Source organism: Miscanthus floridulus, chromosome 7 (assembly GCF_019320115.1).
Source record: "Miscanthus floridulus cultivar M001 chromosome 7, ASM1932011v1, whole genome shotgun sequence".
Classification (NCBI taxonomy): Eukaryota; Viridiplantae; Streptophyta; class Magnoliopsida; order Poales; family Poaceae; genus Miscanthus; species Miscanthus floridulus.
Window position 1 is genome coordinate 32,328,715 of NC_089586.1, and position 72,089 is coordinate 32,400,803.

The 72,089-nt window shown below is 49.0% G+C and overlaps 2 protein-coding genes and 3 pseudogenes across 2 annotated transcripts; 3 read left to right on the forward strand and 2 right to left on the reverse strand.

Annotated features, from left to right (window-relative positions):
- Positions 1–13,832: 13,832 nt before the first annotated feature.
- Positions 13,833–15,681, forward strand: LOC136462986 (UDP-glycosyltransferase 73E1-like). The gene has a single exon (XM_066462038.1). The coding sequence runs from the start codon at positions 13,897–13,899 to the stop codon at positions 15,412–15,414; it is 1,518 nt and encodes a 505-aa protein (XP_066318135.1). The 5' UTR covers positions 13,833–13,896; the 3' UTR covers positions 15,415–15,681.
- Positions 15,682–23,936: 8,255 nt separating this feature from the next.
- LOC136465313 (UDP-glycosyltransferase 73C1-like) lies at positions 23,937–28,830 on the reverse strand (annotated as a pseudogene).
- On the forward strand, positions 28,829–30,576 carry LOC136462989 (UDP-glycosyltransferase 73E1-like; annotated as a pseudogene).
- Positions 30,577–39,011: 8,435 nt separating this feature from the next.
- LOC136465315 (UDP-glycosyltransferase 73D1-like) lies at positions 39,012–40,575 on the reverse strand (annotated as a pseudogene).
- Positions 40,576–43,793: 3,218 nt separating this feature from the next.
- On the forward strand, positions 43,794–45,595 carry LOC136462990 (UDP-glycosyltransferase 73E1-like). The gene has a single exon (XM_066462039.1). The coding sequence runs from the start codon at positions 43,858–43,860 to the stop codon at positions 45,373–45,375; it is 1,518 nt and encodes a 505-aa protein (XP_066318136.1). The 5' UTR covers positions 43,794–43,857; the 3' UTR covers positions 45,376–45,595.
- The last annotated feature ends 26,494 nt before the right edge of the window (positions 45,596–72,089 follow it).

Consider the following 72,089-nt stretch of genomic DNA (forward strand, 5'->3'; position numbering starts at 1 on the left):
TTCCATGTACTTCTAGGATAGCCAATGGGCCAGGCAGGGAGGACATGAACTTTACTACAATTCATGTCATATGCAAGCAGTGATTTGTCCTCTCCAACAAGGAAAATCAAATTCCATTCTGGATGAACTGCAATCACTCTGTAGGCCGCATCACAAACCTCGGTACCAATTTCAATATTCTTTCCAAATAGCTCTAGCTTGGTCACCTTATGCTTCAATGTCCATTTACTAGTATCATAGTCTTCAAGAATCTAGATTGAAAGCTCATACCTATTCAAAGTATCAACAGTACATAAACACAACTGACCTTGAGCTTCATGGATGGAGATTGCATCACCAGTTGGCATACAAATTTTTGGGTGAACTCTAGCATGTGCATAAAACCATTAACAAACACACCTTTCCCATATGTGGATACTACAATACCCTCGTCCCATTCAGATTCTTTAAACATCCATGCTCTAGTTTTAGATGAGTAGATGTTGACACCTAAGGAGTCATCATCATTGATCCCATATTCAAACACATAGAAGTGTGAGGAGACTATCGGATCGAACCCCAAGCAAGCTGAACCACAAGAATGGTTTCTACCCGGTAGTAGAAACCATTTCTTAGTCATCGGATTGTAGACAACATAGCAAAACCCAAAGTACCAGAAGAGGATGAGGCCCCGGGAGCAATCTAACATCATGACATCCTGAATGGGGAAGGGCAAGAATGACAAGGAGGGGTATTCACCATTGATGCTAGTGAAGTTGTGTTTGCATTTCCAACTATAGTAGAAGAATCCGACAAGAATCTAGGGCAGCTCTTTACGGTACTCGAATCCTGAGATGAGGCTATTCCAGGAGCGACAGACACACTTACAGCTACATAAGGAGTGAACAGTGGGCGGTTGAGGATGAGAACCAAGACATGGTCTGTGAGGATGGCCACTTCATTCCTCTTGTTGGGGGCCTCCTCCTCCATCTTGATGAGGATCTGGTGGAGCAGGGACAGCGATGGAAGCGGCGGCGCTATCACCTAAATCAGAGAAGGAGCGACTACGGAGATGTGTTCGTGAGCTTGTTAATAATCAGATGGAAGCTTCATTCGTACTCAGATGAGTGAAGAAGGGAATAAAAATCCAAGAATAATACATAAGGGAAGTGCGAAAGCATTACCATTGCCTTTGGATCTTGCAGCATTGAGCTTGAGCGGTGACGACGGTGATGAGTACCACCCTGGTCACCGGTGGATCTGTGTTGTGTACCTACTGGTGAGGCATTTTGGCATGGAGCACTAGCTTGTCGGTGGTGACTGGCGACTTACACGTCGCTGAGTAGGGGTGGTCACGTAGTTCGATGCTAGGGAGCAGGGGTGGTGATGAGGAATAGCAGCACTGAGAAGGAGAAAGATACGGTGGGGAACATCCTTTGTAAGCAACTATATCAGATGCGGGAATGCAAATTTCTACAAAACTTTGTAAATACATGCAGGACTGATGGTAGGACTCACGCGTGGGCTTGGAAATTGACGAAAGCGGCGATGAAGGCTACCAGCGGTGATGATTGAGAGATATTAGCACCTACTAATGACGGATGTGTCATACGGTCTACTAACTCTAAGTCACACAAATGGAACGTTCAAGTCACAGTAAACAGAGATGAACTCAAACTAATAACTATTGAATATTATGAACATTTTTATTCAGAATTCAGAGGCATATTACAATCGAACTACTCATGGGGAGCATTACGAATGATGTCCTCTACATCCACCATGGCCAAGACGCCATCGTCCACAGCGGAGAACTCGCCGATCAGGTTCTGGCGCTACCGATAGCTCGTCTCTCCCGGGAACCCTGGCTCCACCACGATTAGGTCCTCACCTAGCCGAAGCTAGGAGGCGGCCATGGCCAAAGCGGCTCCTAAGCGAATGCAGTACATGGCCACCTCCATGACCCACGGTGGCACGGTGTAGAGGCGGTCCGCCAAGGTCATCCCCATAGGCGCAGGAGGCGAAAGCATGCGGATAGCATTGCCTGCTACCGCGTGGAGGTCCTAGTAGCGCCTGTTGCTCTCGCCCACCATCTAGAGGAGACACGGGTGTTGTCCTCGGCTAGCTGGCGAAAGCGGATCACCTTCGCCGCCTTGCCCTGCACGGCGATCAGCTGCTCTTGGACGGCTAAAAAGGAGACAAGAAAACACTACAACTAAAGACATGACGTCACATGTAGTGAAAGAGCAAGATCATATCGTGCCGAATGCCTTACCAGCGAGGCATGCCTAGGCCTTGACGACGGTAAGATCCGCCACAACCATTTCTCGCTTCGCGCGCGACAACGGAGAGGCGCAGCCGGTTCGCCTCCTGGCTCTCCTCGTGGAGGGCAGAGGTGGCCACATCTAGCTACTCCACTAGCATGAGGACATCATCCACCCCCTATCATCGTCGTTGGAGATAGCCAGAAGCGGGGATCGGCTCTCCGGTGGTGGCGTCGCCGAGCTGCCCTCCCCGTCCTGTCGTAGCATCGCACGAAAGTGGGGACGAGCAGGAACAACCTCTAGCGACTCTTCCATTGGGTGCTTCATTGCCCGATTCACCATTGGATGAGATGTGAAAGATGGGGTGTCGAGGTGGAACGCCGGACAAAGAAGATAGAAGTTTGAGAGAAAAGGAATCGTGTACTTGCTTCCCCACCTTAGCCTCCGCTTTTATAGAAGGATGGGCGAGATAGGGGCCTATTGGAGTTCTCTTCGATTGCACTGAGCGAGAGTAGGAGTTGAGGTGAGGCCATGTCTCACACGATCTTAGTAGAGCACGCTTATGCCGATGGAAGTAATGGTGATGGAACAGTGTTGGAAGCTGGACGGAGAAAATTGACTCAACCACGTGGTTCGGCCCCTCTAGTGCTAACCATGATCTTAGGGGAGACAAAGTGATTAACCGCTAGCCTACTTTATTCTTATCGACTGCTTTGAATTATCTTTTGTAATGGTAGACGTGGGTAATTTACATGCAAATTTCAGGGGTTCACACGGTTTACATACATAGCTTACGCGGTTCACACGGTTTACACTGTTGGGCCCTCTAATTAGTAGTCGTAAGATAAAAGATTCTTTCATTCTGATTTTTTTTTCGCATTTCATACACGATTTACATGATTCACACGGAGGATGACGATTAACTTCCCTGAGACATTTGACATCCCCGCGTCGTGGAACCTTCAAGAACAGAGCGATCATAAAATCCCAAGAGAGTTTTTTGGAACTCACCTTGCTCCACTCTGATCCCCCTCCCTAGTGCTCCGCTCTACCATGACATCACTCCCTGACCTAAGGATCCATCTTTTGTAGTCGCCGCACGTGTCCTCGTTCCATGGAGAAGCTCCCGATGGATGTGGCTGTTGAGATTACTAGCCACATCGCTGCGGCTGTAGCAGATCCCATGGAAGATCTTGGCAGCCTATGGGCAACCTGTTCGTAGATGACTAGGGTGTGCGGTGACATCGTATTTGGACGGAACATACCACTACGGTAGGTGCTGCTGCGTGGGATACACCTTCGACCTAGAACCGGTTCTACAACCACAAGTACCGCGCTAAGCTCATTGCTAGGCTTGCTAGCGTTGGCAACCCAAAGGCTTGCTTCTACGCTAGGATGCACGCCATCTTCGTGGAAGACCGCAGCACGCTCATGCCATGGCTCGACATGCTTGAGCGCTCCATCACGGCAGGCCATGATGTTGCTGCATTTGTTCTCTCCCTTGTGCTCCACAGGTCCAATAGTGGTGTCAACAATGATAACATTGTTCGGCGGTGGTTGAGGAAGGTTGAAGGTGATGAAGTGGGCCCGGCGACGAATGTGACATGGAAGAATGAGATATGTACACGGTGCCTCCAACAGCCATGTTTGTGTTATAGGACTTGGCTTGGCGGCCAGCGTCGGGTGAGTCTAGTCCTCTACCTCCTCTAGCCATGCCGGTGCATCGCCAAGACGGACATCAATGTGGAGGCGGAGGCAGAGGCTATGGCGTCCACGCAGGATGGGAAGGTTAGAAGGAGTGGGCTATATTCCATGGTGCAATGAGTGTGATAGGTTCTTTAGATCAATGTGGTAGATTCTGTATAGATCAATGTTGATATGTATATATCTGGATGATGGGGATTTGTATGATAAACTCTTCATTCTCCTTAATACAATGATACACAAGTACGATTCCTTTCTAAACTCATTATAGTTACCTTCTTCTCATATGATGCGGTTCAGATTCCCTTGCACATGTTTTCAATTTCTTAATACAAGTTATTCAAGTCATCTCCACTAATAAACATAAGCGGATAAGGCAACAGTCAAGGTCCGTGACATCCACAGCCACCCACGCGAGTCATGGGCGACAGAGTAGGGAAGTCGACGTGGACCATTTGATTCTCTGCACTTTGCGATCTAACACTAACGCTGAATCGGCGACGGGAGCTACAATTATGATAATTTACAAACACAACAAACCAATTTGCAAATTAACCAAGGCAAATACTTCCACCCTAGCACTATCTCAGTGAGGTGCTTTATCTCACGTCAGTGTAGCCAAGGCAAATACTATGACACTTAAAAAATAGAGTAACAAGCATTGCCACTCAGTTATTAATTGTTTTAAGGCAAAAACTATATATAAACGACACAATAACAATCATCATAGCTACTTCATTCATAACTTTAGTTATATTCCACAGTTGTACAATAACAAAGACCTAACGAAGACTACTGGGTGTACAATAACAAAGACCTGTTGAGTACTGGTACTTTCCATAGTCGAGTCTAGAGACTGGCAGTGCAAGCTAAGGACAAGGCAGCACCTCGTAAAATTTCCACTAGCATCTGCACCTCTCACGGTCGAGAGAGAGCAAGAAGAGGAGCATCTCAGTGAAGTGCTTTACCTTCCTTGCTGCACCTCTCACGGTCGAAACAAAGAGCAAGAGGAGCTTCGCCACCTCTCATGGTCGCGAGCATGTGCATTCCTGCATAGGATGACTAATTGTCAATATGTAAGTTTAGCAGTAGGAAAAAATAAAGGAAACCATTTTTTGTCCACCTTCTTATGTAGTAACTTCCTTGTCGATTAGGATATTGTGGTGCTCACGTCTCATGGTCATGAGGAGGGCATGGAAGAGAAGCGCCACCGTCATCGCTGCTGCTCTAGAGGAAGGAGGATCGCTAGGGCACTGGGATGGTGAATCGGCACAAGAAATGCGTAGGGCAAACTAGGTATACCAAAGTGCATTGAGTACCCCTTGGCTTGCCCAAATAAGCGACCCCTTAATCATAAAACTTCCACTAGCACCTAGATCGAGCAGCCCCCGCTATGCCTAGATGTCGGTAGTACCCAATCTTGAAGGCCTTCTCCCAACGCCGCCGCTGTCGCCAAAGGAGTTGGAGAAGGAGTGCCATGGCGATGAAGAAAATATAGATGGTTGGCTCAAAAGCTTTGTCTCTATCTATCTGTATCTAAGGAGAAAGGAGTGTGTGGATTACCAAGAAGCATATCCAGCCTCGACTTAAATAGGCCAACCTTGAAGATGGGGAAGCAGAGAGGAGCAGTTAATATAAGCATCAGGGAAGATGAGGCATACTCCGTAGGAAAGTAATGGTGATGCAACTGTGTTGTGGGTAGTTGAGAAATGTGAAAATAAATCGCGTTGAATTTACTACCGCCAGTACACCAAACGGTCATATAGGGCTGGCGGCCATAACGCCTATCCTAGTTGGCTCGGCGTTCCAAACGACGGTGGAATTCAACCCCACTAGCACCGCCGCATTGATGGTTTTCAACTGTCGGTTTCCATCCTTAGGAGGCCTCCCTATCAGTCCAACTGATGGTGGAAGTATCACACCGACGCTTTTATCGCTACGGCAGTGAAAGTGACGATAGTGATAAGTCAATCTGTAGTAGTGGTATGCTACATAAAGTGCTTTTATGTTGCAACTATTTTATGAGCAGGCGCAGGCACCCGTGTATGAGAGGTATGTTGTAAGTGTACAGTACAATACAAGTGGCAGTGCATCGGTGGAGAAATTAAAGCACTGTTGGGTGGAGTTACGTATATGTTTTCATCTTTTGTTCGTACAATTGTATTGTACCTGTCCGACAAAAGCAGCAGGCACAAGTTTACACATGCATGCATACCTGGTGACTACAGGCCATGGTCGGCACGCAAGCTACGGGGAAATGGTTTCGATTGAGCTGGCTCCCGGGAGTTTGGTGTGTGTTGGGACGAAAGGAAACTTGTTGACTTGTTGTGAGGAGAGTCTACATGGCCATTCGTGCCACCCGGCACGACACAGGCATGGGCACGAACGGGCACGGTACACTAAGGCATGGGCATGATAGGCACCACTGTCTAGCCGTGCCGTGCCAAGGCTCGAGCCCAAGAACGGCCCTAGGTGACCTTAGGCATGCCGTGCCGGCACGGAAGGCACGTTGTGCCCGTGCCGACCCATAGAGGAGGGGAGCACCGGAGGGGAGGGGAGGGGAGGGAAGAAAGGAGCTTTTGCAGCCGAAGGGGAGGAAGGACCTTCTGCAGCCACGGCGGCATCTAGATGCGTGGGCAGGCAGCCAGGAGGGAGCGCCGAAGGGGAAGGAGGAGCTTCCACCGCCACGGCGCCATCCAGATACGCGAGCGGGCAGCCAGGAGGGAGTGCCGAAGGGGAAGGAGGAGCTTCTGCTGCCGCTGCGCCATCCAAATGCGCAGACGGGAGGGGTGGAAGATGAACCTTGGAGGGAAGGAAGGAGAGGGAAGCGGTGGTGGCAGGACGGAGTGAAGGCGAGCGTCTAAGGCTCGAAGCGGAGCAGCGCCGCGGTTGGAGTCGGGAGATGGGATGGGATGAGCGAATGCCTAGGTGGGGAGGTTAGTAAGGCCATGACGGGCCTTAGCGGGCCGAGGGGCTTATCAGGCCATGCTCGGGCCGGCACGGGCACAAGTTAGTTCGGGCCAGGCCGTGCTTGGGCCATGCCTTAATGGGCCGTGCTCGTGCCGCCATTATGGCCCGGCCCAAATGGACATCTATGAGAGATGGGACCGAGGCTGCATGCGGATTTAAAGGCATCCGACCGTCATGTACGGAGTGTATTATCTATCGTGGCTAGAAAAAATAGACTACCACTCACACGTGAAGCAGCGCGGTCTGGCGGTCTGGTGCAGCAGCAGGCATAGCACCATGCACGGGCGTCCGGACACGTGCGTGTGTCCATACATCCGGGCGCTAGCCTGTCATTTTTTCAAATATCATGTTATTATCAGATTGGCCTACAGTGTAGCGTGGTATTTTGGGAGTCACGGCAATTTTGTTTGCAATCTCTGAATCTTGTGAAATAGAGGGTAAAGTACATTTTCCAAGCTTCAACTTGCCTGAGAGTTTGATTTTCATCCTAACTAAGAAACCGGGTATTGGACACCCTACATATATCAAAACCAGACAAATTTAGTCCTTTAGCTGGTTTCAAAGGTGGTTTTCTATTTTTAAAAATAATAAAAATCTAGTTTAACCTCTCAAAATTGATAGCTAATGAATTTTAAATAAAGAATATGAAAAATAATTCCATTAATTTTTCCTAAACATATTATCTAATTGTTGGTAATATATTTATAGTTATTTAGAACTTATTTATTTCTATTTATATTGTTTTATTGCTTGTGGTCTAGTTTATTAGGAACATGAACAAATAAGATTCAAATTACTCCAAATAGAGCACCGATGAATAAATGACTAGAAAAAATGGTAATAGCTTCACATTTTTTTATTTAAAACAAGTAAGTTATGAATTTGTAGAGATTAAAACATGTTTTATTATTTTAGAAACTAGAAAATCACCTTTCAAACCAGCTAAAGGACCAATTTGTTCTGTTTCAACAGTTGTAGTGTGTCCCGTACCTAGTTTTATAGTTTAGGGATAAAAATCAAACTCTCGAGCAAGTTAAAGGAGCATATAGTGTTTATTAAACATAATAAAATAGTTACTCTCATGCCAAAATTATGGAAAAGTCGATAGCATAGCAAGTAAATTAAATAAGATGAAAAAATAATTTTGTGTCCAAATTGGTATTGGCGATGTGAAAAAACTAAGGTCTAACAAATAAATTTGTGTCAAATTAGTAATTAGCAATGTAAAAACTTGCAAAGTTGCAATATGTATCTCGCATTTCGACCCTGGCCTTCTCTCCCTTCATATCTATCTCCAGGCCTCAAGCCATGTTAATAGGTGAGCTCACACCTTGTCGGCCCATAGGAGTTCCTGTCAGGCCAGCTGCCTCCATGCGTGAATACTACAATAAACAACTCAGGAGATGAGCAAAGACGATTAGAGGTGGTAGAAATGTCGCCTCTAAATAATTGTCCTATTAATCATAGACTACACAAGCAGGTTATAGTGCCCACCTCTATAAATTAGGACAAAGACAAGAAAAAATGGCACCCCTATTGTAGAGCCCAACGTGCTTGCGTCGTAGAGCCAGCCACCACTGGCTATGGATCTGGCCACCTCAAAGTCGAGCCCACCATGTAGCCTTGCCTTGCACCTGTCGTGGACATGGCCATACAAAGCCCCCCCCCCCCCCCCCCCCCCCCCCCCTCGAGTACTTCATTTGAAAGCACACGGCAGGAGCTTGTTAGATCTACATGTATTGGATGAGTCGCAACAAGAAGAACGAGTAAAAAACATGTGTGCATGGTGGATTCAATCACCTCATTTGGCGGCGATGGGTGCTCTTGTGCTCCAAGTCTAGGTTCCTTGTGAAATTCACCACAAGAGTCGACGCAACATTGTCATTATTGGCATCTTTGTTGAGGGCCTACGACCAAGTCGAAGCCTCCCTCCCCGATGGATTGAGCGCTGCTACCTGCATAGGGACTCCTTGTATGCTCGATGTGCAGGACGAGATCCGAGTGTAGGAGGACCTCCTGGGACGACGATGAGTCGGCGACAACGATGTTCATGGATGAGGTGGCAACCACGGACATCGAGCTGCTCAAGTGGGCTTAGCATAACGAGAAGGCCATGCCGGGATCCTCCTCCTTTTCGACTCGCCAAGCAGATATAGATGTGAGGTGGGTACACAACTACTTGTGAGGAGGAGGCAACAACAACAAGGTCATAACGCGCAAATCTCAGTCACAACATGACAGATCTCAGCCATGACTAGCCCTCAAAGAGAGAGAGAGAGAGAGTCCCTTGATATTGGGGGGGGGGGGGGGGGATAACTAGTGTCTTGCTCGAATCGGGGCGCATGAGATCTCAGCCATCCAAATCCATAAGGGTGATGGCATCCGGGTGCTCCAAGGTGCCTACGAAGGGTAGGAGATTGATGGCGGACCTAGGGCAATGAAGTGGAGGCCAATGCTTGGAGTCTCGGTGATGAGAGAGAGAGAGAGAGAGAGGTAAGGCAGACAGGGAGGGGGGGGGGGGGGGGGGGTGAGAGGTTAATATATGTTAGTGTTTGCAATATGATGGGCTGAACCTTCATTTCAGAGGTGACATATTTAGGTGCCCACATTTGAAAATGCTAGGAACATTTCATAGGCGAAGATGCTTATGGATGGCTCTGAAAATAAAATGGATTGCCTCCAAATTATTTTTTTCAGTGTGCACCGTGCATGCCCCCTCCTTGAGATGCTACACCAGTGAGCTGCTGCGCATTGTTGGACTGTAATGGTCTCGGCTAACTGAGACCATCGTATCACACAAGTTAAGGTCCACGTGTTAGTGTTAGTGTAAGGCCTTGTTTAGTTCATTCCTCTAAAGTTTATTTTCTATTCTATCGAATGTTTGGACATATGTATAGAGTATTAAATATAGACTAAAAAAATAACTAATTGCACAGTTTACGACTAATTTACGAGACGAATCTTTTAAGTCTAATTAGTCCATGATTTGACAATGTGGTGCTACAATAACACATGTGCTAATGATGGATTAATTAGGCTTCATAAATTCATCTCGCGGATTACTGACGGATTCTGTAATTTGTTTTTTATTAGTATCCGAACACCCCCATATGACATCCTATGTGACAACCCTAAACTTTACACCTTGAATTTAAAAAGGCCATGTAACCCTAAACCTTATACCGACGGATTCTGTAATTTATTTTTTTATTAGTATCCGAATACCCTATACGACACCCCCATATGACACCCTACGTGACAACCCCAAACTTTACACCTTGGATTTAAAAAGGCCTAAGTTAGATTATTTTTGTTGATCAAGGACAATCCAATTAAGGGTTATCTAGAGTCGGTCCTGGCCCAGATTGTATAAATAAGAGCAAATATGATTTCGAGATTAACCCTTTTTTTGAATGCCTAGGAATAATGAGATTTGTAACCACTTATTTAAATTGGATACTAGCTCATTCTAGTACCCGTGTAGTACTGAAGTGAGTCTTTAAAAGTACTGAAGTGAGAGAGGTAGCCGTAAACACCGTACGTGCCCATATGCGTATCATAATTTGTAACTAGCTTGGGTGTGGCACTGATTTTTGTGCTTTGCGGCATATACTCATGGTGAATCATGATGAGGGCATGAGGCTGGAGATACATATGTTCAGTCTGCCTCCTTTACCCCTACACAAAAATCAAAATAGTTGGTAAACCCAAATAGTAAGGACAGAACACATGACCTGGTTGTGAGGGTCATTTATTGGGTGTGAGCTGAGCTTATATTAATACTAGATGCGTGAATAACATAATAAAAACATGTAAGCTACCAGCGCTCGGATGCAAGGACATATCTTTCAACATATATAAATGGTTAGACGAGCCAAGGATAATTTGTTGTCCCTCTCAAACTGTTTCTTCTCGAACATGCTAGTTTGAAATATATGCATGCATGCTTGTTGTGAGATACTGGAGGCAAACAAGTCGGCTCGATGTTACTATATCTATAATGAAGAGGAAGCATTATCGGATTTGGTGGAGAAGGAACAATTAGGTTTTTTATTTTGTCTCACTCCCGAGGTTTTGGCTTTGTATTGCAAAATAAACACGTGCCTCCAGTTGAATCCCTTTTGCATTGGTTGCTACCTATTAGAGTCCACTTTAAGTTAATACAAATCTCTCTATCAAATGAGTTTGGTGAATCCTTGTATGGAAGGTGAATCTTTCTCCAAATGGTGTTGAGGCAGGTGTACATAGCTAGTAAAATTGACTACAATATCATATCATTTCTTATATAAAAAAGGTTGAAGCCATTAACTAGCACTAAAGACTTATTCTGTGATTTGTTGTTGCGTTGTTGCTAGACCCTTTGGGTCATTGTTCCTCCATTGTATTGCCTGCTCTGGGTTTTGTCTTCTTTTTAATATAAATTGACAACTTTTCTGCATGATTCACTTAAAAAGTTACTATGATTTTGTCTTTACCATTGTAAGTTTTTATTTATAGCCCATACTTTGTTCATGTGAAAAGTACAGAAAAAAAAAGACATAGGGACTGCCCTCTCTCCTTTTCTAACCAGTCTATGTTAGTACAAAGAGCCACTCTGGAATTATTTTTCCCGTGGTACTACATTTCTCGAGTGGTCCATTGAGGAGTTTGAGTAGTTGGAGCCAGAGGCAATCGAACCACTCAAACTAACTAGAGGAATGTTTCTGTAGGTAATAGTCTCGGAGCCAGAGGCAATCGAACCACTCAAACTAACTAGAGGAATGTTTCTGTAGGTAATAGTCTTTTGCATGGCAAGCGAATCACTCAAAATTAATTAAAACTAGCAAATATATCCGTGCGTTGCAACGGGATGTATTACTTGTTGTACGGTCACTTGAACGATCTAGGGATTTATTTAATGATCTTGTCATCTATTGTGACACGTCTTAGAAGAGAACTCTGTACCATCTTTGGACACATCTTGACATCGGACTCCTCATTGTCAACGGACACGTGTCATTTGAGGACGAATTGTGAGTCTTGATTATATACACGAGTATGAGGGTATATTGCAAAAAGTAGAAAAAAATGGTTAGAAAGTACTCTTTTTACTTTATATATTGGTGCGATACACCTAAACGTACAACCTATTATACAATTACCTGGTAACTTTCCAGTTTGAAGAAAAAGAAAATAGAAAATAGAAAAACACCAAAAGAAAAGACACGACAAAAAAATTATAAAATAATAAAAAGGAAAACATAAACGGAGAAAACAATGGAATGTAAATTGAAAAGAGAAAAAGACATGGGAAAAATTAAAACGAAAAGGAAAACAAAAAAATCTAGAAAAATAGGAAAACTCCTGAACGGACTCGCCTAACGGAAGTTGTGCCAGGCAGATGGAACGGAGATGAAACATGAGAAAGATTAAAAAAGAATAGAAATGGGATGAAAACAAAAAAAAACTTCGTGATATAATAATATTAGGGATAGATTGCAAATATATCCATATGTTATATTGGAACCCAATACATATTGAAATCGGACTACGTATCATCTCTAAACGTAAGTTGTTGTAACTCGTATTGGTACGACTTATGAGTCTAGGTCACACACATGATACAAAGGACATGTTTTGAAATCTGACTTCATATCCATCTTCGCTAGATGAGAGTTATTGTAACTCATATCCGTATAGACACGGATCATGAGTAAAAAAATCAGAAAATAGAATAAACCAAGCGGAAAAAAAAAGAAACAACCGGAGAAAATCAAACCAAGAAAACAGACCGAGCGCAACAAATAAAATTCCAAAACACGGAAACAAAATCAGAAACATAGAAAAAGACAAAACTCAAATCGGAAAGAAAGCATTGATAGGAACAAAGATCGGTAAGAGATGCAAAATTAGAAAAGGCGGAAACAACAAGTGTAGAGCTAATAAAAACAAATAAGACAGAGTACTTTTTTTAGTAGGAATAAAAAAACAGGCTAAAAAAACACTTTGCTCTTTAATATTAACCAGCAAAGATGCCCGTGCGTTGTAACGGAACACATGGTTTATTGTATGATTCTCGTACTAACAGTGAGAAACTATCTAAGTTTATTGAATTTATTAATTGGGCTTAATTCAGCCTTAAATAAATCAAATAAATTATTAGGCCCGCCACCCTTAACTTGCGTATTTGGTCGGTGGAGACGTACGGAGAAGAGAAGATAGCAGCCATAGTTTATATCAACTAAAATTTCTCTTTTATATGTTTTTCTTCTATATGCATTTAGGGATTATATAACCCAACTGAACAAAAACTAATATGGAGCATCACCCTCGAATCTAAGAAGCCTGAAGAGAAGGCAGTAGCCATTGGCATATTTTAAAAGCTAGAAAATAAATGTCATCCAAGTACATGTCCTTGAGAGACATATCACTGGATGGCCATTAGAACTGCAAATCGGAAGAGAATCAGAGCAAGTTTACACATCTAGAAATTATTAGGACTTCCCAACTGATTTACTTGTTTCTACTTACACTGTGCATACTTTGAACCGTAATCACATGTCTATCTAAAGTAAATTGGCAAGTCTAGCAGCGGACATATTTTAACATTTGCAAGATTATTTTAATATATGTAATACCATATTTTAATAGTTTTTATTTAAGTTCGTGTTGTGTAGTGGTAAGCCCTGGGTATTAGGCGGGGGAGACCACGGTTCGAGACCCCATCCAGCCAGATTTTTTTTGGCTTTTTCCCTCGCCTGCTCTGGTGGGCCGCGAGTGGGCCGGTAGCTGGAGTTCCCTCGCCTGCGCAAGTGGGCCAGTCAGTCTGGTAGCTGAGCGAATCACGAGTGGGCCTTGAGTAGAGAGCGAGTGGACCGGACAGTTAGGCTATATAAAACCAACGCCTCGATCCTTCTGGTCACAGTCTCACAGACTCACAGGCCACCCTATTTCTTACACCATTCGTGCGGTGCCCGCCGGAAGTTAGCTTAGCACGTCCATGGCGCCCACGGAGGAATCTGCTTCTGCTATGCCAGCGCCACCACCGCCATCTCACTTCGTCATCGTCCCCCTCGTGGCGCAGGGCCACACCATCCCCATGGTAGACCTCGCCCGCCACCTGACGGAACGCGGCGCGCGCGCGAGCTTGGTGACGACACCGGTGAACGGCGTACGGCTGCGTGGCGTCGCCGAGCAGGCCGTGCGCACTAAGCTGTCCCTCGAGATCGTCGAGCTCCCGCTGCCGACGGACACCAACGACGGCCTGCCCCCGGGCATCGAGAACGTGGACCAGGTCACGGACAACGGCCACTTCATCCCCTTGTTCAACGCCGTGCAGAAGCTCGCCGGCCCGCTGGAAGCATACCTGCGAGCGCTGGCGCTGCGCCCGAGCTGCATCATCTCCGACTGGAGCAACCCGTGGACGGCCGGCGTGGCCAGAAGACTCGGCATCCCTCGCCTCTTCTTCCACGGGCCGTCGTGCTTCTACTCGCTCTGCGACCTCAACGCCATCGACCACGGGTTACGCGAGCAGACCGCGGCGACCGACGACGACCAGGAGAGGTTCGTGGTGCCAGGCATGCCGGTGCACGTGGAGGTGACCAAGGCCACGGCGCCGGGCTTCTTTAACTCGCCGGGGTGGGAGGCGCTCTGGACGGAGTGCGTGGAGGCCATGCGCACGGCCGACGGCGCGGTGGTGAACACGTTCGCGGACCTCGAGGGCCAGTTCGTGTCGTGCTACGAGGCGGCGCTCGGCAAACCCGTGTGGACGCTTGGTCCTCTCTGCCTCTCCAACCGGGACGTCGAGGCCATGGCGTCGCGCGGGGACACGTCGTCGGACGGCGTCCGGCTGCAGAGCGCGGTGTCCGCCTGGCTCGACACGATGAACACGGACTCCGTCGTGTTCGTCAGCTTCGGCAGCCTGGCGCGGAAGCTCCCGAAGCAGCTATTCGAGGTCGGCCACGGCCTCGAGGACACCGGCAGGCCGTTCCTCTGGGTGGTGAAGGAGGCTGAGGTGTCCGCCGCGGTGCCGGAGGTGCAGGAGTGGCTTGGGGCGCTAGAGGCGCGCACGGCGGGGCGCGGCCTCGTGGTGCGCGGCTGGGCGCCGCAGCTCGCCATCCTGTCCCACCGCGCCGTGGGCGGGTTCGTCACCCACTGCGGCTGGAACTCGCTGCTGGAGTCCGTGGCGCACGGCGTGCCCGTGGTGACGTGGCCGCACTTCGCCGACCAGTTCTTGAACGAGCGGCTGGTGGTGGACGTGCTCGGCGTCGGCGTGCCCGTCGGCGTCACGGCGCCCGTGATGGTGTTCGACGACGAGAACGTGGCGGTGGCGCGTGGGGACATCGTGCGGGCGGTGTCGGCGCTGATGGGCGAAGGGGAGGAGGCGGACGAGAGGAGGAGGAAGGCCAAGGAGTACGGGGAGAAAGCTCATGTGGCCATGGCGAAAGGAGGGTCCTCGTATGAGAACCTGACGCAGCTGATTGAGAGCTTCAGGCAATGTGGAGGCAGAAAAGGGTAGGCTAGAACAGTGGATGCATGGACTACCATCTCAATGGCAGTACGGATGCAGGAGCTTGCAAATTGAAATGTTGGTTTTCATCAACGGTATGGTATGTAAGTACGTTTTTCCTTTTTTTTTGGGAAACTGGTATGTAATGTAGTAACTAGTATGTAACAACCAGTGATTGTGTTCCATGGTTTTCTTTTTACACTCGAATATTTTCCTGCTTCAACACTAGATTTGTATATTTACTAATTGTAGCGTGCACCGTGTACAGTACGTGAACAGCTCATCATCTTCTTGCAATGTCAAGTGTGTTTGGGGAGAACCCCAACCAATTCTTCTTATCTCCGTTCGCTTCGCTGAAAAGTCAGGCTAAAAAGTACTGTTCGCTAATTTGTTATGAGAGGAAAAATACTATACTATGGCTGATAAGTCAGACTGATAAGTCAAACAGAAATTATGTTCCAGCGATTTGGCTGATAAGTCAAACAGAAATTATGTTCCAGCGATTTGAAGATCTTTGTCGCCGACGGTGAGTCGCTATTTGTGGTCATGAATTGCGAGGAAAATCTACGTCGACTATCTTTATAGTGTATCTGTTCTAATCTCTCACAACAGTGACAAGCAAAACAAATTGTTCTTGAGAAACACGAGGATCGATGTTCAAAGGACCTTTAATTTTTATTTACACCGGCCAGAGCGTCATATCATATATATGCATATTTCTCGCATGCCAGTACATACGTAAGTCTTTTTTTTTTTGTGTGGTGAACATACAAGCGGACATCCATATATAGCCCGCCGCTCGATCATTTGGCATTATTGCCCACCGCATTTCATAGGCTGCGGCGACTCCGCTAGTCGCCTTCCGCTTCGTTCGAAGAAGTGTTCGTCGTGGCATTGTGGCAATCAACAAAGGTGATTGGTCACATGCTTGCTTCGAGGATAAGTCGTAGGGGGCATCAATCTCGAAATTTACCTGTCTAATTTAGTTTTTCAGAGATGTTCATAAAGATAGAGGTAGGATATACGTACGTGTGTTTATAGAAGTGAGTATATGCTCGTGTTTATAAACGTTTGCGTCTTAAAAAAAAGATAAGTCGAATAATCAAATAATTTACGTGCCTTAGCTACCTCGTCGTTTTCATGATAGGTATCCAAAGGAACTACTAGTAGCTAGACCAATAATTTACATTCAGGCATCCAGTTGGAGGCAAATCTATGTATGACACTTCTAGATCTTTGCAGCCGTCGTTTCCTCGACTGGGAAAAAAGAACGTGCAACCGACCTGGTTTGTCCGAGCAACTTGTAGATTGATGATTTAATGTTGATCGAACGACTGCGTTGTGTGAGGCCTCGTTTAAATTTGAGGTGTAAAGTTTTAGAATGTCATATCGGGTGTCACATAGAAGTGTCATATAGATTATTCGGATACTAATAAAAAAATAAATTACAAAATTCGTCAGTAATCTGCGAGACGAATTTATTAAGCCTAATAGCACCACATTGTTAAATCATGGACTAATTAGGTTTAAAAGATTCGTCTCGCAAATTAGTCGCAAACTGTATAATTAGTTATTTTTTAGTCTATATTTAATACTCCATACATGTGTCCAAATATTCGATGGAATATGGAGTAAACTTTAGGGAGAGAAACTAAACAAGGCGTGAGTGGGTTGGTATACTGAACGGATAGTATAGTAGCTGCCTGTGCCTATCAAAACATTAAGGCTATCGGATAAGATTCAAATCTTGAAGATTCGCGAGGCGAGTGAGCTAAGCTACGCTTAGCCAGAGTTTTTCTGTTCAAGTTCTTGACTTAGAGTGAGTGTCTAGAACTTTTTCAGGAGTTTTTAGTGGTACATGAGGTGTCTGCCGATAGCGATGCATCGTCTGACGGTCCAGTCTCATTCTTTCGAAGGTATTTGTAGGAGCAGGGTGTACGTGTGTTCATAGAAGTAAGGCTGAGCCGATGACGAGGTGGTCATGCAAGTACGATATATATGTGTGTTCGTAGGTGTGGGTGTACCTACATGTGTGAGTACTGTGATTCGCAAAAAAAAAACTCGTAAAACTTAAAGTAACTCTAAAAGCCTCTTTATATCATTTCTGATTGACAGGAGTACAGATTTTAGTGAGAAAAATGCTCTGCAAGAACTTCTTTAATTGGATCTTTAAACATTGTCATTCTTTATTCCAGATTTTTTTATAGCCAAAGATAAAGAGCAAGAATGACTCACAAGAAATAAAAAAAAAAACTATTGGAAGGTGAAAAATTATAGAAAATAATTTTTATTCAAATAGCTTTTCAAATAATAATTTAGAAAACGAGTTTAATAAAGACACTTAGAGATCCTCTTAGCAGCCAGGTCTCGCATCATCAGATCTTGAGGACGAAGTTGTTTGCGGCTGCTTTAATAAAACTTGCAGAACTTAGTAGTCAGATCTCGCATCATCAGATCTTGACGACAAAAAATTGTTTGCGCCGCTGCTTTCTTGTCCTTGCATGCGCATGGTTTTCAACTAGACATCTAGCAAGTACGTAGCAATTAGCGTAAGTACTATACTGTATGTTCAGTTGTTCAACTTGTTATCCTTAGTGTGTACGGCAAATAATGTGTGTTTTCCTAGACCTGAATTTCAGGATGGTTGCAGCCAGAAGGTGAATGATTGCTCTCCCTTGAACCATGCATAACCATCAGCTAGATGTTCTTCTACAGCTCTAATCCTGGTAGCACTTAGGAGTGGTAATGCTCTAGCTAGACCTCATTTTCAGCTGCACTTTTTTTTACCGCATTTTTATCGATGTGAAAACGAGCAACTAGGAACTTATTAGTCATTTCAAAATGATTCACGAGAGAGGATACTCAACTTTTAATATCAGCGTCGAGTAAAAGGTGATGGACGAAGGAAAAAGCCCATTCCCATTAGTTCAGTTAAAAGCGATGGTGGTTAGAAACTTAGAACGAACCATCACTATATCAACTCAACGGTGATGTGTTTCTCACTGCGGTGCTTTGGCTGCCCAACCAGTTTGCTCGTGAACCAAACAGACGACAAAGCTTAGACGACACGACTCCTGGAAATGGTGCCCACAAATTAAAACATATGCTTCAATGTGATCGGCGTGCAAAAGGGGGAGGCATATGTATATCCCAGGGCAAATTTGGGAACGAGGAGGCCACGAGACAAACGAGATCCGTCGCGCCGTGCAGGACTCGCGCGGTTCGTTATGCATGTGTTTGTGCGGGAGAAGAAGCCAAAGGCAATCATACACCTGCTCGAGATCGAGAAGCGTGCGGGGCTGGGTACTGGGTTGGCTGCCGTTGGTCGGCAGGCAATGCCGGAATTACACCGTACGTGCATGACTGTACACTGATGTGTTCGTTCCATACTTAGAGCGTGCTTAGTTTCAGGGAGTTGGAATTTTGGGCTATTGTAGCATTTTTGTTTTTATTTGACAATTAGTGTTCAAACATGGACTAATTAGGCTCAAAACGTTCGTCTCGCAATTTTCCCACCAAACTGTGCAATTAGTTTTTTTTTCGTCTACATTTAATGCTCCATGCACGGGCCGCAAACATTCGATGTGATAGGTACTGTAGCACTTTTTGGGATTTTGGGGTGGAACTGAACACGCGCTTATTACGGTAATGCTCAGGATCGAGCGTCCGTCCCATCAAACATCCCTTTCTAGGTCTCCGTGCGTGTTACCAGCCCAACAAACCTGTCCATCTCTCTAAAAAATATCTTCCTACTCGATCGCCCACCACACACTTCACAGCGACGTGCGGCCGTTAGCCCGCCCCACTCCGCATTCGCCGGAGTGGCCATCTCCTTCGCGATCGCGCTGCTCACTCCTCGCTCCTGCTCGTCGCGCGCCTCACCCGCGCCTATCGTTCCTTGCTCCCACAGTCCCACCCGCTGCGTGCCCACCCGCGCCATTGGGCGCACCACCCGCCTCTGCTGGTGCTGTCACGTGCCTCAGGTGGGTCCCCACCGAGCTAAGGGCACCCACGAGCACGACCCGTGCTGGTGGTGCTCGCGCATTGCCGCTCGACGCCGGCTCCCACTCTGAGGTCGAAATCAACTGCCCTGGCCTCTCCCTCCCCCTATGTTGTAAATATATGTTTCAAGTGTTTCAGATGAGAGGTATGTTGCAAGTATTTTATATGGTTGTTGCAAGTGTAGATCGGGATGTTGCATATATTGTAAGTGTTTCAAAGACATGTTGCAAGTGTTTCAGAGGCTTGTTGTAAGCGTTTTTGATCTGGATGTTGCACATATTTCAAACATATGTTGCAAGAGTATTTTCAAAATGTTTGAGCTGTTTTAGTTTTATGTTGCAATTAGTGTTCTCATGTTGGAAGTTACAATTATGTTTATCTGGATGTTGCATATGTTTCGCACATATGTTGCAAGTGTATGTTTCAAATGTTTCATCTGCTTTAAACATATGTTGCATTTAAGTGTTTCATGTTGTAAGTGTTTTGTGTTTCAGATGTATGTCTAGAGAGTCATATGGCACGCCCCGGATGCCAGGGAAAGGGGCGCGCGGCGCGCCCGAGGTCTTGTGGATGGGGCGTTCTCGTCCTCATCCCTGGTCCCAGGTCCCACCCGCGCGGAGAGAGAGAGGAGGGGGTTAGGGGAAGGAGTGGCGGGCACGGGGCGGGGTGAGGCGGACGTGGATAGGGTACGCGTGCGGGGCAGGACGAGGCGAACGGGGATGGATGTGCGCGCGCAACAACGAACGAGGCAGCGGTAGGCGTGGGCGAGCGGGCTGGCGACCGAAGCTAGAGTCACGCGATGTCGTTTTCTAATGGACCGTTCTGCTAGGCCATTTGGTGAGAGTGTGCCCAGGTTACCGTCCGACGAAATCCTACCCTATCAGACGTTAGAGCGCCAGCAATTCCCTACTTACTATCGATGTCATTCCCATGGCTATTCTGATTACCAGTTGGAATAGAATATACGGATACTAGTGCATTTTGATGTACCGTTCCAGATTTAATAATTTAGTTATATAATATATATGTGAATTATTACTAAAATTAATAAACATTAAAGCAAATACAAAGCACTGTCACAAGCCTTTGCACAAAAAAAAAAGCACTACCACAGGCCCAACAACATCTCGAGCTCATTGGCCTGTGTGAACTACTCATCCACGGAAACCCAACGAAGAAAGGCATCGAACAACCATAGTCAACCCATCCCCGCAAAGAGGCTTGAGGCAGGCGCAGGTTGATCCCTTATGTCCCTATACTTTACTTATTTTTGGTATGTACTGAATGCCGCTGAACAAAGAGGAGATTTAGCGGGGGGGGGGGGGGGGGGGGGGGGGGGGGGGGGGGGGGGGTGGAAAGTTGCAACAATGCGCCAAGTATAAACCATTTATTGTTTGTTGATGATTCTTTGTTGCTCTTAAAAGCTAATGAACAATGCGCTAGCCATCTACAAAATATTCTTTCAATTTATGGGGTTTTCTCAGGGGCACATAATCAATAAGGACATGTCCTCAAATCATGTTTAGGAAGAACCCAAGAAACAATGTAAAACAAAGCATGATGGCTACTCTGAATATAAAGTCAGAGGCAAGAAATGAGAGATATCTTGGCTTACCTATTTATATATATGGGCAGGTCAAGATAAAAAACCTTTGCATACCTCACAGACCGTGTGTGGAAAAGGATCCAAGGGTGGATGGAGAAACTTTCGTCGAAAACTAGGAAAGAAGTACTAACTAAAGCTGTTGCACAAGCCATTCCCACGTATGCAATGTCTTGCTTTGACCTGACAAAGACCTTATGTGATGACATTATTAGCACTATGATTTGCTAATACTGGTGGGCTCAACAATATGACGAGAGAAGAAAAGTGCATTGGCTATCATGGGAGACTCTCTCCCAAAGGAAAAGTCTGGGAGGGCTTGGCTATCGTGATTTGCACTTGTTTAATTTGGCTATGTTGGTTAGACAGGGTGGCGACTTCTGCAGGCACCAAACTCAATTTATGCTCAGGTTTTGCAAGCGAAGTACTTCCCAAGTTGGAACATTTTGGAGGCAAAGAAGCAACCAGGTATTTCCAATTCGTGGAGAAATATTTTGCATGGAATCAAAGCCCTTAAAGAGGGCTAATTTGGAGAGTTGGTAGTGGTGAGAACATTAATATTTGGCTTGATCCTTAGATTCCTACTAGAGTGTCGAGAAGACAATGAATAGCTTGAGACAGAAACATCATAATACGGGTATCTGAACTAAATGATCCAATCACTAGACGTTGGGACAACCAGGTTGTGAAAGATATTTTTTGGGAGGAGGATGTGCAACACATTTTGGCAATCCCTGTTCGACAAGACATGGATTATTTTTTTAGCATGGCACTATGACAACAGAGATATGTTCTTTGTAAAGTCAGGATATCACGTCCTGGAAGAAAATAAATCAAGACAATTGCAGCGGCAGCTGGGAGAGACGCCTATAGCAGGCGGTGCCAAATTCACTCTTGATTGGAATATTGGAATAGGATATGGAACTAAAAGTATCCCCCTCACAAACCAAGCCCCCCCCCCCCCCCCCCCCCCCCCCACCCCCCACCCACACACACACACACATGTATGGCGGGTTGCGCAAAATAGCCTTCCCCTGTGAACAAATATAAGTCGGAGAGGTATGGATATACATACAAGGTGTCCAGTTTGCTAGAGGTTTGATGTGGATGGAGGCCACTTATTTGTGAAGTATAAATTTGTTCTACAGTGTTGGCTGACCCTGAACATGGAAACACAAGAATCAAGGAGTCAAATGGGATCGATCAGCCATTCCAGTTGGTACCAGAATGGAAGTTCATAATGGGATTGATAAGCTTGGTACTTCATCTTCGTCTTCGTCTTCGTCTTCATCCCCCCTCCTGCAAGCGCTGATCACTGCAAAGTCTGCATTTGTGCTTGTCAGGTGCTGTGCCTGACGCGTACTAGACACCAAAGTGATGTAGACTCCGTAGTTCTCAGGTCTCAGGTGCTGTGAGTGTCAGCCATACTGCTGGGCAAGACAGCTCTCAGGAGAAGTTGTTGCTTCGCTGGATTCAGACTTTGATTCTCAAGAGTACTCCGATTAAACTGCCCCCCCCCCCCCCCCCCCCCCCCCCCCCCCCCCCCCCCCCCCCCCCGGACCAGGATCGGGTGCAGTAGTAGTTACTACTGCAACATAAGCAGTAGCAGTATCTAAGCCATCCAACGAACCATCAATGGCCAGGATCAGAGCCCCTTTCTCTCCTTTTTTTTTTCCTCCCCCATGTGCTATCGGTCTCTATTTTTTGGAGTGAAAGGGTAGTGAAAGTGACACAGTTTTCAGTTAAGTTGTTCAGCAACAAAATCTTTTTCAAAAATCCAAAAAAATCTAAATTCATGGTCAAAAAGTAATATTCTTCTATGTAATAATTTCTCAACATATATGCTTAAGTAAATATAAAATCGTATTTCTAGCATTTTATTTTACCTGAAGTTATTTTCTGGTGGGACAATTATTGAAAAATCGTTCTACCAGTAGATGACGTGCGTTGCGATGGGACATACAATTTGTTCCCGTCGTCATGCCAATTGCTACAGGAAAAGACATGAAATTAATCACATTTAAATTTTTTCCACTTTAAGACGCTGCACAAAGTATCCAATCATGTAAAAAAGAAACTTAGGCAAAGTTAAAGGAGGAAGCAGGAGGCACCATGAACGACAACCAACGTGGCGGCGCCAGCTTCTCCGAAGAATGCGGTAGGAGGGCCCCAGGAGGCCAGGAGGAGGTGGCGCAGACCGCTCCATCTCAGCGCCGAGACTACACACGGGACTAGAGCAGCAACGGCACTACATGCAAGACAGGCGCCTTAACACGCCCGCCTCCGTCAATCGAACCGGTGACTTGCCGTTCAATGATAGCACCTCTGTACCACTACACCACACACTCTCTTAAGACATTCGCATCCGTAAATCAATTTTCGAAGGAAGTCAGTCTTAGTAGGACGCCCGCCTGGCCGCCTCCGTAAATGATTTTTGGAGGCGGGCATTTCGTAGAGCCCTCCTAATTATTTACGGAGGCGGACGCTAGGTGTGCCCGTCTCCGAAAATGATTTGACCGTATCTTCTAAAATCATTTTTCTAGTAGTGGACGTGAGACGGAACCGATGTGGTGGGGTCAGACGAACATTTTTTTATCGGAGCGACGGGAGGTGAAGAGATGGGAGTTGAGATGGACGCGAGCTAGTGGGCAAAACAGTTGGGTCTGACAAAAAAAATGGATTTTTTTTATATTTTTTAATATTAGGTATAGATTTTTGAGATTGTGGTTACATGTAAATTTGTGTAATTTTCAACATATATGCTCCGTAATGGTATATTTTTGTAATTTTCACACTTGAGTCTGGCACTGTTGGTGACTCACACGTGACGAGCAAATCCTCCTCGCAGAGCCAAACATCACCGTGCGCAAACAGAGACTGATTGCAAATGGGGGAGAAAATAAAAGAAGGGAAAGAGGCTCTGATCCTAGCCATTGATGGTTCCTTGAACGGCTGAGATGCTACTGCTGCTTATGTTGCAGTAGTAGCTGCTACTGCATCCGATCCTGGTGTCCCCCGCCCCCCCCCCCCCCATTCTGATTGACTGCACGCTCCGCCACTGCTTCCTCCTCTCGTCAGCCGTCTCCCTTCCGCCCATCAACGCGGACACGGCCCGCACGATGTCGCCCCGCACGGCTGCCACGGACTCCTCGTCCAGAATGAACACCGGAGCTGTCACGCCGATGGGCACGCCGACCCCGAGCACGTCCACGGCCAGCTACTCGTTGAAGGATTGGTCCCCGAAGTGTGGCCACGTCACGACCGGCACGCCATGCACGATGGCCTCGAGGAGAGAGTTCCACCCGCAGTGCGTGACGAATCCGCCGACGGCGCGGTGTGACAGGACGGCCAGCTGCGGCGCCGAGCCTCTGACCACGAGGCCGCGCCCGGCCGTGCGCGCCTCCAGATCGAGATCGTGTAGCCACCGCTGCACCTCCGCCGTGCTTGCCTCGGAGTCCTTCACGACCCAGAGGTACGGCCTGCCGGAGTCCTCGAGGCCGTGGCCGACCTCGAACAGCTGCTTGGGCCTTGGGGCGCTTGCGCGCGACGCTGCCGAAGCTGACGTACACGACAGAGCAGGGGGCCTGCTTGTCCAGCCACGCCGTGATGGCCTGCTGCTGTGCGCATGGCCTCCATTGTCTCATCGCGCAGCAGCTGGGTCGCTGGGTGGGTGAAGTAACCGGGCGCGGTGGCTTTCGTCACCCACAACCGGCACGGGCATTTCCGGCACGGCATGCTTGTCCTGGTCGCCGCCCGCGGCTATCCGCTCGTGCAGGCCGTGGTTGGAGGCCTGGAGGTCGCAGAGAGAGAAGAAGCACGACGGCCCGTAGAATAACAGCCGCGGGATGCCGAGGCTCCTGGCCACGGCCGGCCGTCGACGGGTTGCACCAGTCAGAGATGATGCAGCTGGGGCGCGGTGTCAGCGAGCGCACGTAGGCGTCGAACGGGCCGGCGAGCTCCCGCAGCTCCAAGAAGAAAGGGAGGAACTGGCTATTGTTGGGCGAGCATGTCGGCATTCTGGAAATCGGGGGGCAGACTGGAGTCAGCCGGCGGGAAGGGCAGCTCGACGAACTCGAGGAGCAGCCCAGCGCGCGCGGCCTGCTCGGTGCTCGGCGACGCCGCGCTGCCGCACGACGTTGAGCGGCGTGGTGACCACGCTAGCGCGCGCTCCGCCCTTGTTGAGTTGGTTGATGACTAGAGCCAAGTCTTCGTAGACATAGAGACGCTTGACACCGAGCTCGACTGTAATGCGCAGACCGTGTAGGCATGCTTCGTACTCGGTGGCGTTATTAGACGCTGGGAAATAAATCCGAGGACATATCGCAGCTGCTCCTTGGATGGTGATATGAAAAGGACTCCTGGTCCTACACCATCGATGTTGAGAGAGCCGTTGAAGTACATCTTCCAATACTTGGCGGGCCCCTGAGAGGCAGGTGTGCTTAAGTCTGTCCACTCGACGATGAAATCGACAAGTGCCTAAGACTTGATTGTAGTACGGCTTACAAATTCCAAAGAGAAAGGGCATAGCTCCATTGCCCATTTGACGATGCGCCCGTTTGCATCCTTGTTGCGAATGATGTCTCCCAGAGGGTACTCGGTCATGACCACCACACGATATTCATCGAAGTAGTGTTTCAACTTTCGGGATGTAATTAGTATGGCGTAGATCAGTTTTTGAATCTGTGGGTACCTGATCTTGGATTCACTGAGCACCTCACTGATGAAATAAATTGGTCGCTGTACCTTGTAGACGTGGTCGGGCTCGTCGCGCTCGACCACCATGGCAGTGGAGACCACTCGATTAGTTGCCGCAATGTAAAGCAGGAGGGTTTCATCTTCTCTGGGAGCAGTGAGGACCGGAGGTGATGTAAGGAATTGTTTCAGCTATGTAAAGGCAGTGTCTGCTTCCTTCGACCACTCAAACTTCTCGAATGCTTTGAGCAGCTGGAAAAACGGTAGTCCTTTTTCGCCTAATCTAGATATGAAACGACTGAGGGCAGCCATGCATCCGGTAAGCTTCTGAACATCCTTCACCTTTTTGGGCGGCTTCATGTCCAAGACAGCTTTTACTTTCTCTAGGTTAGGGCGTATGCCGTCGTGACTGACGACGTTGCCGAGCAGTATACCAGATGGAACACCAAAGATGCACTTCTTTGGGTTTAATTTCCATTGGAATGTGTTAAGGGTTGCAAAGGTACGTTCTAGGTTGTCGACAAGGGTGTATGCTTCCTTGGTTTTAACAACTACATCGTCAACATAAGCCTCGACGAGGTCGTCTTTTATCTCATCTTTGAGGTAGGCCTGTATGGCGCGTTGGTAGGTAGCCCCAGCGTTCTTGAGCCCGAACGACATGGTTGTGTAGCAGTAGGCGCCAAAGGGCGTGATGAAGGATGTCTTGATCTGGTCATCCATTTTTAAGAGCTATTTGGTAATAACCAGAGTAGCAATCGAGAAAGAAAAGCAGCTCGCAACCGGCAGTTGAATCTACGACCTCGTCTATGCGAGGTAAGCCGAAGGGGTCTTTAGGGCAGTGTTTGTTGAGATCAGTGTAATCAACGCACATTCTCCATTCCTTATTCTTTTTGCGTACAAGAATCGGGTTGGCTAACCACTCTGGATGATACACTTCTTTGATAAATCCAGCTGCTAAAAGCTGTGTAACTTCTACCCTAATAGCCTCCTTTTTGTCGCGAGCGAACCGTCGTAGCTTCTGCTTGATGGGTTTGTCCTTGCCATCGACATTTAAGGAGTGCTCAATCAAGTTCCGAGGTACACCGGGCATGTCAGCGGGTTTCCATGCGAACACACTCATGTTGCTCCTCAAGAACCTGACGAGCGTGTCTTCCTATTTAGGATCTAGGTTGGCCCCGATAAGGGCCGTTTTGCTGGGATCACCATCGACCAGCTGGATCTCTTTGTGCTCTTTGGACTTGATGTTCTTGCATGGGGCCTCAAGCTCTAGGATCTCTAGGTGGTCGGCTGGGGTCTGCTTGGCGTCGAGCGTGGTCTTGGCCATGCGAATAGAGAGGTCATGAGCCTCTGCTATTTTGAAGCTATCATCCTCGTAGGTGTAAGATGCGTATACGTTGCCCCTAAGAGTTAGAACCCCCTTCTCAGTAGGCATCTTGAGCACCAAATACCTATAGTGAGGTATGGCCATGAACTTGGTGAGCGCTGGTCGGCCAAGGATAGCATGGTAGGTGCCTTCGAAGTCGGCGACCACGAAGTTGACATAGTCGGTGCGGAAGTGGTCTGGGGTACCAAATTGCACAGGTAGCGTGATCTGTCCGGGAGGTGTGGAGCTCTGTCCGGAGAGAACACCCTAGAACTATGCCTCGTATGGCTTGAGATCAGCCTGGGTTATCTTCAGGGCTGGCAAACTGTTCTTGAACAGTATATCGATAGAACTGCCGCCGTCAATCAGCACTCTATCGAACTGAACCTTGTTGATACAAGGATCGAGAACCAGAGGAAAACGCCCTGGCTCAGGTATTGCAGCTCATTGGTCCTTTCTGCTGAAGGAGATCTCGCGGTGAGACCAAGGAGGGAGCCACGGATCAGCGATGAGGTTGTCGGCATTGGCCACGTTCAAGCAAGCGCGGACGAGTAGCTTGCACTCTCGTTTGGTCTCGATGGACACTCTGCCCCCAATGATGGTGTGGACGCGATCGGTTGGCTTGACATACTTGTGACGGGGATCTGCGTTCTTTATCATCGTTGTCCTCGTTACGCTGCTCTCCCTGCGTCGTTAGGCTTGTCGAATTTATCCGGAGCCTGTTGACGCGTGTAGAGGATTTGAGAACACGGCAATTCTCCATGGTATGGTTTGACTTGGGATGGAGCTGGCAGGGGTCCCTTTCAATGCTTTGGCGTAGTCTTCTTCGCCGCCACCTTTTTTAACGATGTTGACTTCGCCGTCATCTTTCCGAGCACGCTTGCCCCTGTAATCGTCACGGCGATTACGCCGCTGATTACGCTGGTCGTGGTGGTCGCGAAAATCGTTGCGCTGGTTGCGGCGATCAAAATTGTCGTTCCGACCATGGTTGTCACGGTAGTCGTCGCGGTGTGGGGGTGGTCGGAGCGTGGAACCCTTGCTGCTTAGGGATTATATAACCCAACTGAACAAAAACTAATATGGAGCATCACCCTCGAATCTAAGAAGCCTGAAGAGAAGGCAGTAGCCATTGGCATATTTTTAAAAGCTAGAAAATAAATGTCATCCAAGTACATGTCCTTGAGAGACATATCACTGGATGGCCATTAGAACTGCAAATCGGAAGAGAATCAGAGCAAGTTTACACATCTAGAAATTATTAGGACTTCCCAACTGATTTACTTGTTTCTACTTACACTGTGCATACTTTGAACCGTAATCACATGTCTATCTAAAGTAAATTGGCAAGTCTAGCAGCGGACATATTTAACATTTGCAAGATTATTTTAATATATGTAATACCATATTTTAATAGTTTTTATTTAAGTTCGTGTTGTGTAGTGGTAGCCCTGGGTATTAGGCGGGGGAGACCACGGTTCGAGACCCCATCCAGCCAGATTTTTTTTGGCTTTTTCCCTCGCCTGCTCTGGTGGGCCGCGAGTGGGCCGGTAGCTGGAGTTCCCTCGCCTGCGCAGTGGGCCAGTCAGTCTGGTAGCTGAGCGAATCACGAGTGGGCCTTGAGTAGAGAGCGAGTGGACCGGACAGTTAGGCTATATAAAACCAACGCCCTCGATCCTTCTGGTCACAGTCTCACAGACTCACAGGCCACCCTATTTCTTACACCATTCGTGCGGTGCCCGCCGGAAGTTAGCTTAGGCACGTCCATGGCGCCCACGGAGGAATCTGCTTCTGCTATGCCAGCGCCACCCACCGCCATCTCACTTCGTCATCGTCCCCCTCGTGGCGCAGGGCCACAACCATCCCCATGGTAGACCTCGCCGCCACCTGACGGACCGCGGCGCGCGCGCGAGCTTGGTGACGACACCGGTGAACGGCGTACGGCTGCGTGGCGTCGCCGAGCAGGCCGTGCGCACTAAGCTGTCCCTCGAGATCGTCGAGCTCCCCGCTGCCGACGGACACCAACGACGGCCTGCCCCCGGGCATCGAGAACGTGGACCAGGTCACGGACAACGGCCACTTCATCCCCTTGTTCAACGCCGTGCAGAAGCTCGCCGGCCCGCTGGAAGCATACCTGCGAGCGCTGGCGCTGCGCCCGAGCTGCATCAATCTCCGACTGGAGCAACCCGTGGACGGCCGCGTGGCCAGAAGACTCGGCATCCCTCGCCTCTTCTTCCACGGGCCGTCGTGCTTCTACTCGCTCTGCGACCTCAAACGCCATCGACCACGGGTTACGCGAGCAGACCCGCGGGCGACCGACGACGACCAGGAGAGGTTCGTGGTGCCAGGCATGCCGGTGCACGTGGAGGTGACCAAGGCCACGGCGCCGGGCTTCTTTAACTCGCCGGGGTGGGAGGCGCTCTGGACGGAGTGCGTGGAGGCCATGCGCACGGCCGACGGCGCGGTGGTGAACACGTTTCGCGGACCTCGAGGGCCAGTTCGTGTCGTGCTACGAGGCGGCGCTCGGCAAACCCGTGTGGACGCTTGGTCCTCTCTGCCTCTCCAACCGGGACGTCGAGGCCATGGCGTCGCGCGGGGACACGATCGTCGGACGGCGTCCGGCTGCAGAGCGCGGTGGCCGCCTGGCTCGACACGATGGACACGGACTCCGTCGTGTTCGTCAGCTTCGGCAGCCTGGCGCGGAAGCTCCCGAAGCAGCTATTCGAGGTCGGCCACGGCCTCGAGGACACCGGCAGGCCGTTCTCCTCTGGGTGGTGAAGGAGGCTGAGGTGTCCGCCGCGGTGCCGGAGGTGCAGGAGTGGCTTGGGGCGCTAGAGGCGCGCACGGCGGGGGCGCGGCCTCGTGGTGCGCGGCTGGGCGCCGCAGCTCGCCATCCTGTCCCCACCGCGCCGTGGGCGGGTTCGTCACCACTGCGGCTGGAACTCGCTGCTGGAGTCCGTGGCGCACGGCGTGCCCGTGGTGACGTGGCCGCACTTCGCCGATCAGTTCTTGAACGAGCGGCTGGTGGTGGACGTGCTCGGCGTCGGCGTGCCCGTCGGCGTCACGGCGCCCGTGATGGTGTTCGACGACGAGAATGTGGCAGTGGCGCGTGGGGACATCGTGCGGGCGGTGTCGGCGCTGATGGGCGAAGGGGAGGAGGCGGACGAGAGGAGGAGGAAGGCCAAGGAGTACGGGGAGAAAGCTCATGTGGCCATGGCGAAAGGAGGGTCCTCGTATGAGAACCTGACGCAGCTGATTGAGAGCTTCAGGCAATGTGGAGGCAGAAAAGGGTAGGCTAGAACAGTGCATGCATGGACTACCATCTCAATGGCAGTACGGATGCAGGAGCTTGCAAATTGAAATGTTGGTTTTCATCAACGGTATGGTATGTAAGTACGTTTTTCCTTTTTTTTTTTGGAAACTGGTATGTAATGTAGTAACTATTATGTAACAACCAGTGATTGTGTTCCATGGTTTTCTTTTTACACTCGAATATTTTCCTGCTTCAACAGTAGATTTGTATATTTACTAATTGTAGCGTGCACCATGTACGTACGTGAACAGCTCATCATCTTCCTGCAATGTCAGTGTGTTTGGGGAGAACCCCAGCCAATTCTTCTGATCCTGTTCGTTTCGCTGAAAAGTTAGGCTAAAAAGTATTATGAGAGAAAAACACTATACCATAGCTGATAACTGAGCCTAATAAGTCGAACAGAAATGATGTTCCAACGATTTGAAGATCTTTGTCGCTGACGGTGAGTCGCTATTTGTGGTCATGAATTGCAAGGAAAAATCTACGTCGACTATCTTTATAGTGTATCTGTTCTAATCTCTCACAACAGTGACAAGCAAACAAAATTGGCCCCGTTCGTTTGTCTTATAAAAATGGCTTGTTCGGCTTTTTTTTCAGTATTTTCTCTCACAACAATTCAGCCGGAACAGTGTTTTTCAGCCAGTTTCAGCCAAGTTTCAGACCAGCGAACGGGGCCATTGTTCTTGAGAACACGAGGATCGATGTTCAAAGGACCTTTAATTTTTATTTACACCGGCCAGAGCGTCATATCATATATATGCATATTTCTCGCATGCCAGTACATACGTAAGTCTTTTTTTTTTGTGTGGTGAACATACAAGCGGACATCCATATATAGCCCGCCGCTCGATCATTTGGCATTATTGCCCACCGCATTTCATAGGCTGCGGCGACTCCGCTAGTCGCCTTCCGCTTCGTTCGAAGAAGCGTTCGTCGTGGCATTGTGGCAATCAACAAAGGTGATTGGTCACATGCTTGCTTCAAGGATAAGTTGTAGGCGAGTTGACTGTGGTGACTTTATCAATTTCGAAATTTACCAGTCTAATTTAGTTCTTCGGAGATATTCATAAGAGTAGGATGTACATACATGCGTTCATGGAAGTGAGTATATGCTCGTGTTTATGAACGTTTGCGTCGGTCTTAAAAAAAAGATAAGTCCAATAATCAAATAATTTACGTGCCTTAGCTACCTCGTCGGCTACCTCGTCGTTTTCATGATAGGTATCGAAAGGAACTGCTAGGAGCTAGACCAATAATTTACATTCAGGTATCCAATTGGAGGCAAATCTATGTATGACACTTCTAGATCTTTGCAGCCGTCGTTTCCTCGACTGAGAGAAAAGAACGTGCAACCGACCTGGTTTGTCCGAGCAACTTGTAGATTGATGATTTGATGCTGGTGTAAAGTTTTAGGGTGTTACATCGGTGTCATATGAAGGTGTTGTATAGTATTTGGATATTAATAAAAACAAATTACAGAATCCGTCAGTAATCTGCGAGACGAATTTATTAAGCCTAATAGCACCACATTGTTAAATCATGGACTAATTAGCTTAAAAAATTCGTCTCGCAAATTAGTCGTAAACTGTACAATTAGTTATTTTTTAGTCTAATTTAATAATCTATACATGTATCTAAATATTCGATGGATATGGAGTAAATTTTAGGAGGAGAAACTAAACAAGACCTAAATGGCTTGTATACTGAACAGATAGTATAGTAGCTACCTGTGCCAGTCAAAACATTAAGGCTATCAGATAAGATTCAAATCTTGAAGATTCGCGAGGTGAGTGAGCTAAGCGTAGCTTAGCTGATTGATCGAGTTTTTCTGTTCAAGTTCTTGACTTAGGCTCCGCTCGGCTTACCCAGAAATCGCTTGTTCGGCTTGTTTTTTTAGCCGAAACAATGTTTTTTTCTCACAACAATTCAGTCAGAACAGTGTTTTCAGCTAGTTTCAGCCAAGTTTCAGCAAGCCGAACGGAGCTTAGAGTGAGTGTCTAGAACTTTTTCAGGATTTTTTAGTGGTGCATGAGGTGTCTGCCGACATCGATGCATTGTCTGGCGGTTTAGTCTCATTCTTTCGAAGGTATTTGTAGGAGCAGGGGTGTACGTGTGTTCATAGAGTAAGACTAAGCCGATGAGGTGGTCATGCATGTATGATATGTACGTGCGTTTGTAGGTGTGAGTATATGTACATGTGTGAGTACTGTGATTTGCAAGCAAACTCGTAGAACTCAGAGTAACTCTAAAAGCTCTTTATATGATTCCTGGTTGACAGGAGTACATATTTTAGTGAGAAAAATGCTCTGCAAGAACTTCTTTAATTGGATCTTTAAACATTGTCATTCTTTATTTCAGATTTTTTGATAGCCAAAGACGAAGAGCAAGAATGACTCACAAGAAATAAAAAAACTATTGGAAGATGAAAAAATATAGAAAATAATTTTTATTCAAATAGCTTTTTAAATAATAATTTAGAAAACGAGTTTAATAAAGACTCTTAGAGATCCTCTTAGCAGCCAGGTCTCGCATCATCAGATCTTGAGGACAAAAAATTGTTTGCGCCGCTGCTTTTTTGTCCTTGCATGCGCATGGTTTTCAACTAGACATCTAGCAAGTACGTAGCAATTAGCGAAGTACTATACTGTATGTTCAGTTGTTCAACTTGTTATCCTTAGTGTGTACGGCAAATAATGTGTGTTTTCCTAGACCTGAATTTCAGGATGGTTGCAGCCAGAAGGTGATTGGTTGCTCTCCCTTGAACCATGCATAACCATCAGCTAGATGTTCTTCTACAGCTCTAATCCTGGTACCACTTAGGAGTGGTAATGCTCTAGCTAGACCTCATTTTCACCTGCACTTTTTTACCGCATTTTTATCGATGTGAAAACGAGCAACTAGGAACTTATTAGTCATTTCAAAATGATTCACCAGAGAGGATACTCAACTTTTAATATCAGCGTCGAGTAAAAGGTGATGGACGAAGGAAAAGCCCATTCCCATTAGTTCAGTTAAAAGCGATGGTGGTTAGAAACTTAGAACGAACCATCACTATATCAACCAACGGTGATGTGTTTCTCACTGCGGTGCTTTGGCTGCCAACCAGTTTGCTCGTGAACCAAACAGACGACAAAGCTTAGACACACGACTCCTGGAAATGGTGCCCACAAATTAAAACATATGCTTCAATGTGATCGGCGTGCAAAAGGGGGAGGCATATGTATATCCCAGGGCAAATTTGGGAACGAGGAGCCACGAGACAAACGAGATCCGTCGCGCCGTGCAGGACTCGCGCGGTTCGTTATGCATGCGTTTGTGCGGGAGAAGAAGCCAAAGGCAATCATACACCTGCTCGAGATCGAGAAGCGTGCGGGCTGGGTACTGGTTGGCTGCCGTTGGTCGGCAGGCAATGCCGGAATTACACCGTACGTGCATGACTGTACACTGATGTGTTCGTTCCATACTTAGAGCGTGCTTAGTTTCAGGGAGTTGGAATTTGGGCTATTGTAGCATTTTTGTTTTTATTTGACAATTAGTGTTCAAACATGGACTAATTAGGCTCAAAAACGTTCGTCTCGCAATTTTCCACCAAACTGTGCAATTAGTTTTTTTTTTCGTCTACATTTAATGCTCCATGCACGGGCCGCAAACATTCGATGTGATAGGTACTGTAGCACTTTTTGGGATTTTGGGGTGGAACTGAACACGCGCTTATACGGTAATGCTCAGGATCGAGCGTCCGTCCCATCAAACATCCCTTTCTAGGTCTCCGTGCGTGTTACCAGCCCAACAAACCTGTCCATCTCTCTAAAAATATCTTCCTACTCGATCGCCCCACCACACACTTCACAGCGACGTGCGGCCGTTAGCCGTTAGCCCGCCCCACTCCGCATTCGCCGAGTGGCCATCTCCTTCGCGATCGCGCTGCTCACTCCTCGCTCCTGCTCGTCGCGCGCCTCACCCGCGCCTATCGTTCCTTGCTCCCACAGTCCCACCCGCTGCGTGCCCACCCGCGCCATTGGGCGCACCACCCGCCTCTGCTGGTGCTGTCACGTGCCTCAGGTGGGTCCCCACCGAGCTAAGGGCACCCACGAGCACGACCCGTGCTGGTGGTGCTCGCGCATTGCCGCTCGACGCCGGCTCCCACTCTGAGGTCGAATCAACTGCCCTGGCCTCTCCCTCCCCCTATGTTGTAAATGTATGTTTCAAGTGTTTTCAGATGAGAGGTATGTTGCAAGTATTTTATATGGTTGTTGCAAGTGTAGATCGGGATGTTGCATATATTGTAAGTGTTTCAAAGACATTTTGCAAGTGTTTCAGAGGCTTGTTGTAAGCGTTTTTGATCTGGATGTTGCACATATTTCAAACATATGTTGCAAGAGTATTTTCAAATGTTTGAGCTGTTTAGTTTTAGTTGCAATTAGTGTTCTCATGTTGGAAGTTACAATTATGTTATCTGTGTTGCATATGTTTCGCACATATGTTGCAAGTGTATGTTTCAAATGTTTCATCTGCTTTAAACATATGTTGCATTTAAGTGTTTCATGTTGTAAGTGTTTTGTGTTTCAGATGTATGTCTAGAGAGTCATATGGCACGCCCCGGATGCCAGGGAAAGGGCCGCGGCGCGCCCGAGGTCTTGTGGATGGGGCGTTCTCGTCCTCATCCCTGGTCCCAGGTCCCACCCGCGGAGAGAGAGAGGGGGTTAGGGGAAGGAGTGGCGGGCACGGGGCGGGGTGAGGAGGACGGGGATAGGGTACGCGTGCGGGCAGGACGAGGCGAACGGGGATGGATGTCCGCGAGCAACAACGAACGAGGCAGCGGTAGGCGTGGGCGAGCGGGCTGGCGACCGAAGCTAGAGTCACGCGATGTCGTTTTCTAATGGACCGTTCTGCTAGGCCATTTGGTGAGAGTGTGCCCAGGTTACCGTCCGACGAAATCCTACCCTATCAGACGTTAGAGCGCCAGCAATTCCCTACTTACTATCGATGTCATTCCCATGGCTATTCTGATTACCAGTTGGAATAGAATATACGGATACTAGTGCATTTTGATGTACCGTTCCAGATTTAATAATTTAGTTATATATATATATGTGAATTATTACTAAAATTAATAAACATTAAAGCAAATACAAAGCACTGTCACAAGCCTTTGCACAAAAAAAAAAGCACTACCACAGGCCCAACAACATCTCGACTCATTGGCCTGTGTGAACTACTCATCCACGGAAACCCAACGAAGAAAGGCATCGAACAACCATAGTCAACCCATCCCCGCAAAGAGGCTTGAGGCAGGCGCAGGTTGATCCCTTATGTCCCTATACTTTACTTATTTTTGGTATGTACTGAATGCCGCTGAACAAAGAGGAGATTTAGCGGGGGGGGGGGGGGGGGGGGGTGGGGGGGGGGTGGTGAATTGCAAACAATGCGCCAAGTATAAACCATTTATTGTTTGTTGATGATTCTTTGTGCTCTTAAAAGCTAATGAACAATGCGCTAGCCATCTACAAAATATTCTTTCAATTTATGGGGTTTCTCAGGGGCACATAATCAATAAGGACATGTCCTCAACATGTTTAGGAAGAACCCAAGAAACAATGTAAAACAAAGCATGATGGCTACTCTGAATATAAAGTCAGAGGCAAGAAATGAGAGATATCTTGGCTTACCTATTTATTATATGGGCAGGTCAAGATAAAAAACCTTTGCATACCTCACAGACCGTGTGTGGAAAAGGATCCAAGGGTGGATGGAGAAACTTTCGTCGAAAACTAGGAAAGAAGTACTAACTAAAGCTGTTGCACAAGCCATTCCACGTATGCAATGTCTTGCTTTGACCTGACAAAGACCTTATGTGATGACATTATTAGCACTATGATTTGCTAATACTGGTGGGCTCAACAATATGACGAGAGAGAAAAGTGCATTGGCTATCATGGGAGACTCTCTCCCAAAGGAAAAGTCTGGGAGGGCTTGGCTATCGTGATTTGCACTTGTTTAATTTGGCTATGTTGGTTAGACAGGGTGGCGACTTCTGCAGGCACCAAACTCAATTTATGCTCAGGTTTTGCAAGCGAAGTACTTCCCAAGTTGGAACATTTTGGAGGCAAAGAAGCAACCAGGTATTTCCAATTCGTGGAGAAATATTTTGCATGGAATCAAAGCCCTTAAAGAGGCTAATTTGGAGAGTTGGTAGTGGTGAGAACATTAATATTTGGCTTGATCCTTAGATTCCTACTAGAGTGTCGAGAAGACAATGAATAGCTTGAGACAGAAACATCATATACGGGTATCTGAACTAAATGATCCAATCACTAGACGTTGGGACAACCAGGTTGTGAAAGATATTTTTTGGGAGGAGGATGTGCAACACATTTTGGCAATCCCTGTTCGACAAGACATGGATTATTTTTTTAGCATGGCACTATGACAACAGAGATATGTTCTTGTAAGTCAGGATATCACGTCCTGGAAGAAAATAAATCAAGACAATTGCAGCGGCAGCTGGGAGAGACGCCTATAGCAGGCGGTGCCAAATTCACTCTTGATTGGAATATTGGAATAGGATTGGATACTGGAACTAAAAGTATCCCCCCCTCACAACCAAGCCCCCCCCCCCCCCCCCCCACCCCCCACACCACACACACACATGTATGGCGGGTTGCGCAAAATAGCCTTCCCCTGTGAACAAATATAAGTCGGAGAGGTATGGATATACATACAAGGTGTCCAGTTTTGCTAGAGGTTTGATGTGGATGGAGGCCACTTATTTGTGAAGTATAAATTTGTTTACAGTGTTGGCTGACCCTGAACATGGAAACACAGAATCAAGGAGTCAAATGGGATCGATCAGCCATTCCAGTTGGTACCAGAATGGAAGTTCATAATGGGATTTAAGCTTGGTACTTCATCTTCGTCTTCGTCTTCGTCCTTCATCCCCCTCCTGCAAGCGCTGATCACTGCAAAGTCTGCATTTGTGCTTGTCAGGTGCTGTGCCTGACGCGTACTAGACACCAAAGTGATGTAGACTCCGTAGTTCTCAGGTCTCAGGTGCTGTGAGTGTCAGCCATACTGCTGGGCAAGACAGCTCTCAGATGAAGTTGTTGCTTCGCTGGATTCAGACTTTGATTCTCAAGAGTACTCCGATTAAACTGCGCCCCCCCCCCCCCCCGGACCCCCCCCCCCCCCCCCCCCCCCCCCCCCCCCCCCCCCCGACCAGGATCGGGTTGCATTAGTAGTTACTACTGCAACATAAGCAGTAGCAGTATCTAAGCCATCCAACGAACCATCAATGGCCAGGATCAGAGGCCCCTTTCTCTCCTTTTTTTTTTCCTCCCCCATGTGCTATCGGTCTCTATTTTTTGGAGTGAAAGGGTAGTGAAAGTGACACAGTTTTCAGTTAAGTTGTTCAGCAACAAAATCTTTTTCAAAAATCCAAAAAAATCTAAATTCATGGTCAAAAAGTAATATTCTTCTATGTAATAATTTCTCAACATATATGCTTAAGTAAATATAAAAATCGTATTTCTAGCATTTTATTTTTACCTGAAGTTATTTTCTGGTGGACAATTATTGAAAAATCGTTCTCTACCAGTAGATGACGTGCGTTGCGATGGGACATACAATTGTTCCCGTCGTCATGCCAATTGCTACAGGAAAAGACATGAAATTAATCACATTTAAATTTTTTCCACTTTAAGGACGCTGCACAAAGTATCCAATCATGTAAAAAGAAACTTAGGCAAAGTTAAAGGAGGAAGCAGGAGGCACCATGAACGACAACCAACGTGGCGGCGCCAGCTTCTCCGAAGAATGCGGTAGGAGGGCCCCAGGAGGCCAGGAGGAGGTGGCGCAGACCGCTCCATCTCAGCGCCGAGACTACACACGGGACTAGAGCAGCAACGGCACTACATGCAAGACAGGCGCCTTAACACGCCCGCCTCCGTCAATCGAACCGGTGACTTGCCGTTCAATGATAGCACCTCTGTACCACTACACACCACACACCTCTCTTAAGACATTCGCATCCGTAAATCAATTTTCGAAGGAAGTCAGTCTTAGTAGGACGCCCGCCTGGCCGCCTCCGTAAATGATTTTGGAGGCGGGGCATTTTCGTAGAGCCCTCCTAATTATTTACGGAGGGCGGACGCTAGGTGTGCCCGTCTCCGAAAATGATTTGACCGTATCTTCTAAAATCATTTTTCTAGTAGTGGACGTGAGACGGAACCGATGGTTGGTGGGGTCAGACGAACATTTTTTTATCGGGAGCGACGGGAGGTGAAGAGATGGGAGTTGAGATGGACGCGAGCTAGTGGGCAAAACAGTTGGGTCTGACAAAAAAAATGGATTTTTTTTATATTTTTTAATATTAGGTATAGATTTTTGAGATTGTGGTTACATGTAAATTTGTGTAATTTTCAACATATATGCTCCGTAATGGTATATTTTTGTAATTTTCACACTTGAGTCTGGCACTGTTGGTGACTCACACGTGACGAGCAAATCCCTCCTCGCAGAGCCAAACATCACCGTGCGCAAACAGAGACTGATTGCAAATGGGGGAGAAAATAAAGAAGGGAAAGAGGCTCTGATCCTAGCCATTGATGGTCCTTGAACGGCTGAGATGCTACTGCTGCTTATGTTGCAGTAGTAGCTGCTACTGCATCCGATCCTGGTGTCCCCCGCCCCCCCCCCCCCCCCATTCTGATTGACTGCACGCTCCGCCACTGCTTCCTCCTCTCGTCAGCCGTCTCCCTTCCGCCCATCAACGCGGACACGGCCCGCACGATGTCGCCCCGCACGGCTGCCACGGACTCCTCGTCCAGAATGAACACCGGAGCTGTCACGCCGATGGGCACGCCGACCCCGAGCACGTCCACGGCCAGCTACTCGTTGAAGGATTGGTCCCCGAAGTGTGGCCACGTCACGACCGGCACGCCATGCACGATGGCCTCGAGGAGAGGAGTTCCACCCGCAGTGCGTGACGAATCCGCCGACGGCGCGGTGTGACAGGACGGCCAGCTGCGGCGCCGAGCCTCTGACCACGAGGCCGCGCCCGGCCGTGCGCGCCTCCAGATCGAGATCGTGTAGCCACCGCTGCACCTCCGCCGTGCTTGCCTCGGAGTCCTTCACGACCCAGAGGTACGGCCTGCCGGAGTCCTCGAGGCCGTGGCCGACCTCGAACAGCTGCTTGGGCCTTGGGGCGCTTGCGCGCGACGCTGCCGAAGCTGACGTACACGACAGAGCAGGGGGCCTGCTTGTCCAGCCACGCCGTGATGGCCTGCTGCTGTGCGCATGGCCTCCATTGTCTCATCGCGCAGCAGCTGGGTCGCTGGGTGGGTGAAGTAACCGGGCGCGGTGGCTTTCGTCACCACAACCGGCACGGGCATTTCCGGCACGGCATGCTTGTCCTGGTCGCCGCCCGCGGCTATCCGCTCGTGCAGGCCGTGGTTGGAGGCCTGGAGGTCGCAGAGAGAGAAGAAGCACGACGGCCCGTAGAATAACAGCCGCGGGATGCCGAGGCTCCTGGCCACGCCGGCCGTCGACGGGTTGCACCAGTCAGAGATGATGCAGCTGGGGCGCGGTGTCAGCGAGCGCACGTAGGCGTCGAACGGGCCGGCGAGCTCCCGCAGCTCCAAGAAGAAAGGGAGGAACTGGCTATTGTTGGGCGAGCATGTCGGCATTCTGGAAATCGGGGGGCAGACTGGAGTCAGCCGGCGGGAAGGGCAGCTCGACGAACTCGAGGAGCAGCCCAGCGCGCGCGGCCTGCTCGGTGCTCGGCGACGCCGCGCTGCCGCACGACGTTGAGCGCGTGGTGACCACGCTAGCGCGCGCTCCGCCCTTGTTGAGTTGGTTGATGACTAGAGCCAAGTCTTCGTAGACATAGAGACGCTTGACACCGAGCTCGACTGTAATGCGCCAGACCGTGTAGGCATGCTTCGTACTCGGTGGCGTTATTAGACGCTGGGAAATAAATCCGAGGACATATCGCAGCTGCTCCTTGGATGGTGATATGAAAAGGACTCCTGGTCCTACACCATCGATGTTGAGAGAGCCGTTGAAGTACATCTTCCAATACTTGGCGGGCCCCTGAGAGGCAGGTGTGCTTAAGTCTGTCCACTCGACGATGAAATCGACAAGTGCCTAAGACTTGATTGTAGTACGGCTTACAAATTCCAAAGAGAAAGGGCATAGCTCCATTGCCCATTTGACGATGCGCCCGTTTGCATCCTTGTTGCGAATGATGTCTCCCAGAGGGTACTCGGTCATGACCACCACACGATATTCATCGAAGTAGTGTTTCAACTTTCGGGATGTAATTAGTATGGCGTAGATCAGTTTTTGAATCTGTGGGTACCTGATCTTGGATTCACTGAGCACCTCACTGATGAAATAAATTGGTCGCTGTACCTTGTAGACGTGGTCGGGCTCGTCGCGCTCGACCACCATGGCAGTGGAGACCACTCGATTAGTTGCCGCAATGTAAAGCAGGAGGGTTTCATCTTCTCTGGGAGCAGTGAGGACCGGAGGTGATGTAAGGAATTGTTTCAGCTATGTAAAGGCAGTGTCTGCTTCCTTCGACCACTCAAACTTCTCGAATGCTTTGAGCAGCTGGAAAAACGGTAGTCCTTTTTCGCCTAATCTAGATATGAAACGACTGAGGGCAGCCATGCATCCGGTAAGCTTCTGAACATCCTTCACCTTTTTGGGCGGCTTCATGTCCAAGACAGCTTTTACTTTCTCTAGGTTAGGGCGTATGCCGTCGTGACTGACGACGTTGCCGAGCAGTATACCAGATGGAACACCAAAGATGCACTTCTTTGGGTTTAATTTCCATTGGAATGTGTTAAGGGTTGCAAAGGTACGTTCTAGGTTGTCGACAAGGGTGTATGCTTCCTTGGTTTTAACAACTACATCGTCAACATAAGCCTCGACGAGGTCGTCTTTTATCTCATCTTTGAGGTAGGCCTGTATGGCGCGTTGGTAGGTAGCCCCAGCGTTCTTGAGCCCGAACGACATGGTTGTGTAGCAGTAGGCGCCAAAGGGCGTGATGAAGGATGTCTTGATCTGGTCATCCATTTTTAAGAGCTATTTGGTAATAACCAGAGTAGCAATCGAGAAAGAAAAGCAGCTCGCAACCGGCAGTTGAATCTACGACCTCGTCTATGCGAGGTAAGCCGAAGGGGTCTTTAGGGCAGTGTTTGTTGAGATCAGTGTAATCAACGCACATTCTCCATTCCTTATTCTTTTTGCGTACAAGAATCGGGTTGGCTAACCACTCTGGATGATACACTTCTTTGATAAATCCAGCTGCTAAAAGCTGTGTAACTTCTACCCTAATAGCCTCCTTTTTGTCGCGAGCGAACCGTCGTAGCTTCTGCTTGATGGGTTTGTCCTTGCCATCGACATTTAAGGAGTGCTCAATCAAGTTCCGAGGTACACCGGGCATGTCAGCGGGTTTCCATGCGAACACACTCATGTTGCTCCTCAAGAACCTGACGAGCGTGTCTTCCTATTTAGGATCTAGGTTGGCCCCGATAAGGGCCGTTTTGCTGGGATCACCATCGACCAGCTGGATCTCTTTGTGCTCTTTGGACTTGATGTTCTTGCATGGGGCCTCAAGCTCTAGGATCTCTAGGTGGTCGGCTGGGGTCTGCTTGGCGTCGAGCGTGGTCTTGGCCATGCGAATAGAGAGGTCATGAGCCTCTGCTATTTTGAAGCTATCATCCTCGTAGGTGTAAGATGCGTATACGTTGCCCCTAAGAGTTAGAACCCCCTTCTCAGTAGGCATCTTGAGCACCAAATACCTATAGTGAGGTATGGCCATGAACTTGGTGAGCGCTGGTCGGCCAAGGATAGCATGGTAGGTGCCTTCGAAGTCGGCGACCACGAAGTTGACATAGTCGGTGCGGAAGTGGTCTGGGGTACCAAATTGCACAGGTAGCGTGATCTGTCCGGGAGGTGTGGAGCTCTGTCCGGAGAGAACACCCTAGAACTATGCCTCGTATGGCTTGAGATCAGCCTGGGTTATCTTCAGGGCTGGCAAACTGTTCTTGAACAGTATATCGATAGAACTGCCGCCGTCAATCAGCACTCTATCGAACTGAACCTTGTTGATACAAGGATCGAGAACCAGAGGAAAACGCCCTGGCTCAGGTATTGCAGCTCATTGGTCCTTTCTGCTGAAGGAGATCTCGCGGTGAGACCAAGGAGGGAGCCACGGATCAGCGATGAGGTTGTCGGCATTGGCCACGTTCAAGCAAGCGCGGACGAGTAGCTTGCACTCTCGTTTGGTCTCGATGGACACTCTGCCCCCAATGATGGTGTGGACGCGATCGGTTGGCTTGACATACTTGTGACGGGGATCTGCGTCTTTATCATCGTTGTCCTCGTTACGCTGCTCTCCTGCGTCGTTAGGCTTGTCGAATTTATCCGGAGCCTGTTGACGCGTGTAGATGGATTTGAGAACACGGCAATTCTCCATGGTATGGTTTGACTTGGGATGGAGCTGGCAGGGTCCTTTCAATGCTTTGGCGTAGTCTTCTTCGCCGCCACCTTTTTTAACGATGTTGACTTCGCCGTCATCTTTCCGAGCACGCTTGCCCCTGTAATCGTCACGGCGATTACGCCGCTGATTACGCTGGTCGTGGTGGTCGCGAAAATCGTTGCGCTGGTTGCGGCGATCAAAATTGTCGTTCCGACCATGGTTGTCACGGTAGTCGTCGCGGTGTGGGGGTGGTCGGAGCGTGGAACCCTTGCTGCTTAGGGATTATATAACCCAACTGAACAAAAACTAATATGGAGCATCACCCTCGAATCTAAGAAGCCTGAAGAGAAGGCAGTAGCCATTGGCATATTTTAAAAGCTAGAAAATAAATGTCATCCAAGTACATGTCCTTGAGAGACATATCACTGGATGGCCATTAGAACTGCAAATCGGAAGAGAATCAGAGCAAGTTTACACATCTAGAAATTATTAGGACTTCCCAACTGATTTACTTGTTTCTACTTACACTGTGCATACTTTGAACCGTAATCACATGTCTATCTAAAGTAAATTGGCAAGTCTAGCAGCGGACATATTTTAACATTTGCAAGATTATTTTAATATATGTAATACCATATTTTAATAGTTTTTATTTAAGTTCGTGTTGTGTAGTGGTAAGCCCTGGGTATTAGGCGGGGGAGACCACGGTTCGAGACCCCATCCAGCCAGATTTTTTTTGGCTTTTTCCCTCGCCTGCTCTGGTGGGCCGCGAGTGGGCCGGTAGCTGGAGTTCCCTCGCCTGCGCAAGTGGGCCAGTCAGTCTGGTAGCTGAGCGAATCACGAGTGGGCCTTGAGTAGAGAGCGAGTGGACCGGACAGTTAGGCTATATAAAACCAACGCCTCGATCCTTCTGGTCACAGTCTCACAGACTCACAGGCCACCCTATTTCTTACACCATTCGTGCGGTGCCCGCCGGAAGTTAGCTTAGCACGTCCATGGCGCCCACGGAGGAATCTGCTTCTGCTATGCCAGCGCCACCACCGCCATCTCACTTCGTCATCGTCCCCCTCGTGGCGCAGGGCCACACCATCCCCATGGTAGACCTCGCCCGCCACCTGACGGAACGCGGCGCGCGCGCGAGCTTGGTGACGACACCGGTGAACGGCGTACGGCTGCGTGGCGTCGCCGAGCAGGCCGTGCGCACTAAGCTGTCCCTCGAGATCGTCGAGCTCCCGCTGCCGACGGACACCAACGACGGCCTGCCCCCGGGCATCGAGAACGTGGACCAGGTCACGGACAACGGCCACTTCATCCCCTTGTTCAACGCCGTGCAGAAGCTCGCCGGCCCGCTGGAAGCATACCTGCGAGCGCTGGCGCTGCGCCCGAGCTGCATCATCTCCGACTGGAGCAACCCGTGGACGGCCGGCGTGGCCAGAAGACTCGGCATCCCTCGCCTCTTCTTCCACGGGCCGTCGTGCTTCTACTCGCTCTGCGACCTCAACGCCATCGACCACGGGTTACGCGAGCAGACCGCGGCGACCGACGACGACCAGGAGAGGTTCGTGGTGCCAGGCATGCCGGTGCACGTGGAGGTGACCAAGGCCACGGCGCCGGGCTTCTTTAACTCGCCGGGGTGGGAGGCGCTCTGGACGGAGTGCGTGGAGGCCATGCGCACGGCCGACGGCGCGGTGGTGAACACGTTCGCGGACCTCGAGGGCCAGTTCGTGTCGTGCTACGAGGCGGCGCTCGGCAAACCCGTGTGGACGCTTGGTCCTCTCTGCCTCTCCAACCGGGACGTCGAGGCCATGGCGTCGCGCGGGGACACGTCGTCGGACGGCGTCCGGCTGCAGAGCGCGGTGGCCGCCTGGCTCGACACGATGGACACGGACTCCGTCGTGTTCGTCAGCTTCGGCAGCCTGGCGCGGAAGCTCCCGAAGCAGCTATTCGAGGTCGGCCACGGCCTCGAGGACACCGGCAGGCCGTTCCTCTGGGTGGTGAAGGAGGCTGAGGTGTCCGCCGCGGTGCCGGAGGTGCAGGAGTGGCTTGGGGCGCTAGAGGCGCGCACGGCGGGGCGCGGCCTCGTGGTGCGCGGCTGGGCGCCGCAGCTCGCCATCCTGTCCCACCGCGCCGTGGGCGGGTTCGTCACCCACTGCGGCTGGAACTCGCTGCTGGAGTCCGTGGCGCACGGCGTGCCCGTGGTGACGTGGCCGCACTTCGCCGATCAGTTCTTGAACGAGCGGCTGGTGGTGGACGTGCTCGGCGTCGGCGTGCCCGTCGGCGTCACGGCGCCCGTGATGGTGTTCGACGACGAGAATGTGGCAGTGGCGCGTGGGGACATCGTGCGGGCGGTGTCGGCGCTGATGGGCGAAGGGGAGGAGGCGGACGAGAGGAGGAGGAAGGCCAAGGAGTACGGGGAGAAAGCTCATGTGGCCATGGCGAAAGGAGGGTCCTCGTATGAGAACCTGACGCAGCTGATTGAGAGCTTCAGGCAATGTGGAGGCAGAAAAGGGTAGGCTAGAACAGTGCATGCATGGACTACCATCTCAATGGCAGTACGGATGCAGGAGCTTGCAAATTGAAATGTTGGTTTTCATCAACGGTATGGTATGTAAGTACGTTTTTCCTTTTTTTTTTTGGAAACTGGTATGTAATGTAGTAACTATTATGTAACAACCAGTGATTGTGTTCCATGGTTTTCTTTTTACACTCGAATATTTTCCTGCTTCAACAGTAGATTTGTATATTTACTAATTGTAGCGTGCACCATGTACAGTACGTGAACAGCTCATCATCTTCCTGCAATGTCAAGTGTGTTTGGGGAGAACCCCAGCCAATTCTTCTGATCCTGTTCGTTTCGCTGAAAAGTTAGGCTAAAAAGTATTATGAGAGAAAAACACTATACCATAGCTGATAACTGAGCCTAATAAGTCGAACAGAAATGATGTTCCAACGATTTGAAGATCTTTGTCGCTGACGGTGAGTCGCTATTTGTGGTCATGAATTGCAAGGAAAATCTACGTCGACTATCTTTATAGTGTATCTGTTCTAATCTCTCACAACAGTGACAAGCAAAACAAATTGGCCCCGTTCGTTTGTCTTAAAAATGGCTTGTTCGGCTTTTTTTTCAGTATTTTTCTCTCACAACAATTCAGCCGGAACAGTGTTTTTCAGCCAGTTTCAGCCAAGTTTCAGACCAGCGAACGGGGCCATTGTTCTTGAGAAACACGAGGATCGATGTTCAAAGGACCTTTAATTTTTATTTACACCGGCCAGAGCGTCATATCATATATATGCATATTTCTCGCATGCCAGTACATACGTAAGTCTTTTTTTTTTTGTGTGGTGAACATACAAGCGGACATCCATATATAGCCCGCCGCTCGATCATTTGGCATTATTGCCCACCGCATTTCATAGGCTGCGGCGACTCCGCTAGTCGCCTTCCGCTTCGTTCGAAGAAGCGTTCGTCGTGGCATTGTGGCAATCAACAAAGGTGATTGGTCACATGCTTGCTTCAAGGATAAGTTGTAGGCGAGTTGACTGTGGTGACTTTATCAATTTCGAAATTTACCAGTCTAATTTAGTTCTTCGGAGATATTCATAAGAGTAGGATGTACATACATGCGTTCATGGAAGTGAGTATATGCTCGTGTTTATGAACGTTTGCGTCGGTCTTAAAAAAAAGATAAGTCCAATAATCAAATAATTTACGTGCCTTAGCTACCTCGTCGGCTACCTCGTCGTTTTCATGATAGGTATCGAAAGGAACTGCTAGGAGCTAGACCAATAATTTACATTCAGGTATCCAATTGGAGGCAAATCTATGTATGACACTTCTAGATCTTTGCAGCCGTCGTTTCCTCGACTGAGAGAAAAGAACGTGCAACCGACCTGGTTTGTCCGAGCAACTTGTAGATTGATGATTTGATGCTGGTGTAAAGTTTTAGGGTGTTACATCGGGTGTCATATGAAGGTGTTGTAAATAGTATTTGGATATTAATAAAAAACAAATTACAGAATCCGTCAGTAATCTGCGAGACGAATTTATTAAGCCTAATAGCACCACATTGTTAAATCATGGACTAATTATGCTTAAAAAATTCGTCTCGCAAATTAGTCGTAAACTGTACAATTAGTTATTTTTTAGTCTAATTTAATAATCTATACATGTATCTAAATATTCGATGGATATGGAGTAAATTTTAGGAGGAGAAACTAAACAAGACCTAAATGGCTTGTATACTGAACAGATAGTATAGTAGCTACCTGTGCCAGTCAAAACATTAAGGCTATCAGATAAGATTCAAATCTTGAAGATTCGCGAGGTGAGTGAGCTAAGCGTAGCTTAGCTGATTGATCGAGTTTTTCTGTTCAAGTTCTTGACTTAGGCTCCGCTCGGCTTACCCAGAAATCGCTTGTTCGGCTTGTTTTTTTAGCCGAAACAATGTTTTTTTTCTCACAACAATTCAGTCAGAACAGTGTTTTCAGCTAGTTTCAGCCAAGTTTCAGCAAGCCGAACGGAGCTTAGAGTGAGTGTCTAGAACTTTTTCAGGATTTTTTAGTGGTGCATGAGGTGTCTGCCGACATCGATGCATTGTCTGGCGGTTTAGTCTCATTCTTTCGAAGGTATTTGTAGGAGCAGGGGTGTGTACGTGTGTTCATAGGAGTAAGACTAAGCCGATGAGGTGGTCATGCATGTATGATATGTACGTGCGTTTGTAGGTGTGAGTATATGTACATGTGTGAGTACTGTGATTTGCAAGCAAACTCGTAGAACTCAGAGTAACTCTAAAAGCTTCTTTATATGATTCCTGGTTGACAGGAGTACATATTTTAGTGAGAAAAATGCTCTGCAAGAACTTCTTTAATTGGATCTTTAAACATTGTCATTCTTTATTTTAGATTTTTTGATAGCCAAAGACGAAGAGCAAGAATGACTCACAAGAAATAAAAAAACTATTGGAAGATGAAAAAATATAGAAAATACTTTTTATTCAAATAGCTTTTTAAATAATAATTTAGAAAACGAGTTTAATAAAGACTCTTAGAGATCCTCTTAGCAGCCAGGTCTCGCATCATCAGATCTTGAGGACAAAAAATTGTTTGCGCCGCTGCTTTTTTGTCCTTGCATGCGCATGGTTTTCAACTAGACATCTAGCAAGTACGTAGCAATTAGCGAAGTACTATACTGTATGTTCAGTTGTTCAACTTGTTATCCTTAGTGTGTACGGCAAATAATGTGTGTTTTCCTAGACCTGAATTTCAGGATGGTTGCAGCCAGAAGGTGATTGGTTGCTCTCCCTTGAACCATGCATAACCATCAGCTAGATGTTCTTCTACAGCTCTAATCCTGGTACCACTTAGGAGTGGTAATGCTCTAGCTAGACCTCATTTTCACCTGCACTTTTTTTACCGCATTTTTATCGATGTGAAAACGAGCAACTAGGAACTTATTAGTCATTTCAAAATGATTCACGAGAGAGGATACTCAACTTTTAATATCAGCGTCGAGTAAAAGGTGATGGACGAAGGAAAAAGCCCATTCCCATTAGTTCAGTTAAAAGCGATGGTGGTTAGAAACTTAGAACGAACCATCACTATATCAACTCAACGGTGATGTGTTTCTCACTGCGGTGCTTTGGCTGCCCAACCAGTTTGCTCGTGAACCAAACAGACGACAAAGCTTAGACGACACGACTCCTGGAAATGGTGCCCACAAATTAAAACATATGCTTCAATGTGATCGGCGTGCAAAAGGGGGAGGCATATGTATATCCCAGGGCAAATTTGGGAACGAGGAGGCCACGAGACAAACGAGATCCGTCGCGCCGTGCAGGACTCGCGCGGTTCGTTATGCATGCGTTTGTGCGGGAGAAGAAGCCAAAGGCAATCATACACCTGCTCGAGATCGAGAAGCGTGCGGGGCTGGGTACTGGGTTGGCTGCCGTTGGTCGGCAGGCAATGCCGGAATTACACCGTACGTGCATGACTGTACACTGATGTGTTCGTTCCATACTTAGAGCGTGCTTAGTTTCAGGGAGTTGGAATTTTGGGCTATTGTAGCATTTTTGTTTTTATTTGACAATTAGTGTTCAAACATAGACTAATTAGGTTCAAAACGTTCGTCTCGCAATTTTCCCACCAAACTGTGCAATTAGTTTTTTTTTTCGTCTACATTTAATGCTCCATGCACGGGCCGCAAACATTCGATGTGATAGGTACTGTAGCACTTTTTGGGATTTTGGGGTGGAACTGAATACGCGCTTATTACGGTAATGCTCAGGATCGAGCGTCCGTCCCATCAAACATCCCTTTCTAGGTCTCCGTGCGTGTTACCAGCCCAACAAACCTGTCCATCTCTCTAAAAAATATCTTCCTACTCGATCGCCCACCACACACTTCACAGCGACGTGCGGCCGTTAGCCCGCCCCACTCCGCATTCGCCGGAGTGGCCATCTCCTTCGCGATCGCGCTGCTCACTCCTCGCTCCTGCTCGTCGCGCACCTCACCCGCGCCTATCGTTCCTTGCTCCCACAGTCCCACCCGCTGCGTGCCCACCCGCGCCATTGGGCGCACCACCCGCCTCTACTGGTGCTGTCACGTGCCTCAGGTGGGTCCCCACCGAGCTAAGGGCACCCACGAGCACGACCCGTGCTGGTGGTGCTCGCGCATTGCCGCTCGACGCCGGCTCCCACTCTGAGGTCGAAATCAACTGCCCTGGCCTCTCCCTCCCCCTATGTTGTAAATGTATGTTTCAAGTGTTTCAGATGAGAGGTATGTTGCAAGTATTTTATATGGTTGTTGCAAGTGTAGATCGGGATGTTGCATATATTGTAAGTGTTTCAAAGACATGTTGCAAGTGTTTCAGAGGCTTGTTGTAAGCGTTTTTGATCTGGATGTTGCACATATTTCAAACATATGTTGCAAGAGTATTTTCAAAATGTTTGAGCTGTTTTAGTTTTATGTTGCAATTAGTGTTCTCATGTTGGAAGTTACAATTATGTTTATCTGGATGTTGCATATGTTTCGCACATATGTTGCAAGTGTATGTTTCAAATGTTTCATCTGCTTTAAACATATGTTGCATTTAAGTGTTTCATGTTGTAAGTGTTTTGTGTTTCAGATGTATGTCTAGAGAGTCATATGGCACGCCCCGGATGCCAGGGAAAGGGGCGCGCGGCGCGCCCGAGGTCTTGTGGATGGGGCGTTCTCGTCCTCATCCCTGGTCCCAGGTCCCACCCGCGCGGAGAGAGAGAGAGGAGGGGGTTAGGGGAAGGAGTGGCGGGCACGGGGCGGGGTGAGGAGGACGGGGATAGGGTACGCGTGCGGGGCAGGACGAGGCGAACGGGGATGGATGTGCGCGCGCAACAACGAACGAGGCAGCGGTAGGCGCGGGCGAGCGGGCTGGCGACCGAAGCTAGAGTCACGCGATGTCGTTTTCTAATGGACCGTTCTGCTAGGCCATTTGGTGAGAGTGTGCCCAGGTTACCGTCCGACGAAATCCTACCCTATCAGACGTTAGAGCGCCAGCAATTCCCTACTTACTATCGATGTCATTCCCATGGCTATTCTGATTACCAGTTGGAATAGAATATACGGATACTAGTGCATTTTGATGTACCGTTCCAGATTTAATAATTTAGTTATATAATATATATGTGAATTATTACTAAAATTAATAAACATTAAAGCAAATACAAAGCACTGTCACAAGCCTTTGCACAAAAAAAAAAGCACTACCACAGGCCCAACAACATCTCGAGCTCATTGGCCTGTGTGAACTACTCATCCACGGAAACCCAACGAAGAAAGGCATCGAACAACCATAGTCAACCCATCCCCGCAAAGAGGCTTGAGGCAGGCGCAGGTTGATCCCTTATGTCCCTATACTTTACTTATTTTTGGTATGTACTGAATGCCGCTGAACAAAGAGGAGATTTAGCTGGGGGGGGGGGGGGGGGGGGGGTGGAAAGTTGCAACAATGCGGCAAGTATAAACCATTTATTGTTTGTTGATGATTCTTTATTGCTCTTAAAAGCTAATGAACAATGCGCTAGCCATCTACAAAATATTCTTTCAATTTATGGGGTTTTCTCAGGGGCACATAATCAATAAGGACATGTCCTCAAATCATGTTTAGGAAGAACCCAAGAAACAATGTAAAACAAAGCATGATGGCTACTCTGAATATAAAGTCAGAGGCAAGAAATGAGAGATATCTTGGCTTACCTATTTATATATATGGGCAGGTCAAGATAAAAAACCTTTGCATACCTCACAGACCGTGTGTGGAAAAGGATCCAAGGGTGGATGGAGAAACTTTCGTCGAAAACTAGGAAAGAAGTACTAACTAAAGCTGTTGCACAAGCCATTCCCACGTATGCAATGTCTTGCTTTGACCTGACAAAGACCTTATGTGATGACATTATTAGCACTATGATTTGCTAATACTGGTGGGCTCAACAATATGACGAGAGAAGAAAAGTGCATTGGCTATCATGGGAGACTCTCTCCCAAAGGAAAAGTCTGGGAGGGCTTGGCTATCGTGATTTGCACTTGTTTAATTTGGCTATGTTGGTTAGACAGGGTGGCGACTTCTGCAGGCACCAAACTCAATTTATGCTCAGGTTTTGCAAGCGAAGTACTTCCCAAGTTGGAACATTTTGGAGGCAAAGAAGCAACCAGGTATTTCCAATTCGTGGAGAAATATTTTGCATGGAATCAAAGCCCTTAAAGAGGGCTAATTTGGAGAGTTGGTAGTGGTGAGAACATTAATATTTGGCTTGATCCTTAGATTCCTACTAGAGTGTCGAGAAGACAATGAATAGCTTGAGACAGAAACATCATAATACGGGTATCTGAACTAAATGATCCAATCACTAGACGTTGGGACAACCAGGTTGTGAAAGATATTTTTTGGGAGGAGGATGTGCAACACATTTTGGCAATCCCTGTTCGACAAGACATGGATTATTTTTTTAGCATGGCACTATGACAACAGAGATATGTTCTTTGTAAAGTCAGGATATCACGTCCTGGAAGAAAATAAATCAAGACAATTGCAGCGGCAGCTGGGAGAGACGCCTATAGCAGACGGTGCCAAATTCACTCTTGATTGGAATATTGGAATAGGATATGGAACTAAAAGTATCCCCCTCACAAACCAAGCCCCCCCCCACCCCCCACCCACACACACACACACATGTACTGAATGCCGCTGAACAAAGAGGAGATTTAGCTGGGGGGGGGGGGGGGGAAGTTGCAACAATGCGCCAAGTATAAACCATTTATTGTTTGTTGATGATTCTTTGTTGCTCTTAAAAGCTAATGAACAATGCGCTAGCCATCTACAAAATATTCTTTCAATTTATGGGGTTTTCTCAAGGGCACATAATCAATAAGGACATGTCCTCAAATCATGTTTAGGAAGAACCCAAGAAACAATGTAAAACAAAGCATGATGGCTACTCTGAATATAAAGTCAGAGGCAAGAAATGAGAGATATCTTGGCTTACCTATTTATATATATGGGCAGGTCAAGATAAAAAACCTTTGCATACCTCACAGACCGTGTGTGGAAAAGGATCCAAGGGTGGATGGAGAAACTTTCGTCGAAAACTAGGAAAGAAGTACTAACTAAAGCTGTTGCACAAGCCATTCCCACGTATGCAATGTCTTGCTTTGACCTGACAAAGACCTTATGTGATGACATTATTAGCACTATGATTTGCTAATACTGGTGGGCTCAACAATATGACGAGAGAAGAAAAGTGCATTGGCTATCATGGGAGACTCTCTCCCAAAGGAAAAGTCTGGGAGGGCTTGGCTATCGTGATTTGCACTTGTTTAATTTGGCTATGTTGGTTAGACAGGGTGGCGACTTCTGCAGGCACCAAACTCAATTTATGCTCAGGTTTTGCAAGCGAAGTACTTCCCAAGTTGGAACATTTTGGAGGCAAAGAAGCAACCAGGTATTTCCAATTCGTGGAGAAATATTTTGCATGGAATCAAAGCCCTTAAAGAGGGCTAATTTGGAGAGTTGGTAGTGGTGAGAACATTAATATTTGGCTTGATCCTTAGATTCCTACTAGAGTGTCGAGAAGACAATGAATAGCTTGAGACAGAAACATCATAATACGGGTATCTGAACTAAATGATCCAATCACTAGACGTTGGGACAACCAGGTTGTGAAAGATATTTTTTGGGAGGAGGATGTGCAACACATTTTGGCAATCCCTGTTCAACAAGACATGGATTATTTTTTTAGCATGGCACTATGACAACAGAGATATGTTCTTTGTAAAGTCAGGATATCACGTCCTGGAAGAAAATAAATCAAGACAATTGCAGCGGCAGCTGGGAGAGACGCCTATAGCAGGCGGTGCCAAATTCACTCTTGATTGGAATATTGGAATAGGATATGGAACTAAAAGTATCCCCCTCACAAACCAAGCCCCCCCCCACCCCCCACCCACACACACACACACATGTATGGCGGGTTGCGCAAAATAGCCTTCCCCTGTGAACAAATATAAGTCGGAGAGGTATGGATATACATACAAGGTGTCCAGTTTGCTAGAGGTTTGATGTGGATGGAGGCCACTTATTTGTGAAGTATAAATTTGTTCTACAGTGTTGGCTGACCCTGAACATGGAAACACAAGAATCAAGGAGTCAAATGGGATCGATCAGCCATTCCAGTTGGTACCAGAATGGAAGTTCATAATGGGATTGATAAGCTTGGTACTTCATCTTCATCCCCCCTCCTGCAAGCGCTGATCACTGCAAAGTCTGCATTTGTGCTTGTCAGGTGCTGTGCCTGACGCGTACTAGACACCAAAGTGATGTAGACTCCGTAGTAGTACTCCGTAGTTCTCAGGTCTCAGGTGCTGTGAGTGTCAGCCATACTGCTGGGCAAGACAGCTCTCAGGAGAAGTTGTTGCTTCGCTGGATTCAGACTTTGATTCTCAAGAGTACTCCGATTAAACTGCCCCCCCCCCCCCCCCCCCCCCCGGACCAGGATCGGGTGCAGTAGTAGTTACTACTGCAACATAAGCAGTAGCAGTATCTAAGCCATCCAACGAACCATCAATGGCCAGGATCAGAGCCCCTTTCTCTCCTTTTTTTTTTCCTCCCCCATGTGCTATCGGTCTCTATTTTTTGGAGTGAAAGGGTAGTGAAAGTGACACGGTTTTCAGTTAAGTTGTTCAGCAACAAAATCTTTTTCAAAAATCCAAAAAAATCTAAATTCATGGTCAAAAAGTAATATTCTTCTATGTAATAATTTCCCAACATATATGCTTAAGTAAATATAAAATCGTATTTCCAGCATTTTATTTTACCTGAAGTTATTTTCTGGTGGGACAATTATTGAAAAATCGTTCTACCAGTAGACGACGTGCGTTGCGATGGGACATACAATTTGTTCCCGTCGTCATGCCAATTGCTACAGGAAAAGACATGAAATTAATCACATTTAAATTTTTTCCACTTTAAGACGCTGCACAAAGTATCCAATCATGTAAAAAAGAAACTTAGGCAAAGTTAAAGGAGGAAGCAGGAGGCACCATGAACGACAACCAACGTGGCGGCGCCAGCTTCTCCGAAGAATGCGGTAGGAGGGCCCCAGGAGGCCAGGAGGAGGTGGCGCAGACCGCTCCATCTCAGCGCCGAGACTACACACGGGACTAGAGCAGCAACGGCACTACATGCAAGACAGGCGCCTTAACACGCCCGCCTCCGTCAATCGAACCGGTGACTTGCCGTTCAATGATAGCACCTCTGTACCACTACACCACACACTCTCTTAAGACATTCGCATCCGTAAATCAATTTTCGAAGGAAGTCAGTCTTAGTAGGACGCCCGCCTGGCCGCCTCCGTAAATGATTTTTGGAGGCGGGCATTTTCGTAGAGCCCTCCTAATTATTTACGCAGGCGGACGCTAGGTGTGCCCGTCTCCGAAAATGATTTGACCGTATCTTCTAAAATCATTTTTCTAGTAGTGGACGTGAGACGGAACCGATGTGGTGGGGTGAGACGAACATTTTTTTATCGGAGCGACGGGAGGTGAAGAGACGGGAGTTGAGATGGACGCGAGCTAGTGGGCAAAACAGTTGGGTCTGACAAAAAAAATGGATTTTTTTTATATTTTTTAATATTAGGTATAGATTTTTGAGATTGTGGTTACATGTAAATTTGTGTAATTTTCAACATATATGCTCCGTAATGGTATATTTTTGTAATTTTCACACTTGAGTCTGGCACTGTTGGTGACTCACACGTGACGAGCAAATCCTCCTCGCAGAGCCAAACATCACCGTGCGCAAACAGAGACTGATTGCAAATGGGGGAGAAAATAAAAGAAGGGAAAGAGGCTCTGATCCTAGCCATTGATGGTTCCTTGAACGGCTGAGATGCTACTGCTGCTTATGTAGCAGTAGTAGCTACTACTGCATCCGATCCTGGTGTCCCCCCCCCCCCCCCATTCTGATTGACTGCACGCTCCGCCACTGCTTCCTCCTCTCGTCAGCCGTCTCCCTTCCGCCCATCAACGCGGACACGGCCCGCACGATGTCGCCCCGCACGGCTGCCACGGACTCCTCGTCCAGAATGAACACCGGAGCTGTCACGCCGATGGGCACGCCGACCCCGAGCACGTCCACGGCCAGCTACTCGTTGAAGGATTGGTCCCCGAAGTGTGGCCACGTCACGACCGGCACGCCATGCACGATGGCCTCGAGGAGAGAGTTCCACCCGCAGTGCGTGACGAATCCGCCGACGGCGCGGTGTGACAGGACGGCCAGCTGCGGCGCCGAGCCTCTGACCACGAGGCCGCGCCCGGCCGTGCGCGCCTCCAGATCGAGATCGTGTAGCCACCGCTGCACCTCCGCCGTGCTTGCCTCGGAGTCCTTCACGACCCAGAGGTACGGCCTGCCGGAGTCCTCGAGGCCGTGGCCGACCTCGAACAGCTGCTTGGGCCTTGGGGCGCTTGCGCGCGACGCTGCCGAAGCTGACGTACACGACAGAGCAGGGGGCCTGCTTGTCCAGCCACGCCGTGATGGCCTGCTGCTGTGCGCATGGCCTCCATTGTCTCATCGCGCAGCAGCTGGGTCGCTGGGTGGGTGAAGTAACCGGGCGCGGTGGCTTTCGTCTCCACAACCGGCACGGGCATTTCCGGCACGGCATGCTTGTCCTGGTCGCCGCCCGCGGCTATCCGCTCGTGTAGGCCGTGGTTGGAGGCCTGGAGGTCGCAGAGAGAGAAGAAGCACGACGGCCCGTAGAATAACAGCCGCGGGATGCCGAGGCTCCTGGCCACGCCGGCCGTCGACGGGTTGCACCAGTCAGAGATGATGCAGCTGGGGCGCGGTGTCAGCGAGCGCACGTAGGCGTCGAACGGGCCGGCGAGCTCCCGCAGCTCCAAGAAGAAAGGGAGGAACTGGCTATTGTTGGGCGAGCATGTCGGCATTCTGGAAATCGGGGGGCAGACTGGAGTCAGCCGGCGGGAAGGGCAGCTCGACGAACTCGAGGAGCAGACGAACTCGAGGAGCAGCCCAGCGCGCGCGGCCTGCTCGGTGCTCGGCGACGCCGCGCTGCCGCACGACGTTGAGCGGCGTGGTGACCACGCTAGCGCGCGCTCCGCCCTCCGCGCTCCGCGAGGAGGCGCGCGAGGTCGACCAGCGGGATGACGTGGCCCTGCACCACGAGAGGGACCAGGACGAAGTGTGGCGACGGAGGCGGTGTCGCTGTCAAGGAAGCAGAGAGGGGCGTGCTCCGTGCGCACCATTGTCGACGTAGAGGCGAGTGGCAAGGAACTTGGGGAGCATCCGGATGGATGAAGAATGTTGGCCACTCAAGTGGCAAACAATTTGGCCACTCAATGTTGGCCACCGAGAATGGTACAAAGTTTCTACTGGAAATTGCTTGGGAAAAATTACTTGAGTTTGCGTGTTGTTCGCTTAAGCTTATTGAGCACTACTTTTCAGACATGAAACAATATTTTTCTCTCATAATATTTCAGCATAAGTATCAGTATAAGCTAAATTTTAGCATATATACGGTGGATCTAGGATTGCAGGCCAAAACTACTTTCTTTTGAAAATACGAATTCCGATGACCCTTGTCCACATTAGTAAAAGCTATCATCATATGCACGTTAGTTATTAAATCATCAATCAAATTCTACAACTAACATACACCACACAAGCATGTATATTCAAATTTAAAAACTTATACAAAGCAAGCAAGCACATGAATATGCACATATCAAATGCAAACAACCAAGTTCATCAGTTTGCTCTCTCTACTTGTGTGCTTCTCTTGTCTAAGAATTTTGATCCTTCTCCATTCTTCAATGTTGCACCCTCCATGTTCATGTCTGTTGGGTACCATAAAACGGGGTACCCCTAGCGTATATCGAAAGAGCCACTTCAACCCCATAAAAACAAAGCCAGAAGGTAAGCCATTGGTTAATTACCGGCCCCGTCCGAGCCCACCGGCTCTCCGCCTCGCCTTCGGCCTCGCACGGGAGGTCTCGACGGCTTGACGAATCTCCGCCTCGCGCGAGGCCGCGCACGGGAAGCCTCGACAAGGAACCCATTCTCCGTCTCGCCCGAGGCCCCGCGCGTACGGCCTCGGACGAGACAGCGATTCTCCGTATCGCTCGAGGCCGGCTCGGCAATGGCCCATCGCCCCCGCCTCGACCCGTCTTCCCGACAACGCGCCGTATCCCATTAATGCGTCAACCACCCCGCAATCTCAGCCGGACGACGGCTCGACACTATGGAGTGGCCGACGGGACGGGAGGTCACGTCGACGCCATACCGTCCAGAGCAGGACGGGGTAGGGGTTATCGGGCACTGTGCGCTGGTGTTGTGCCCACGATCAGCGCCTAAACTACACTGTGCCACCTAATCCCTGCCCCAGGAACAACGCGGCATGGGAGGTCAAGTCCGGGTCACCATAGCCTCGAAATCAGCATACAAGCCCAACCGCTCCCTCCGAGCCGTGGCAATCTACTTCAGGGTCTCGACAACCTCAAGATTCGTGTCTGCCGAGCCTCCCACGATGGCTCGGCCTCGGCACCCGCTGAGCCTCGGCCTCTCTCGCAGTCACCACACGATGACCGGCGCGTCGACCGCCACGCCCCGCTTCAAGCAAACACTGGAGCCCCCACGACACACAGGAACGGATGTGACCGGCGCATCGCCCCAGTACTTCAAGGACAGGACCACTCCGTCAACCACGCCGCCACAGCAACGGGCTATAGGGCTCGAACATGCGCCTCCGTTCGCACGACGCCATGTAACTAGCGCATGTATCACCCTTGTCCCCTCTTCAACTATAAAAGGGAGGGACCAGGGCCGTTTCGGGGGAGGAGACTTACGATTAGGCCTAGGTACACGCGATGAACTCACGGATAACGTTCAGAGGAACATACGAGCTCTCATACAACTTGAGATCAACATCTCAAGTGATCCACGCCGTACTACGAAGAGACCTAGGGCTAGCTCCCTCTCTCGCCCTGCTTGTAACCCCCTACTACGAGCATTTCGGTGCAAGGAATACAAGATCGATCTCTTAAACTGGACGTAGGGTACCCACTACCCGAACCAGTATAAACTTTGTGTCTCTTTGCATCACCATCCGGAATTGGGAACACAATACAAATTTACTAGTTGGTTGAGGACCCCCCGGTCCCAAACACCGATAGTTGGCGCGCCAGGTAGGGGACTCTGCGTGTCAGTTTCGTCATCCCAACAAGTTCTGGATGGCAGACCCCGTACGACCGCTGCGTCTTGGCACGATGATCTAGTTTGGGAGCCTAGAGTTCATGTCTCTGGGGCATGAGTACGACATGGTACTCCTCACGCCCTGAGCCCCACCGACCGACGACGACGTCATGCACCGGCAGCCCAGGCACAGGCGGCGCCCGGGCGGCCGCTCTCGCCGTGCTCGCCAGGCACGACGTGAGCAGGATCACCCCGACGCCACGCGAACCCAGGGCGACACGGCGCTCTCCGCCGGTATCCTATGGCCAGCTGTTGGCACAAGGTCCCTGGTTGGGGACCTGTCTAGCCTGAGCCTGGACAAGGGAAAAATGCCGGTGGCATGCGGCGATGCCCCATCATCAAGCTCCGCTCCACCACTCCCTGAGGAGCCAACTCCAGTGGAGCAGAGCCCGGCGACGGCACCATCCCCATACCCCTTCGGGTTGAGAAATGACGCCGCCTCTTATGCTTACGCCTACGCTTCCGCTCACGTGGATCCCTCAGACATCGGGCCTCGACCCAAGAAGCCTCAGCCGCCCTGGAAGCCTCTCTCCCCAGCTCTGCATCACACCAGGGAGTTAGGAGGTGAACACAAGAAAAACGAAGAAAACGAAGGGGACAGTACTCACCCTCAGCCTTTCCCCTCTAGACCACAGCCTCGGTCCAGGAGGCCTCAACCGCCGTAAGGGCCTCATCCAAGGTGCCTTTCGTCAGCTGGTGCGCACTCTGCTCCGCCCCTAGCTGCCCAGCAAGGGCCTTGCCCGAGGCCATCGCTTCTTTAGCTCGGGACCTAAAGGCATCCCGATCACTGGCGACGCGGGTCAGCTCCTCCTCCAACTCCTTGACCCGTGCGCACCAAAGGGGTGACCTGCTCCTGGGCCATGGCCACCTCGACCTTCGCGTCGGCACAACAAAGATGAAGGTCCTCCACCTCCGCACTCCGCGCCGCCAGAAGCTCGTTGGCACCCGCAAGTAGGCCCTTTTGCCGCTGGAGTTGGTCCCAGACGTCCTTCTCCCGCCGGAGAAAGACCGACTTCCCAAGGGACCGGGTCTCGAGCTCCTAGGGAAGCAGAACAGGGGTCATTCACTACAACAAAACTCAGAAAAAGACAACATCGCACGAGAAAAGAAAGCATGAACATAGGCAACTCCGGGTAGTTCGTCGGCCACCACAGACAGCGCCGTCCGTAGTGACTGCTCCGCCAGCTAGCGGTATTGCTTGAAGGTGTCCCAGCGCCCGCCCTCGGCTGCGTCCTCAAGGGCGAACAGAGGCTCCCCCTCAGGGTCGTCCTGGCTCCGCCACAGTACACGCAGGTGATCCCACCCCCGAGGCTCGGGTCTCACCCGCACGAGGGCCGAGCTTCCCTCGCCCAGGGTCAGAACCTCCTGTTCCACGGCGCCAGTCTCCTCGACGTCGACCACCTCCCAGTGGGCGGTGGAGCTGGGGCTCACCTTGAGCGCCTTGAGGGGCGCCAAGGAAAGCACCTCCGCAGGTCACTTCCGACTAAGGACAAATCACCTACAGGGTCAGCACGAGACTGAAGAACGAACGGAAAAACGCTGCGGCTCTACCAAAAATACGCTTACCCCGAGCGAGGCTGCAACCGCTTCGGCACTGCAACCCTCATCTGCAAAGGCGGTGGCGGCGGTAGGGGCGCGGCCTCTGCATCCACCGGCACCGGCCAGTCCCCAACGGGCCCCGGTGCCCCCTCGGTCCTCTGCGAGGGCGGTTGCGTTGCACCCGCCGCCACTTGCTCCACTACTACCATCGAGCCCATTAGGCTGACGGCACGCTTGCCTAGCGCCCACGCCTCGGGCGTGTCGGCCTCGGCCCCAGGGTGGGAGACTGCTGACCTCGGGACAGCTCCTCCTCCTCCCTCTAGGAGCGCCGGACTACTTGCCGATGCCTCGGGCACCGTCTCCCCAATGTCAGGGAGATGTTCCAGGGGAACCCACCCCACCTCGCCCTTGTCATCTCCGTCCAAGGCATCCGTCGATAGCGACGACGAAGGGGACTCCTCCAACGGGAGACCGTCCTTCCTTTGCTGCCGACGGCGCTTGTCTAGTTCCTCGCACGCGAGGATCTTCTTCATGCGCTTCGCCGCCTTGGTGTCCTTCCGCTTTTTTTGAGCCTCGGCGTGCGCCCGGTTGATCGCCCGTCGCCTCGCGTCCTCAGGAATGGGCGGCGGGAGGCTCGCACGTCCCTCATCCCCTACGGGAACGGCGAACGCGGATAAGGAAACAAGAAATAATGAGAAACAGAGAGGGCTCAGGGACTGCAGCGGCGCGTGACTTACCAGCGAGAGGAACCCCCGTGACGGACGCATCGTGAGGGTGGTTAGACCACCGCTCCTCATCTTCAAAACCTCCACCGTCTCCCTCACCCGGCGAAGAATTTCCTCGTCAGAGAGGGCGGAGGTGGACATCCGGATGCCCATGATCGGCTCATCCAGCCTCATCTCGAACAGGCGCCGCCACCGACCCATCAGCGGCAGCACCCTCCGACGGTGGAAGGCGGCCACAACCACAGCCGCGGTAAGGCCACGGTCCCGTAGCCTCTCTAGTCCTTCCAAGAGCGGCTGCAGCTTGGGCTGATCCTCCCTCGGGACGCCGTACTTCCATCTCTCCGGGCAGCTCCCCACAATCCGCCCAGTGTAGGAGGGGAGACCACCGTCGTCGTTGTGGAGGTAGAACCAGCTCGTGTACCATCAATGATTGGATGACGTGAGCTGGGTCGCGATGTAGAGGTGCTGGCGGTCCTAGCGCACTTGGAGAGTGCAGCCGCCGGCCCTCACCGCCTTCCTCATGCCCGACGTGCCCGTCAGCTTGGTGGTATGCCCCACCCGGAAGAGATGGAGCCACAACTCCCAATGGGGAGCAATCCCCAAATACCCCTCGCAGACGGCGATGAAGATGGCCGCCTATGCGATGGAATTGGGGTTGAAATTATGGAGCTCCACGCTGTAGTAGTGCGGGAGCACCCACATGAACCGGTCCACCGGGATGCCGAGGCTGCGCTCGTGAAAGGACACAAAGCTCACGACATAACCGTCACGAGGCCTCGGCTCCGGCTTGCCCGACGGAGCGATCCACTCCGGCCTATTGGGGTCGGTCATCGGACGAAGGAGTCCGCCGTCGATGAGCGACTAAAGCACCTCCACAATGACATCGGATGGATCCCATGGGTCCGCCTCGATGACAACAATGTCGCCAGCCATGAGTGCGGTGGAGGGTTCGAATATGATGGTGAGTCTCTCTCTCTCTCTCTGCCTCGCCCTTCTCCCTTCTTCTCCTCGGTGCTCGCTGCTCTAGCGATGGCTCAATAAGGGCAGAGCTAATGCAGGCAAGGTAACGAGGGGAGGGGCGAGGCTCGTTGCGTATTTATGCAGGGTGAAGGCGAAACGGACGGGCGACGAAATTGGGGAAGTTTCCCCTAGATCCGGCACAGTTAATCCTGATCCAATTTTGCCGCCCACGTGCCCACTTTTTCCTCATTAATCACGAGAACGGTTATGTTCCATCCACTAACGCCATGTCGCGTCTGACCGCTGATGCGGCAGGCGTCGTTTTGCCTCCCCGAGAAAATCGCCTCAAAAGGCGCGCCAGCCGTTGTCAAGATGATGGGGGAGATATCCCCCACCCTATTCCTTTCAGACGAAGGAACGAGATGCCGAGCCCATTACGGTCTAGGGGTTTGAAGGCTGGGCCCCAAGGGGTTTCGACAGCCACCCCAGGGCAACAGAGTCAGGGACGATCACGGGCGAGCCCATACGGGGCCGAGACCCAAGCAAGCGAAATGCTTGGGACGCCCAAAGTCGTGTTCGAGACCGGCAGGGAGGTCTCCGAATGGGATCTCACCGTAGGGAGGCACCGAGCCACTGGGGCCCAGCGAACGGCCCCGGCACCCACTAGAGAAACCCTCTGGTACTCTTGGAGTGTGTCTCTGGACCGCTAGCCGACCCCTAGCGAACGAGGTACGGGCCTCCACTCGGATTACCCGATAACAGCTCACCGGAAGTGCCATCGCTTGTGCCCACCGAGGGTAGCCTGGCACATTCCACCCCTCCTTCCGAGCAAAAAGGAAACGCGAGGGTCGTACAAAAAGCCAGGGGAACCCCTGACGGCCTTCTTGCTCCGTGCAGGGGCTAAGGGGCTCTTCCTGCAACCTTACCGAGACCCAGCGACCCCGGCTCGCACTCGAATGGGCTCGGCAAAAAAAAACCCTCCTTCCGAGCGAAAAGGAAGCGCGAGGGTCGTACAAAAAGTTAGGGGAGCTCCTGACGGCCCTCTCGCTCCGTGCAGAGGCTAGGGGGCTCTTCCTATAGATATGCCGAGACCCTGCAACCTAGGCTCGCACCCTAGGGGGCCTCGGCAAACAAACCCTCACGCGTGAGGGGCGTACAAAAAGCCAGGGGAACTCCTGAAGGCCCTCTCGCTCCATGCGGAGGCTAGGGGGTTCTTCCTGCAACCTTACCGAGACCCAGCGACCTAGGCTCGCACCCAAATGGGCTCGGCAAACAACCCCTCCGTCTGAACAAAAAGGATATGTGAGGGTCGAACAAAAAAGTTAGGAGGACCCCTGACTGCCCTCTCGCTCCGCGCGGAGGCTCAGAGGCTCCTCCTGCACCCAAGACAAAGATAAACGACCAAAGCCCACGCTAGAAGTTTCATTAAAAACACGATAAAGGGCATCGAGCCAGTTACGGTCCAGGGGTTCAAAGGCTGGGCCCCCTAGGGTTTCGACAGCCGCCCCAGGGCAACAGAGTCAGGGACGACTGTGGGCGAGCCCACATATGGCCAAGGCCCGAGCAAACGATCGCTCGGGACGCCCCAAGTCATGTTTGAGACCGGTAGGGAGGTCTCCGAATGGGATCCCATTGTAGGGAGGCACCGAGCCACCAGGGCCCAGCGAACGGCCCCGACACCCACTAGAGAAACCCTCTGGTACTCTTGGAGTGTGTCTCCAGACCACTAGCCGACCCCTAGCGAACGGGGTACGGGCCTCCACTCGGATTATCCGATAACAGCTCACCGGAAATGTCACCGCTCGTGCCCACCGAGGGTAGCCTGGCATATTCCACCCCTCCTTCTGAGCGAAAAGGAAGCGCGAGGGTCATACAAAAAGTCAAGGGAGCTCCCGATCGTCCTCTCGCTCCGTGCAGAGGCTCGGGGGCTCTTCCTGCGACCTTGCCTAAACTCCATGACCTGAACTCGCACTTGTGGGCTCGGCAAATGCAAAATCTCTCGCTCAAAGTGAGAAAAAAGACCCTAGGGGAATGAATCCACCCCCTAGGGCCTCGGGGGCTACACCCGGCGGGTGCGCTCGTGCGCACCCACCGAGGCCTCGAAGTACAAAAACACCTTTCCGCTAGGAGCTACCGCAAGTCGAGCCTCGTCAAAACCTCAAGAAGAGCGCCCATGCTCTCCCTGAGGCTCGGGGGCTACTGTCAGGTACCATAAAACGAGGTACCCCTAGCGTATATCGAAAGAGCCACTTCAACCCCATAAAAAACAAAGCCAGAAGGTAAGCCATTGGTTAATTACTGGCCCGGTCCGAGCCCATCGGCTCTCCACCTCACCTTTGGCCTCGCACGGGAGGTCTCGACGGCCTAACGAATCTTCGCCTCGCGCGAGGCCGCACACGGGAGGCCTCGACAAGGAACCCATTCTCCGTCTCGCCCGAGGCCCCGCGCGTACGGCCTCGGATGAGACAGCGATTCTCCGTATCGCTCGAGGCCGGCTCGGCAATGGCCCATCGCCCCCGCCTCGACCCGTCTTCCCGACAACGCGCCGTATCCCATTAATGCGTCAACCACCCCGCAATCTCAGCCGGACGACGGCTCGACACTATGGAGTGGCCGACGGGATGGGAGGTCACGTCGACGCCATACCGTCCAGAGCAGGATGGGGTAGGGGTTATCGGGCACTGTGCGCTGGTGTTGTGCCCACGATCAGCGCCTAAACTACACTGTGCCACCTAATCCCTGCCCCAGGAACAACGCGGCATGGGAGGTCAAGTCCGGGTCACCATAGCCTCGAAATCAGCATACAAGCCCAACCGCTCCCTCCGAGCCGTGGCAATCTACTTCAGGGTCTCGACAACCTCAAGATTCGTGTCTGCCGAGCCTCCCACGATGGCTCGGCCTCGACACCCGCTGAGCCTCGGGCTCTCTCGCAGTTAGCACACGATGACCGGCGCGTCGACCGCCACGCCCCGCTTCAAGCAAACACTGGAGCCCCCACGACACACAGGAACGGATGTGACCGGCGCATCGCCCCAGTACTTCAAGGACAGGACCACTCCGTCAACCACGCCGCCACAGCAACGGGCTACAGGGCTCGAACATGCGCCTCCATTCGCACGATGCCATGTAACTAGCGCATGTATCACCCTTGTCCCCTCTTCAACTATAAAAGGGAGGGACCAGGGCCGTTTCGGGGGAGGAGACTTACGATTAGGCCTAGGTACACGCGATGAACTCACGGATAACGTTCAGAGGAACATACGAGCTCTCATACAACTTGAGATCAACATCTCAAGTGATCCACGCCGTACTACGAAGAGACCTAGGGCTAGCTCCCTCTCTCGCCCTGCTTGTAACCCCCTACTACGAGCATTTCGATGTAAGGAATACAAGATCGATCTCTTGAACTGGACGTAGGGTACCCACTATCCGAACCAGTATAAACTTTGTGTCTCTTTGCATCACCATCCAGAATTGGGAACACGCAGTACAAATTTACTAGTTGGTTGAGGACCCCCGGTCCCAAACACCGACAATGTCCAACTTCTACTTCTCCCCATGATGCATTTTCATATCTTTGTTCCAACTTCTCCCTTTTTGTCATCAGTTTTCATAAAAGGTGTGCTTCTTATTGATATAAAGGATTGCATTGGGGTAGATGATTGACACATGAATTTTGCAATTTTTATGGACACCACCATATATGTTGGAATGACATCTCACGTAGGATCTTTTTTGATCTTGATACCAATTTGTGGGGCACCTCCCCCTATGTCACAGCATGGGTCATTCATTTGATAAACTTGAGCTCTTGTATGTGAGGGAACTTGCTTTCCATGATGATCACTTAAAATTGAGGGTCACTTGTGGAACCACCATTTAGACCAACTAGATACCACTTGTATGAATGGTATTTGTGACACAGTGATAATCTAGATGTACTACGTGTAAGAACAATCATGAAACCACTTGTAGGATTTTCAATTGTAACCATTTCTTGAACATTTGTCATGTTCATGAGCTTCTATGTTTGACTTGAACTAGATTGATTTGCCTAAGTTTTTAAGTCTGGTATGAACCCTCTCTAAGCTTCTTCACACACATAAAGCGGTTATATTATCGAGGTTGTACTTGTCACTTGTTGGCAATCCAAAATGAATCAAGTACTTGGGTTCACTAGCTCATGAACAAACTCATACACTACCACTAGATTCAACTAATTATTCAAGCAAAAGTGGTAGGCTATGAATGTAAAGTTTTTCATTTGTCATGCATGACCCTATAGGCATTTACTATATGTACTAACCACATACTAGTAAGGGATGAAAGTGATCATGCACATTACAATGATACCTTTGCTATCTTGGAGTAGAGGATAGTCAATAGATTTCAATTAAGCTCCATAATAGTAATGTGAAGTCCAATTTAAGCTTGGTGAAGACCAATCATCAATAATGAAATCCATACTTCACCTATATAAAATGAGAACCACTTATATGATCAAGCACACTTTCTTATTGTGGTGGTTGGCTTGCTTCATCATCTCTCAATGCTTGCTTGAGAGCACCATATGTGAGAACAACACTTAAATTATCATGACTAGCTCTCTTTTGGGTGTTGCTTGCTTTTCTTAGATCAATCCCTTTTGATTACTTCAACTAAGCATCTTAAATGTTTCTTAGATCATCACTTCCATTTTAGCCTTCTTCCACCGGACGACAAGGTTTCCAAGAGGCATTCGAGGCATCCTTACATTCTAGGGACTTAGTTCATTATGTTGAACTTATGTCGAACGAATATTGTCATCGAAAACTTGCAGACTCATAAACCAATGAAAATGTTATGAGGCAACTTGTCATTCATTTATTTGCTTCATGTTCATTTCAACTTGCGCATGGTCGCGGCACCACTTGTAGTTTTGTACAACACCGACAACAACTCAATTGAAGCTGGATGTTGTCTGTCCACGTCACTGCCGCGCCGTCGTCTATGGCGCGGCACTGACGCGCCATTTAGTATGGCACGACACTGATGCGCCGTGGACTCTGGCATGGTAGAACCTGGGCTATGGCACGGCCGAACCAGTGGGCTACATCGCTGTATTCGAGATAATTTCACCCGATTACGTTCATTTTAGAAATTTTGAACGCGTGATACAAACAGATGTGATCACTTAAGATCGATCATGGGTAATCCGAGTACATGACACATGGGTACAATACATCAGTAGTTCAAATGGAATATAAGACAACACAATGGAATTTCTACTACATAGCTACATTGATCATTAATAAAGCATAGAACTAACAGTCGGCGCAATTAAAAACCCTCAGTTAGAAACATACTGAGTAAGCAACTCGTCGTCCGAGTACCAATCCTCAACCACAACCCTATTGCTGTGGCTAGGCTCATCTACATTGCCCTAATCTGCCTTTCGCCTATAGTAAGCGACCTCTGCTTCATCTACGGCCTCTGTGGCCTGAGTGAAGAATGCATCGTCATCCTCCTCCGCCTACAAGCCCACATCTACTAGAGCAATGAGCTCGCTCAGTCTATCAGTGTCATCCTGAGCCTCCTCCGCCTGCAAGCCTGCTTTTGCTAGAGCGATGAGCTCGCTCAGTCTGTCAGTGTCGTCCTCAGCCTCCTCTACCTGCAAGCCCGCCTCTGCTAGAGCGATGAGCTCACTGAGTCTGACAGTGTCGTCCTCATCCTCGTCCCCCTCATCAGACAACACAATCAGTGATTCAACGGTGTGGCCATCTCACTTTCTGTGTTCATCTAACTTCTTTTCCTCGTACCTTGCATGAGCCACCTCTGCAACATGGTCCTCGCTGCATCCAATCCCTTCATGTATAAAATGCAATCAGTTAGCAACGCGACTATATTACATTTAAAATCAGGCAACGGAAAAAGGCTTCGAAGTACTCACTGGCACATAATGAAACAACATGCTCGTTCAAGACCTGCATCTGTACTCTTGTCTTCTCCCTTGCCTCCTTCCTTGCCCTCTCCTCCTCTAATGTCATCCATCTCTCCAATCCCCATTTGACAAGACCAACGTTGATCGGGTTACAAATACCGCGCTGTCTAGCAAACTCACGCAACTTGTCTTTTTGATGTTCAACGAAAAGGTTGACGTATTCAGGTCCATATCCCCTCTTTCGTGCAATTACTTGCTTCCCCTTCAGTTCATCCAAGAACTTAGCTTGACCATCATAACATTCCCACCTGCATTTCCTAGTGCTCTGTTCAAACGATAAATTATATCATATATGTCTTAGCAAAAGAAACAAAATACGATTCCATGGTTACCACAAAAATAACCAACCTCATCATAGTCAATCATATGGCCACAATAATGGCCTATTCCAAGCTCTGAAGGGACTAGACCGTAGTTGGATTTAACACCACATTCGCACTTGACTGGCGGTGCTTTGTAAATTAACCTTTCTTTCTTCTTTTGCTTTGCTTTTGGAGGTTCTTCGGACCATTTGTTCTTATGACCATACAACCACTCCTTGAAACGACATTTCGCCATTGAATACACCTAAATAACGTGACATTAGTACATGACTCATATAGCTCAACATTTCAACGCATACACTTTGCACTTACTTCATGCTTGTTTGGATACACAAACTCTAACGTATTGTCAGGGTTTATCACGGCTCGATCTATGCAATGGCACATAGGAGGTTCCTCGAGTCGTCTAACTGCGGCTAAGTGCTTCTTCTTAGCCGTCATTAGAGGGGGTTAGGGGGAGGTGGAACCCACCGCTCGAAGTGCTCTCGTGGATGTCGCCCTCTCCACCAATCGTCGAAAAGGAGATACCTGGGGTCAAACTTGTCTGCATCGTGGATCCACTGAAAGAAAAAGCACCTCTCATGGTCCTACAAAACAAAATTCCAACAAAATATTAGTAACCTAGTAATACAAATGAAGAAGAAAAAACATACGGAAACAATTACTTACATTAAAACGACTGCACGTGTAGAAGCAAGGAGCCGCTGTGTCTGGATGTCTCGATTGAAACACGTCGGCCGGACGACCACAGTCATAGTTAGGGATAGGGAGTTCAGGAGGGATGGGGGCGCATCTTTGCTAGACTCGTCGGGGTACAATTCTCTAGGATGACCCCATTTTCGCCATAACTGCTCCCGAAACATGTCTTCCATCTAATAAAATGGTTCAAATTAAACATCAATCAAAACAATGCAAATTAATGTAAAATATAATCATTTGCAATGCAACTAAAATAATATAACCGACAATTAGAGCAACAAAAATATACATGGTAAACATACTTCTAACTAAATAATTAACCTTAACATTGGTAAAATCAAACTAATATCTTTCATAGACTTAGCTCCCATTCATAATATACCTATCCACCATTCAAACGAAAATAAAATGTGCGTCATTACCTTGCACGAGGACTAGGAGGGAGGGAGGCGGCAATGGAGGGCCAGGCGGGGGCCGGGACTGGCCGCGTCAGTTTTATTCGGCTCTGCCACGCCACGGATCAGGGCGCGGCAGTGCCACGCCAAGATCGGTGGCGCGGTAGGCCCTGCCCCGTCAGCGGTCAGCGACTCCGGTCGCCGCCATGTCAGCCCTCTGCCGCGCCACCATGCATGGCGCGACATAGGCATTTGGCCGCGCCAGGGCAATAGGCGCGACCAAAAGTGTTAGTTTAAAAAAAACGACCGTGTTAGATTTCAAATTAGTTTCAAAAAGTGTTAAAATTAATAAAAAAATTCCTCCAAGGTGCCTACGAAGGGCAGGAGATTGATGGCGGACCTAGGGCAATGAAGTGGAGGCCAATGCTTGGAGTCTCGGTGATGAGAGAGAGAGAGAGAGAGAGGTGATGAGAGAGAGAGAGAGGGAGGGAGGGAGAGAGAGAGAGAGATGTAAGGCAGAGAGGGAGGGGGGGGGGTTGAGAGGTTAATATATGTTAGTGTTTGCAATATGATGGGCTGAACCTTCATTTCAGAGGCAACATATTTAGGTGCCCACATTTGAAAATGCTAGGAGCATTTCATAGGCGAAGATGCTTATGGATGGCTCTTAAAATAAAATGGATTTTCCCCAAATTAATTTTTTCAGTGTGCACCGTGCATGCCCCCTCCTTGAGATGCTACACCAGTGAGCTGCTGCGCATTGTTGGACTGTAATGGTCTCGGCTAACTGAGACCATCATATCACACAAGTTAAGGTCCACGTGTTAGTGTTAGTGTTAGTGTTAGTGTTAGTGTTAGTGTTAGTGTAAGGCTTTGTTTAGTTTCTCCCCCTAAAATTTATTTCTTATCCTATCGAATGTTTGGACATATGCATGGAGTATTAAATATAGACTAAAAAAATAACTAATTACATAGTTTGTGACTAATTTGCGAGACAAATCTTTTAAGTCTAATTAGTTCATGATTTGACAATGTCGTGCTACAATAACACATGTGCTAATGACGGATTAATTAGGCTTCATAAATTCGTCTCGCGGATTAGTGATGGATTTTGTAATTTATTTTTTTATTAGTATCCGAACACCCTATGCGACACCCCCATGTGACACCCTATGTAAGACCCCCAAACTTTACACCCTGAATTTAAACGAGGCCTAAGTTAGATTATTTTTGTTGATCAAGGACAATCCTATTAAGGGTTATCTAGAGTCGGTCCTGGCCTAGATTGTATAAATAAGAGCAAGCATGATTTCGAGATTAACCCTTTTTTGAATGCCTAGGAATAATGAGATTTGTAACCACTTATTTAAATTGGATACTAGTTCATTCTAGTACCCGTGTAGTACTGAAGTGAGTCTTTAAAAGTACTGAAGTGAGAGAGGTAGCCGTTAACACCGTACGTGCCCATATGCGTATCATAATTTGTAACTAGCTTGGGTTTGGCACTGATTTTTGTGCTTTGCGGCATATACTCATGGTGAATCATGATGAGGGCATGAGGCTGGAGATACATATGTTCAGTCTGCCTCCTTTACCCCTACACAAAAATCAAAATAGTTGGTAAACCCAAATAGTAAGGACAGAACACATGAACTGGTTGTGAGGGTCATTTATTGGGTGTGAGCTGAGCTTATATTAATTCTAGATGCGTGAATAACATAATAAAAACATGTAAGCTACCAGCGCTCGGATGCAAGGACATATCTTTCAACATATATAAATGGTTAGGCGAGCCAAGGATAATTTGTTGGCCCTCTCAAACCGTTTCTTCTCGAACATGCTAGTTTCAAATATATGCATGCATGCTTGTTGTGAGATACTGGAGGCAAACAAGTCGGCTCGATGTCACTATATCTATAATGAAGAGGAAGCATTATCGGATTTGGTGAAGGAACAATTAGGTTTTTTATTTTGTCTCACTCCCGAGGTTTTGGCTTTGTATTGCAAAATAAACACGTACCTCTAGTTGAATCCCTTTTGCATTGGTTGCTACCTATTAGAGTCCACTTTAAGTTAATACAAATCTCTCTATCAAATGAGTTTGGTGAATCCCTTGTATGGAAGGTGAATCTTTCTCCAAATGGTGTTGAGGCAGGTGTACATAGCTAGTAAAATTGACTACAATATCATATCATTTCTTATATAAAAAAGGTTGAAGCCATTAACTAGCACTAAAGACTTATTCTGTGATTTGTTGTTGCGTTGTTGCTAGACCCTTTGGGTCATTGATCCTCCATTGTATTGCCTGCTCTGGGTTTTGTCTTCTTTTTAATATAAATTGACAACTTTTCTGCATGATTCACTTAAAAAGTTACTATGATTTTGTCTTTACCATTGTAAGTTTTTATTTATAGCCCATACTTTGTTCATGTGAAAAGTACAGAAAAAAGACATAGGGACTGCCCTCTCTCCTCTTCTAACCAGTCTATGTTTGTATAAAGAGCCACTCTGGAATTATTTTTCCCGTGGTACTACATTTCTCGAGTGGTCCATTGAGGAGTTTGAGTAGTTGGAGCCAGAGGCAATCGAACCACTCAAACTAACTAGAGGAAAGTTTCTGTAGGTAATAGTCTTTTGCATGGCAAGCGAATCACTCAAAATTAATTAAAACTAGCAAATATGTCCGTGCGTTGCAACAGGATGTATTACTTGTTGTATGGTCAATTGAACGATCTAGGGATTTATTTAATGATCTTGTCATCTATTGTGACACGTCTTAGAAGAGAGCTCTGTATCATCTTTGAACACATCTTGAC

Bases quoted from the DNA above. Each gene is read 5' to 3' on its own strand.
- LOC136462986 (XM_066462038.1), top strand. From the start codon at position 13,897: ATGGCGCCCACGGAGGAATCTGCTTCTGCTATGCCAGCGCCACCACCG.
- LOC136462990 (XM_066462039.1), top strand. From the start codon at position 43,858: ATGGCGCCCACGGAGGAATCTGCTTCTGCTATGCCAGCGCCACCACCG.